At 49.6% G+C, this 72,089-nt stretch overlaps 1 protein-coding gene across 1 annotated transcript; it reads left to right on the top strand.

Moving 5' to 3' along the window:
* Positions 1 to 23,986: 23,986 nt before the first annotated feature.
* On the top strand, positions 23,987 to 71,346 carry LOC138579723 (olfactory receptor 5AR1-like). The gene is made up of 2 exons (XM_069649962.1): positions 23,987 to 24,889; positions 71,245 to 71,346. Exons 1-2 carry the CDS (start codon positions 23,987 to 23,989, stop codon positions 71,344 to 71,346), a joined length of 1,005 nt encoding a protein of 334 aa, XP_069506063.1.
* The last annotated feature ends 743 nt before the right edge of the window (positions 71,347 to 72,089 follow it).

Here is a 72,089-nt window from a genome sequence, read left to right as displayed (position 1 = left end):
TGCCTCAGCAGGTCTGGCGGGGCACTCCTGTACCGCCATGAGAAGGTTGCAAAGATGGTGATGGCATGTGTCATGCTCCACAACATGTGCGTATGTAGAAATGTGCCCATGCCCCCTGACGCAGAACTGCAAGCACCTGATGATGGTCATGATGAGGGCGGGGATGTGGCAGCACCTCAAGGAGTCTGCGAGGCACCGGAGGGCCGTGACATTCGTCAGCATCTCATTGATGTATGCTTCTAGCACTCACGCCTGGTGGCTGATACATGGACACGGGACTCGTGGCACTGTGTGTGTCTGGGACATGCACAATATGGACTGTACGCCTATGATGGCCTAGTACACAAAGATCAATGTCCACACATCTCATTGGTTGATCGTGCACTGTTTATGGCATATGTGATATCATGTTGAACACCCTATCGACCCGCCACCCAAGTGAGCCCAACACACCCCCTCCACCCTCCTACCTCCCCCCCGAACACCAGTGTCCAAAGATGCTCATTGTCAGTGGGCAGTCGCTATTGCAAGCCCCCTCTGCGGGTATCAGGGGCACCCCTGCCTGTGGAGCGCAGGTTCCTCCCAGATCTACGTTGGGGGCTGCCCTGGACGGAACTTGCAACGGATGATGTCTCTGCCTGCTCACGTCCATGCATGTCCCTAAGGGTTTGCGAGAGCTCAGTGAGCACACGGCGCACTGCGGCAAGTTCGGCACATACGTCCTTGGACGTCGCATGCAGTTCCCCCCTCAGGCTCTCGGTGCTTCTCTCCATTTGGACTCCCAGGCTCTCGGTGCTACTCTCCATTTGTGCCCTTAGTGTCTCTGTACCTCTCTCCATTTCTGCCCTAAGTGTCTCAGTTGATGTTTCTATGTCTGCCTTAGTGCCCCCACATTCATCGGCATGGTCCTTGAGGAGCGTGGCCAGTTGCTGCTGTTGCACGATTAACTGGTCGAGGGACTGTTGCCTCTGCTGGGCCATGGCCATTTGCGGGGGTGTCACAGAGGGGCTGTTGACCTCATGTTGCCTTGCCACAGGGCTTGTGGGGGATGGCCAGTCGTCGTCTTGTGGGTGCCCCTGCGTGGTATCCTCATGTTGTACGGGATGGGACAGACAGGGGGATTGGGACAGGTCATGGATGGATCTGTCTTCGACATCCCCGTCTTCTGTGTCGGAGCATGCTGCCATCAATGGGGTGTCACCTATGGTGCTGCTGCCACCAGAGGCAGTGCCTTCTGTGGCCTCCGTTGGGGGGACCTGTGGTGGTGGTGGTGTGGGCATGCTGGCTGCTGGGGTGCCTGTTGATGTTCCCTCCTCTGTGCTGCCACCTGATTTGTGCTGCTGCCGTGTCTTGATGCGTGCAGCTGAGGTGGAGGGTCTTTGGCCGTTGGTCTTGGCCCTCTTTGCAGGTGTGCTGGTAGGGGTGTCCTGTAGCTCGTCGTTTGGATCGGACCCTGTGGTGGAGTAAAGGAGGGCGAGGGTTATTGATGGGTCTGTGGGAATTGGAATGGCATTGTATCACATGCATTGGGGTGGTACCTGAGGGTGATTTGGGTCGGGGCCTTGGAGGTGCTTTCATTTGTGTGTGGAGTGAGGGTGCAGTTGTTTGGCAGCCTGCAGTTAGGGTGTGCCTGCTGCATGTGTAGTGCGTGTTTTAGGGGTTTTTAATTATTTATGTATTTATTGTGGGTTTTAACGTGCGCTATCAGGCCGATGTGTGTGGACGTTCTCCTGGACATGTGTTTCTGTTGCACTATGTGGACACATGGTACTTCACATGGTTGGACTTTGTGGATTTGGCATTGTTTTATCTGGCCCACCTACCTGAATCTTCGGATGTCTGCACTCCTTTCTCCATCCCTCCGACTCCCTCTATGCTCTCCATTCCGATGGTGGAGGCACAGATTTCTTCCCAGGGGGTCAACTTGATGGGTGATTCAGGACCTCCCCCGGTGGCTGTGGCAATGTTGCGGTTGGCAGAGAGTATGCTGCGGACGCGTATCCGCAGGTCGTCCCATCGCTTTCGGCATTGCTGTGGGGTGCGGTCCCCACCGCACTTACCCGCTGTGCCACCAGAGCCCATATGGCCTTCTTGTTTGCAAGTGCCGTCCTGGTCATTTGCGTGCAGAAGACGACGGCAGCATTCTCCTGGAGGGTCTCTGTTAGCACGGTGAGTTCCTCACGGGAGAAGTGGACCTGCCGCTTGCGGTCGCACGCTTTCTTCGCTACTTTTCCCATTTTTCTTGGTTTCGCTAGGGTGGATGACGGGTTGGGGTGTGTCTCAGGGTAGTGTTTTTAGTGGTTGTGTGGTTTTAGTGGTTTTATAGGTGTACGCGGGATGTTTCCCGTTCCGGGCCCATGTTTTAACTTCCGTTTCCGTATATTTCCGGTCACCGTACTTTCCGGTAGGCGCACACTGCGGTGTCCGCTGTGATGGGTGGCGGTATTGCACCTAGGGCGCCGTACGGCGGCGGTGTGGGCCGTTTTGGGGTCTTTTCCGCCATCGCGGACTTTGCACTTCCGCCATGCCGTGGTGCTCGTGCCCGATGGGTCGGAATGGGCCGCACTTTGCTCCTTCGTACAATGGCGGAAACGCTATTTGCGCTGTGGCGGTCCGGTCAGTCACTTTCCGCCAGGGTCGTAATGAGGGCCATAGTGCGGACTGGTCAAAATTATATAAGTAATATCATTATTTTTGTGATTTTTCTTTGCACGTTTTAAGAAGCGTTAGGACCCTGTGGTGTATTCTGGGGGGTTGCTAGCGGAAAATAGGGTCTCACTCCAAATGTCTGCATGTTAAAATCTGACACTTCATCAATTAATGTCCATACTCCTTGCGCACATGTGTGTAATTTTTGGTAAATGTCCGATATTGGTAAACCAGTCAAAAAGCGCACAATGTTGTCATTTTTGAATGCAAGCCACCAGGAAGATCAGAGGCGGACAAGCATGGACCATAAGGAATATATAATGTGTACATGTAATTTCAACAAATTGTGTATCTGGGAAATATGTATTTTAATCAAATATAGATTTGTGGGCAAATTGACCAGGGGAGGATCCTCTGACCCATAAACAGACCTCATCATGATGACAATCCATTTCCTTCCCCCAATCATGGGAGAGGGTAGAATTGGGCCAATGACAAGTAGAGAGGGGCAGGCTCAGTTATGCCACGCACACACCCACTTCCAAAACACATAAAAAGAGACTGCTGGGACAGGTAGAGAGATTCAATTCCATTTTCTGCGGGACGCTCTGCCGGGAGACTCCAGACTTCACATCCATCAATCTCCAAAGACCAGAACTTTACTTCAGAACTTAAAGCAAGGGCCTAAACCCACAAACTGAGAACTCTTCTCAGCAGACCTCAGCATCCTTAAAATCATCTGCATAGTATTCCACAGCCGGGCGAGCTGTTTGAATTCTGTGCCAAGAACTTTTGCCGGAACCGGAGACCAGACCCAGACCGCTGTGAGCAGAACCAGAGATCCGGATCACTGTGAGCAGAACCGGTGCCTGATTGACCCGCCGAGCAGAGAGAACCGCCGCTGGACGTGTTGACCAGATCCGTGACGAGGCCCATTCATTTCAAAATTAGGAGTGAGTATCCGCCAGAACTGTGCAGAACCCAATCTCTTAGTTAAAATAATCTAATCAAAACTATTTTAACCTAATTAGAACAGCCTCCTAGAAATCGTGTCATCTGTCATTTGTAAAGCTGCACCTGTCATTTTGAGTTTACTTTAAATCCGAAAAACTACCTTTATTAAATCGTCCGTATCTCTTGAACCGTGTAGGCTAGGAACAAAATTTAACTTTCATTTTAAAGCTGTGATTCTAGGCTTTGCAACAAACATAGAACCTACTCCCTATACGATTTACGCACTCGAGAAATTTACTGCGATTTGCGATTTGGCTCAATTTCTCCACTTGTCAAAATAGCAGCTCCATTCTTCCTTTGTTAAAATCCGTTTGCAACCTGGTAATAACTCACAGAGCATTGCTAAAGTGAGCCTGAACTAATACCAACAAGCATCTCTCACTCACCCTGAATCTCTAGAGGGTTTTAAAATCAGTTAGCACATTTTCCCATCCATTGCCATCACATTTAAAAGCATTTTGGGCCTGTGTTTCAGAATTCTACCTGTTTTCCTCTAAGCTTGCTGGGGGGAAACTGCATTTTGTATTGCATTTTGTTGGGATTCTTGAAGACTGTGTGCTCTTGCATAGGGGGGGAGTGAATTGTCAAGGAAAAGTGATTACATTGTCTTTTGTTGAAGCCATATCAAGTTATTTTCTGTACTGCATTTCATTCATCATTGCGTTTCCTTGAACCATATAAAGCATTCTTTCCCACCTTATTCTTCTGTTCCTATTCATAAGTTACCTCTTGCTGATTACTGCTCATATTCACAAGTGTAATATCCATTATCAATTTATTTATAGAAGTGTGATATATATATATATTGTTTACATTTTCAAATAAACCTTTTAATTTGCAAAACAAACCTACTTCTTGGCTCAGTGGGGTCAGGGGGATTCTAAGAGGGGGGTGTTATACAAGGGTTGTCATCCAGAGTACTGAACTGGATATTAAAATACATCAATAAGGGTTTTCCTCAGCATCCCAGACTAGGCATTGACTTAGCTGTAGTGTTGATTGAATATCGCTTACAGTGGCCATATAAAACATGACGGCAGACATTCTGCTGTGACTTTGAGGTCATCCCAGATTGAGATCAGTGTGGTTTCATTTCCGTGGCATGGACGCAAGCCCGATTGTGCAGGGTCTAGGAGATTGTTAGATTCCACTAAATCATTGAACTGTGAGTATGCAGTGCGGTCAATGAGTTTTGCCAGGAATCGGGTGTTGGAGATTGGCCTGTAGTTGATTTGAACAAGAGGGTTGAGGGATGCTTTTTAAGGCAGAGTTTTGACATGCACAGTTTTGAAGGATACTGGGAGGTTTCCGGAGGTGAGGGAGTCATTAAGAATGTATCTTGCCAATTCTCCTGCACAGGTGGAGGTGAAGATTTCTTTGCAGAGAGAGGTGGAACAGAGGTCGAGGGGCAAGCCGGAGGGTTGGCTGATGGATAGTAGTTTCACAAACTACTCGTGATATGGTTGAAAGAGCAGAAAGAAGGGTTCTCAGAGGGAGGATGGTTGGATCTGGTGGAACAGGTGTAGAGTAGGTAGACAGGATGCAGAGTTTGGCGCTGAGGGTGGCTTTCCTATCTAGGGCTGTTTTTTGGAAGTGTTCAGACAGGGAGTTGCAGAGAATTTGTGAGGAGGCAGTCGGGGCTGCGGTGCACGGCTGGAGCAAGGATTCTGTGATGATCCTGTGGAACTCCTTGCCGCCGCTATGGCTGTTCAGGATCCTTTTATTATAATAGGCTTTTTTGGCCTTTCAGATCTCTGATTTGCAATTTCTGTGGTGGTGGGTGAGCACTGATCTGCTTTGCAGGGTTCTGGAAGCTCAACATTTATGCTCAAGGGAGTGGTTATGGGTTTCTATAGTCTTCAGGTGGGGGTGAACCATTTGGGGTAGATCTTTTTTGGATGGAGTGGACTTGGAGGGGGTCAGGGGAATTATAATTGTTCATTTATAATGCGCCTAATAGCAGAGATTGGTGGAAGAGCTGAAAATGGTGTTGAGGGTGTGATCAGCAGATGGCATGGGTCCTCTGATATGCTGGGTGAGGATGAGTACCTCTAGGTTGTCGACCAGGGGTAGAGTCATGGAGTTGTTGCGGAGGTCAAAACTGATGTTAAAGTCTTCCAGTAGGGTGGGTGCTGGGTGGTTAACTAAAATGGCTGCTAGTCAGTTGCATAGGCTGTTGGGGAAGTGCTGTCATAGCCGGGGGGTCTATAGATGAGTAGGAATATGTGTGAGACAGTAGGCAAGAGAGAGAGGTTGGCTAGCAGGGATTCGCAGTTAGCTGTGCTGGGTTGTATTTCAGTGGAGAAAATAGATATGTGAAGTGTGTGTAGGATATCTAATCTGCCTACTCTAGAAGGTCTGTTGTGGGTGATGAGTGAATAGTCAAGTGGGAATTCTTTGTGAGCGATAGGTTTGAGGTTGTCCAAGCACCAGGTTTTTCTGTGATGAAGACACGATCAGGGTTCTCAAAGTTTAGGAAATCAAAGATGCTGTGTTTGTTCTTGGCTATGGAGTGAGCATTGAAGTGCGGGCAGGTGACTTTGTGAGAGGTAGTGGGGGCAGTGTTTTCCCTGGTGTCCTGGATTGGCAGGGCTGGGATGGTTGGGGTCGCCAGTCGGTTGGTGTTGGTGGCGGGGACAGGGTCGATTGGGTAGGGTAGTGTAACAGGACGGATGGTGGGTGGTAAGGGGAGAGGATATTGTAATGCGTGTGTAGAGGGTCGCATGTGTTTAGGAAGTGGGAAGGGAGGGTGAGTGATTGCAGATCTTCTACTGAGTACTGGTGTGGGATGGGCTGTTCAGTTGGTAGCGAAAGGCTCGGAGGGTTGAGGTGTGGTTGTGAATGGTGGTGCTTCATTCAGAAGTGTCTGTCTAGGTGGTATTATGGATCAGTGCCTGGGTGGATGGGGGACGGGGAGAGGATGAGGGTTGGAGGAGAGGGAAGGGGGGATGCTGTCTTCAAGGCGGGAGTTGGGAGGCAAAGGTGACAGAGGGGCTGTGTTGGGGCTGGGAGATGAAGGATGGATTGAGGGGTGTAGGGCAGGTGAGGCATGCAGATTTGACAGTGAGGGGTGTTGTCTACCTTCGGGTCTTGTGCGTTAAGGTGCAGAAAGAGTGTGCCGAGGGTGGGGGTCTGCAGAGAAGGCTTTTGAGGTGATGGTTCGGGAAAGGGGAAGATATGCCAAGCTCAGGGAAGGGCATGTGGTGGCTGGGGTAGGTCTTCTGGAGGTGGTCGGTGTGGTGGTCGGTGTGGTGGAAAGGGTGGTAGGTAGGTGGGCAATGCTTGCAGAGGGAATTATGTAGTCTGGTTGAGGGAGGTGGAGGAACCCCAGAGTTGGTGGAGGGGGTAGACCTGAACCCGGGAGGGGTTGGTCGTAAGCTGCCATGGCACTCCTGGGATTCCTCTGGATTGGCTGTGCAACAAGTGAGGGACAGGTTGAAAGTGTGTGTGTCTGATGTGTGGTAGTCCCTGGATTTGTAGCTGTTGGGGCGAGGGACAGGGCATGGCAAATGCGGTGCAGGGTGTGTTTAGGTCAGGCACGCAGTCTGAGCGGGTGGTGGGGAATGTTTTTTGGAGTGCCAGAGGGCACTTCTGGTTTGAGAGTTGGATGCTTGGTGGTGGGACGCTTTGGGGGGAAGGCCTTCCACCCGGGGTAGAAGATAGAGAGGTGTGGGAACGGGAGGGGTTGGACAGGGGTTGATGGGAATGGTGCACGGATCAATTTTATCTTGGTGCACCAGAGTGCCCCTCTGGTCTCACAGTTGGTGGGTTGGCGTTGAAAGGATGTGGGAGGCTGTGGGTTCTCTGTGAAGGAGGGTCAGCAAGGAGGGTTTGGAGGAGGCAGAAGGGTCACCAGTGGTAGGTGGAAGGGGTTGGCAGTGGGCAATTCATGATGGGCCGGAGGGCTCCTCCTGGTCAGAGAGTTGGAAGGTGTGTGCAGACGGGGTGGCAGTGGGTCGGTATGTGTGCAGGGTTTGAGAAGGGGGGTCGGAGGTGAAGAGGATTTGTGGGGTGTGATGTAGATTCAGGAATGGAGGTACGAGGGAGAAGGAAGTAGGTTGGGTGGGGTGTAATTGGGAATATCTGAGAGCTCTGTGTTTAGATGGGATGGGTAGTGTGTGGTGAGAGGTGGTGTGTATGTGAGGGATTCTGTGTGTGTGTGTATGTGGTACTGGGTTTGGGAAAGAAGGTGCAAGTGTGAAGGATGAAGAGCAGATTGGGTGTGTTCTGGAAGGTATGAGAACTGTTATTAAATATGGGAGGAGAGGTGTGTGGTGAGTGGCAGTGCATGTGTGAGTGAGTCTGGGTGAGTGCGGTAGTGATATACGGGAATAGAATGAGGGGATAGAGATCTTGGTTGTTTGTGTGTCTGGCTTGAGTGTGCGCTGATTGCCATGGTCGTGAAAGAGTGTGGCTGATCGTGGGCCTATTAGAGTCACTGGGGTTGGGTGTGGTTGGGATACTACTGTGGATGGCAAGGCTAGATTAGAGAGAGTATGATCAGTGCACGAAGACACCCATAAATGAGACAACCGCGGCTATTATAAGCAGCTAAATTGGGCGCAACATCAATAATTGTAACTGTTTTGAGTAGAGGTACCTGATGTAGAGAAAGTGTGAATAAAAAATAGACAGGACACATTTATTTTTGGAGCCAACATAAAAGTAGACAGGCTATTCTCAGATAATGGAAAGTTATTGTAAAATTACTAAGCAAGTAGGATATTTTTGGAAACTTAAAACACAAGTGCACAGGTATAGGCTAGCCAGTCCAAGATGGCAGATATTTATTTATTTATTATTTGCATTTTTAAAGTGCTCACACAGCCCGCAGGCATCGAGGCACTGTTACAGGAATTGTTTATTTTTTGATGCGTAATGTTTTTTTTTGTCTTAGTTGTGTATTTATAATGTGCTTAAATACCCGAGCGCGGACCCGGGATCGAACCTGTGTTGCTTCATGTCGTCTTGCTTCCAAGGCAAACACATTGCTGCTGAGCTATCCTCCCGGGACATGTTAGGCAAAGAACAGTAAGGTGGTCAGTTTTCAGTGTTAGTTGTAGTTCAGTACTTTAGTAGAGGCCAAAATGTTGCCCCATATGTTCTACAGGCTCAAGGTCCCAGGATGACCTGCATGCCACACAACACATCTACCAATACATAGGTAAGTGGGACTGCATAGAACAATCGGCAAAAGGTGTGAAAACGTATAAGTTCAGTCGGACTGTTTAAGTCCCTAATATTAGCACTATGTTTTCTGAACAGGTGTCTCATCGTATTTGGGTTTCTTTCAACATATTACACGCAAGTAGCAAGGATCATGAATTTTAATCATTAAGTACTCATGCAGGTAAATGGACTGCACAAGGGTACTATTATTTAGACTGTCAAGTTGAAATCTAAAATTAGGTATGATTATTTACTTTTCAGCATTCACAGTGTTTATAATCACTGGACTATTAAAAGTTTAATGAAGACGTTAACTGAATGGAACTGATTTACTAACCGAATATTACGGTATAACTACAGGTATTTAAAAAATCTTTTTGAGAGAATTTGTAAATCAGAGGAGAGGAGGTATAGTTGGTTAATAAGTTGGTGTAAAGTGTGGGTAACATGTACTTGTAGTAATTATCTTAACTTTGAGGGAAACCCTTTTTAGCAAATGAGAATATTCACAGTAATACCTGTGGATGAACTAACTAGGGTAATCAATTAAGCAATATGACCCGAGCGGCGGGGCATTACTGACTCAGGTAATGCCCCGGGGCCCATAGGAATAGGCCCCGGGGCATTACCTGAGTCGGTAATGCCCCTGCCGCGAGGGTCATATTGCTATTAGTAACCCAGCCCGCAAAAACTGCGTGACCAGGGCACTAAAAGCATTTTTTTCTGTCCTGAAAAGCTGCGCCGTTTCGGGACAGGAAAACAAAAAAAAACACCAAGAAAATGGCCGCCGCGAAAGGGAAAACGGGAGTCTGTTTTCCCTTTCCATGGTGGCCATCGGGAGCATCCGCTCCTGAAAAAAAAGAAGCAGCAGGTAAGTGGGGTTGGGAGGGCAAGTGGGAGGGAGGGAGCGGAGGGTGGAAAAAAAAAATGTACCTGCGTCCCCGGCAGGGGACGATGGAAGCCTCCAGCTTTGTGGAGGCGCGGAGTCTCCACACTGCTGGAGGCTGCCATCGTCCCTCACCAGGGACGCAGGAGCAAGAAGGTAAGTGGGGTGGGGTAGGGAGGAGGGAGAGAAGGAAAATAAATAAGCTTACCGCAGTCCCCAGCGGGGGCAAAGGCAGTCTCTCAGCTGTGGGGAGGCTTGGAGCGGGGATGGCCCTGCTTCGAGCCTCCTCATTGGCTGAGGGGTTGCCACGCCCCCCGCCGAGGAGAAGGCGGCTGGAATCCCAGCCGAGAATCAAAGGATTCTAGGCCGGGTAAGGAACCAGCGAGAGCCAATCAGAATGCGTGTTGCATTCTGCTTGACTCTCACCGGGTGCTAATATAGTTCAGCAGCTACACAGCACTACTGTAATCTGCATAGGAATGATTGAGTATGTGCAATGATATGCTAACATTATCCACATCATTTAACGATTGAGGTTACTTAGTATAATTATTAATATTTAAAATAATATATATATATATTTTTTTCTCTGTTTACATATGTTCGATTCTGCTCTTGGGGCTATTGATATATGTATGGGTGTTTGACATGTTTGTTTTCTGACATGTATTAACAGGATGTGACCTTATTGTGTAAATTATGAAACTAACGATGTAGCCATTGCCCTGAAGAGCTCACTAGAGGTAATGAATAAATGTATTACCTTGCGAGTAAAACACTTGTTGGCACTTATATTGCACATCAAGTAATGTACACACAGGGATGAGTTTGTGGATTTTGAATATGACTAGAGTAATTAGTGTCCCATAAGGATTTTTAATAGAATTGGGACATTTTCTTTAGATTAAGGTATCTAAGGAAGATCTCTTCCTCAGATCATAATACCATTTTGAAAAGACTTAAGGATGTGTGTTTCTTTGTATTTCTGTTCCAATTTGAAATATGAACTGATTTCCAAAAGTGTATGCTAAATTAAGGGATTGTGCAATAAAAGATTTAATTGTGTTTACCAAGACACTTGAATAAATTTGAACTAGGAAAATTAATTGTCTATGAAATATTATGTAATGTAATTTGTCATTTGTATAGCGTCTTTTCGCATTGCTATGGCCTCAAAGTGCTGTAGGTGTAGGTGAACGGCCTTGGGGGACCGAATTCCAAGGTATGGTAAATTCGCCAGAGGAGTTTAGAATGCGTGCATTTTAGCCAATACGAAGGTAAGTAGGATTGGCCAGGTTCTTCTTAGCTACCCATGTCGAACTGGCATGTGGATGGGTGCTGTGAGGTAGTCTGGATAGTATGCCAGTGCAGGAGACCCATTTTGTGTCCAGCTAGACCAAATTTTTGTCGAAGGGTCATAGCTGCATTCTTTTGGCAGAGGTGTTGTGCAATGTGTCATATGTAGAGTATAATAGCAGAGGCATGCGGGTGGCTGGCCCTGCCTTTGTCTATCTTCCATAAGCATTGAGTGCAATACGTACCTGTGTGTCCTGGCTGGTTTTTCATGGTTTCATAGAAGTGCTGTGGATTCTGTCCTCTGGTCTGCTCGATTTTTTTCTCTCCGTCACTCAGTACAATTCAGAAGAAAGGCATGGCTCCATCAGGATGCAGAGGGGACAAGCCAGGTATTGAGGGCCTTTGCGGTGGATGCTAAAATTAATTGTGTTCCAGATTGAGGGGGATTGGACGGAGAAGGAGGCTCCAACTATTCTTGTTGATGACAATAAGATGCTGCTAATCTGCAAATTTTCCATCGGGCTAGTGGGGATACAAAAGAACCAGCATGGCTTTTGGAAAGGCTTCCTGTGACAAGTTGATGATTCTAATGTACCGCCCACAAGATCGTTTTCCCATAGTAAGAGGAGGTGTACTGCTGTATGTCAATGTTACAAGTGAAATGATCAACAAGCCCCAGGCAAAACCTCAAAATGGAAGCCACAGCATGTTTCTAATACAACGAAAGTCCTCAAGGCTTCACAATAACTCAAATGCTGAAATAAGAAAACTACAGATCCGTGCACAGCTCAGGAAGGAGCTGGCAACCACATCCAAGGTTATTGCAAATTAAGCGAGGGTCAGAATGTTGCAGTGAAAGCACAAGATAGCAATTCCCAGCATGCAACAAGGATACTCTCAGATTAATTAAACTTTTATAAGAGTACAAACGGCCTCTTGCAGATGCCAGATGCAGGATAACTATAAGCCACAAGAAAACATAACTCTTGCATCACAATTAGCTAAACTCCCACTAAATGAAGGGTGACATATTTCCAAACATGGTCTCATCACACATGACCTATAAGTGAAGAACACTCTCTACTCATTAACAATGCAACAAATAGGACACCTGTCTTACTCGTCACATGTATCCCCAGACATGAGACACCATACAAGCACAAATATAAAGCGATCATCCTGGCTCATGGCCTAGAAATGTGGGATGGTATCTACTTTAATTGAAAGGAAAGCAGTCCATGGACATCTCTCCCCCTACTCCTGCCTGGCTCATGTCTTGATGACCTGCCAGTTGTCCAAGGTTTGTAGGCCAACCTATGAAAATCTCCAATCTTATGCTGCCCATTTAGCAAGGTGCCAGCCAATTACATATAGTAGAAATTATGTCTTTTTACCTTTATCAATTTAGAGGGGGTCGCAGCAGGAGCCATCAGACAAGCGATACCCAATTAGAAATGTAACCCGTACAGAATATACATGTAACTACCACTATGGACCAGTCCACATTCCTCATAGGTCACAGTATGATGTCACTTATGACAAATGTTGAATATATAAACCATAGTTTATTATGTAACCAGCGAGCGCTCCAAGAATTCAATGCTTGCATGCTGTCCCTTCTTTATTTTGATGATAATAAGCTGGGTTTTTCTTTGCACTTTGTCTATTTTCCTTTATTGAGTACGGCTAGAACTGGCTCCAGAACCTCTGTGTGGTTTGGGACTTTCCTGGCCATCTTAACGAAGGGATATGGAGTGTCAAATATATTGAAGTAAGAAAAGGTTAAGGAACCATTTTGTAAAATGTGCAATTGGTCCTGGTCTTCTGACAGGGGACATTTGGCATGCTCATGGGGCTGTTTGTAATTCAGTTGCACATACTGTCCTACAGCATTCCATTCCATATGGTAGATGGGCTGAGCATGTTATGACCACACTTACAAGGAACTTACACACAATAAGGGACTCCTTGTGTATCAGCTCCTAAGTGTACTATTGTGCCAGTGAATGTACACCATATTGATTCCCTTATATAACAGTACATTACTTCTTAGTGCTTCAACCTTAATCACTGTCCTCCCCATACACATATTTCAGAACCCCAAGTTACGGCAAAACTTGAAGTCTGCATTCTGATTTTAAAAAATATAAATATTTCGGTAGACAATCTAGTTAAAAATCTCTATATTGCAAAGGTTACTCATAAAAACACCAATGTGTTGCCACCTCGAAGGGGCTTAAATATGGTAGGTTAAAAACCTACACATCCTGCCTCTAAAGGCAGCCAAAGTACAACTTGACTTGTACCCAGTCGACATGCTGGCAGATATGTCATTCTATAATATGCCGGACCTGGTATCTTCACTGTATATGGTTACTTTGTAGAGGACTAGTGATACTATAAAATATGCCATAAGCCCACAAATAAAAAGTATCCTTCAGGAGTAAACCCACAAATGTCGTCTTGGGGCTATTAGTTTGCACATTCGATATCCACGTCTTATTCCAGGTGCACACCCTACCTGCTTGAAAGCAGAGCCTCCGCCATTTTGTTTAGTTAAATAAACTCACATGGGTATTACATTTGTGAATAATATATAATTCACACAGTAAAATTGACTACTTTTTCCATGTGTAGGTGACATTTGCAAGTGGAATGATCTTTGGGAATTAGCCACATCCTACTCAAGTAGGCCAACGTCAACTAACTTAAATCATGAAAGAGCAGATCCATAAGTAACATATTTGCCAACATGACCCATTCCAATCTGTAGGTGCTTATCCAGCCCTGTATTCTGGAGGGTCATCAACCTTATGTCCCTCAGCTCTTTGTTTATGGCGTTAAATCCTTTTATAATGGCATTGATGTTTACAGTAGCTCCAACCTGGTGATCTGTAGCCATTTGGCATTCACCGCTGTTTGGATTACAGGCATGCACATAGATGTGAACATCACTGCAGTCTTCCTGAACAGTTTGTGCTCATCAGGAATGTCTTCATAAGCTGTTAATGATTGCTGTGAGAAATAATTCCCTCTCTTCATCCGCCAGAGCTCTAGTGACCTCCTTTCTATCAGGTGATCTTCAACTTTTGGAAATTCAGCAATCCTCAGGTCACTCTGTGGAATCACCAATGCTGGAACATGGATATGTACCAAAGAATACAAAAACACCTAGGAAAGCAGCAGGAAAGGCTCCAGTCCAGTGTGGTTTGTCGGAAGTACTGGTATACGTCTTCTGAAAGCACTTAAGTTCTTGGGCTATTCTTTCTCAAGCACTATGATGCATAGCTTTGTGAAAAAATGCTTAGAATTGAAGGCTATTGATGCAGGAAAGCAAATGAGAGTGATAGATAGAAAATTCGGGCAATGTACTAAGTCAGCTTGGAGAGACTTTTATATGTTGAAAGTTATTCCGAGACTGGCGTACGGTCTTATCCAGATAAACTCACTCCTTACCTAAAAACTATTGAAGCTGCAATATGGAAAAAGGTATTTTTTTTTTTTTGCCCTAAATGCATACCAATGTAAATTATAAGGTATGAGTTTGGCCTCTGTTCTTTAAAAGGTATCATGGAATGTAAAAAAATTATGTTATACAGAAAGTGTGTCTTATCAGAAAAAAATTGCTGTATAAATTGTTTAAAGATGATGTAACAGGGGAGTATATGACGAATTTGAAAACAGAAGTGGAATATATTTGTTAAATATCGGAGTTACAACAAAATGTCTTATTGAGAGACCAACATGTTGATAAAAGCGTTTGACTGGGTTGACAACAATGCAGCAATTATGAACTCTAAATTGTATTCCCATGTTTTATCTGTGTGGAAATGGTTTCATGTTTTAGAGTCATATCTTGTAAAATATCCCTCTCGTAATTTCCGCAATAATGTTATGCGGTTCGGGTTCAATGTAATGAATATGAATGAAATTCGCTTCATTAGGAAATTAATTCCTTAGAATCAGAAAAGATGTAGATTTTGTTTAAATGAAGAGACTAATGAAACATTGTTGCACTTGCTGCTGGTTTGCCCCATGTTGATTGCCGAGAGGATTGCATATTCTTCTGAATTTGTCTATGAAACAGCGTATGTCATAAGAGAACAAATATGGTTCGATATGCTACATGGATCAAATATCTCGCTGAAGATCAGAGTGACAGCTTTCCTGACGATTGTATGTAATGTTACCTAATCTGATAAGAGAAAGAACTTGCAAGTTTAAACTCAAGCATCACATGGTTTGCTGAGTAGTAGTGACCCAAGCTACTCCTCACTGATGAGCCCCAACAAGGGCGAAACATGTTTGGGGATGCTTGTGGTCTCGTGCAGAAGGGATGTGGCCTAGCAGTTCGGGCTGGACTGCCCCTTTTGGGGTGGGGCCAAGCCTGATTTGCATATGGACTTTCCCTTCTGTAATGGCTTGGCAGGCGAAGAATGGTGGCCTGGGGGGTTGCCCAGAGCAATGCCAGTGGTTAAGATTCATTCTAAACCTTCCAGTCATCACCTCTTTGTTTTTGCTTTGTCACCCCGAGTGGGACGGGTATGCCCAGACGTGGGTCCCGTGCCTGCTGGGCCTAGAGACCCAAGCTACTCCTCACTGATGAGCCCCAACAAGGGCGAAACTTGTTTGGGGATGCTTGTGGTCTCGTGCAGAAGGGATGTGGCCTAGCAGTTCGGGCTGGACTGCCCCTTTTGGGGTGGGGCCAAGCCTGATTTGCATATGGACTTTCCCTTCTGTAATGGCTTGGCAGGCGAAGAACGGTGGCCTGGGGGGTTGCCCAGAGCAATGCCAGTGGTTAAGATTCATTCTAAACCTTCCAGCCATCACCTCTTTGTTTTTGCTTTGTCACCCCGAGTGGGACGGGTATGCCCAGACGTGGGTCCCGTGCCTGCTGGGCCTAGAGACCCAAGCTACTCCTCACTGATGAGCCCCAACAAGGGCGAAACATGTTTGGGGATGCTTGTGGTCTCGTGCAGAAGGGATGTGGCCTAGCAGTTCGGGCTGGACTGCCCCTTTTGGGGTGGGGCCAAGCCTGATTTGCATATGGACTTTCCCTTCTGTAATGGCTTGGCAGGCGAAGAACGGTGGCCTGGGGGGTTGCCCAGAGCAATGCCAGTGGTTAAGATTCATTCTAAACCTTCCAGCCATCACCTCTTTGTTTTTGCTTTGCTGAGTAGTAGTGACACATTAGTCCTGTGACTGATGGCTCCTTTAGTATTTTTAGTACCGTCATTAATATAAGGCTTGGATATGTTTTTAGACTTTTATGCAAAAATACTATAAATGGATTTTAGCCTTGTGGTAATTGTAAGCATGATTTAGTGTACTAAGTGATTTAATGAAAAGCCTAAAGAGATTCTCTCATGTATTTGGAGGTCAATATTCATGTTAATATTTGTGAAAAGTTCAACGAGAATATTTTATGTATTTGAATGTCAATAATCGTGTTAATATTTGCGTTATAATGCTTTTTATAACTTTCTATGTGCATTTGTAAAGGTTATTTTAACCAATATACAATAAAAAACTAAAAAAAACACCTAGGGCAAAACTGCCAGCGTAATACAATTCTATTATGTTCCTCCTGTCATGTTCGGCATATTTTATCACAAAAGAACAGGCAAGGGAGTATATATCTATGAAGGTATAACTCACACAGTGACTGTCAAAAACACACACAAAAAGACTGTCCCTGTTCAGAAGCACACCCGCACCCTGCCAGGGCAAGCTCTCCCTAGAAAGACCAGTGGTGTACTGCTTATCTAATATGGATAGCAAGAAATCTTTCCCTCATCTAGAGGCCACATTAACATTAATAATAAACAATTAAAAACATCAGTACAGGTATTCATAGAGAATGTTAGCATTAGATCATATCCATTAGATCAGATCTCTTTTGTGTTATTGTGTATGGGAGGTTGCTTCTCGTAACTTAGAATCCCGCTGTAGTACGCCAAAGGTTTACACCCCAATGTTGTTCTTTGTGTGGCTACTGCTGTCATTACTGACCCGTTGGTGTGTGAAAACGAATAATATTCCTCGCTATAGTTGAGAATCCCTAAAACTGGAGCTGTGTAGATTGCTTTTTTAATTCATCAAATCATTCCTCCATTTCTTCAGTCCATTTTGGCTTTTCCTTATCAACCTGTGCTTTCTTAAATGCTTTCAAAAGCGGTTTGGTATATGTGCTATAGACGAATACCCAGGCCCTACAATAATTGCATAAACCCAGAAACTGCTGCATTTGCAGCGTCGTATTTGGCTTTGGTGTCTTCGTGATAGTCTCAGCTCTTTCAGGTGTCACTTTATTTCCTTCATGTGAAATTAACTGGCCTATGTACAACACCTCTTCCCGGCAATATTGTAATTTCTCCTTGTCTACCTTGTATCCTTTGTCTGCCAATATAGTCATTACCTGGACAGAGTCTTGTCTACATTCATCCTCTGTTTCACTGCAGATTAGTATGTCATCTACATACTGAATTACTGGACTCTTGAGTTCAATGTTACCTATATCCATCTGTAGGAGACTGTTAAAGATTGATGGGACTCACAATACCCTTGAGGTAAACAAGTATGTTTTAGTCTCTTTTGTCTAAATGTAAAGGAAGTAAGGTATTGTGAGTCCTTGTGCAATGGAATCAAGGAAAAAACATTTTTGAAATCGATCATCGTGAAATACTTAGCTTCAACTGGGATACTATACAATATTGTCACAATATTACGAACTATTGGAAATGCTGCTTCTATGATCTGATTAAGAGGGCGCAAGTCCTGGATAAATCTTCACAACCCTCCTTTAGATTTTTCTATTGGATACACTGCAGTATTGCACAAGGAGTCAGATGATACTAGAATTCCCTGATTCATCAGTGCTGACATAGGACCTCATCACGAGTTAGGCTGTAGCCCTTAAATGCGGTGGTAACGGTATTACTGCCACATTTAAGGGCTGGCCCTATCACAGGTTGGGCGCAAAATCATCTGTTTTACCTCCAGCTTTTTTCTGGAGGTGAAAATCCCTGTTTTCAGCTGTATTACAGCCGGTTGTATTACCCCGCAGTATTAGCACTGAAAATTCCCCATTGGATCCAATGGACCCAATCAGGAATGGGGATTTACGTTAAGGCCCTACCCATGATCCGGTGGTAATACCACCCGGCCAGTCAGTGCTAGGGCTATTACAGTCAGCGGTATTACAGCCAGAAATACAGCCCAACTCATGAATAGGCCCATAGTCTTAAATATGCCTTCATCAGCTTCTCGAGACATAGGGTACAGTGGTCGTTGTCGCACTAGCACCATTTGCTGTGGGACTTCCCTTTTCTCAATCGTCATCCAGTATGTAATGCTTATGAAAGACACTACCTCATCATCTATATGTTCATCTCTGAACATATCTTCATCTTTTATGTCAGTCAATCTGCATCCCTCCTCAAGAGTTATCACTGTCCTCTCTGATCTGCCTTCGTCATACACTCCTTCAAGCATTGCTATTTCTCCTTGTACTATAGCTGCTTCCATTTCTCTAGGAATGGTCCGCCCTTCTTCCTCATCCATAGGTACTTTTAGTCTGAATAAGAACTCATCAGCTATCCTCACAATCTTCCATACTAATCCAGGTTGCCATGTTAACAAAATGCTCATCCCATACATGAAGACTTCCGGATCTACCCGGACTCCTCGTAGAGCCACTTGCCATGTAAACACCACTGTAAACTCTCCTATGTTTAAATAGTGTGTATTCCTGGAGTGGAGCACACTATCTCTTGGTCAGTGAATGAAATTATCATGTTAAGTTTCGGCATTAAATCTCTTCCCAAGATGTTAACTGGCTTCTGTCGTGAATATAGCAAGTGGACAGACATGTCACTTTCCCTATAGAAACAGGTAATTTATCAGCAAAAGGAACTACATTTGTAGCTTCAGAGAACACTTGAGCATTCATGAAAATATCTGACATTGGATATTTTCCCTCCCATATACAAGAGCGCGTTACCCCATTGTCTACAAGAAAAGAAAAGCATTTGCCACGTATCGTCAAATCCACCCTTGGTTCCTCTTGGGGGTCTGGTGTTACTGATTGTACTGAACACATCAAGTCACCCTGTGAGCTGTCCTATTGAGGGTACGATTGCATCCCTATCCCCATGAAAGGGTCTCCTCCTATCACAGTGATACCCCCTATCCAATGTGTTAATATTTTCCCTATATTCACATTCTGTTGTGTTTGGATAGGTGCCCATTATGACTGCCCTGGTGGTGGGTGCATTTGCATTGAACCCTGCTGTTGTGCCTGTTATGTTTGCAGGGCCTCTGTCTGATGAAATGTGTGATTCTGGGCAAAGCCCTCTCGTGTTTGCGTGCTGTATGGTGGTGGATAAGCTGTCTACCCTGTTAACCGCTTAAGTGCCAAGGACGGGTACGCTCGTCCTTTTTGCATAGATTTGCATAATAGCCTGGCACTTAAGGGTTAAGGTTGTCCATTTTGTTGCACATTTCCTCGGCTTCTGTATGCACGGGCAATATGCCCTGTCATTCCACAATTCCAACATCCTGGAGGTGGCCTTCTGGCAAACTCTCCATTATATCCTAATCGAGTATTGTGACTTCCATTCTGGGCATTTTGCAATCTGCCTTGGATGTTCTGAAATCTGCCTCCTCTTCCTCTAAGGCCTACACCTCTACCTCATGGCCAAAACTCAGAACCACTTTAAAACACTGGGTGTGCATTATTCACCTGTGACACACCCATTATTTGTTGTGTTCTTACTCCTTCTACTCTTTTCAATACTACCCGCCCCTTCTATAGCAAACTTTGACAATATCTTCTGAACTCACTTAGCTTTCTCAATCTTTCTGTTCTTATCTTTCATTTTGTTCTTCTCTTGTAATAACTGACAATAGTTAAAGGTATCTCAGTCCATGGCTTCTCTTCTAACCCTAGTTGTTTTTTCATCTGTCTCTGTACCTGTTCTGGCAATCCCTGACACAAAATAGGATAAAATAGTGCCACTTTTTTTTCCCACAGTTCATGCATTTCAAGCTGCCATCTCTGTTGAATATCCTGAATATAAGCAAAAGGGCCCTCATTTTCTTTCATTTTATGTGTCATAATTGCACCCATATCTGAAGTATCCGGATACTGCACCCTGAGAGCCCTCCAAACATCTGCCCTGCAATTTTAAATTGGTGCTCCATCATGCGCTGTGTTTTGTGTTGTCACATCTGCATATCCCGCTTGTCTCCAAATGTCATCAGCTCTCTCTCCAAGAATAGCTGCCAGTAGACCTTTTATGTCCCCTATGGCTAGCGTGTCACCTCCTGTCATTTTGTCTAATTCGTATATCCATTTCCTAGCCCCCAAAGTCAAACTAGGGAGCTTGCATTTTAAGTTATCCATATCTATCTGAGGCCAGGGAATATATTGCGGTCTTTCTCCCCCTTCTTTAGCAAGGGGAACTGTGATAACACCATCCCATAGTCGGATCCCACTATTTGTTTACCTAATGCAGGGGTAATCGTCCCTATTCATCTTCGTGCTGGTAACAACCTTAACCTACTAATTTAAGGTGGAGATTCTCCTCTCTCACTACACAATCATCTTTGGGGAAGCTCAGAATATGGTATAGGATCTGGTGATCTTTACTTGGGGTGTTCCAGATCTGACCATCTTACCTCTTTATCCATCTGTTGACTTCTGGGGGCCGCATATACCCTCTCTCTATCTCACGACCTGACTCTCTTTCCTCATCAGACATTGCTAGACCTCAACCTCCACTCATCACTAAACATGTTTTCCTCCTCATCCCATGGTTTAGGTATCGGGGACTGGTTACTGCTCCCTTGAGTCCCATACTCGCTGTCCTGCCTTATTTTCTGATGAATTTTATCAATCCTTTCTCCAATACTTTCTGCATCATATCTTTTGTCTTCCTGGTCTACTTTTGGTGTTTCTTGACTCTTTTTTCTCATCGGGAGAACGTCACTTATTGTGTCCCATTGCCTCCATATTTCATCACTTGGTCTTATTAGTTTTTTAAGAATAAGACTGGCATCAAGATCTTGCTGCCTTCTATTCTGTTTTATCTCTTCGTCCATTTCCCTTGGCTTTCTTGCATCCCTTCTTGACCCATCTTCTTCTTGCCTTCATTCTTCCCTTCTCACTTCCTGTCTTTGTTCTTCTTCTTCTCTCCTTCTCTGTAATCTTTTTTCCTTCACTTTTTGTGCCTCTTCTTCCTCTTTCTTTCTTTCTTTCTTTCTTTCTTTCTTTCTTTCTTTCTTTCTTTCTTTCTTTCTTTCTTTCTTTCTTTCTTTCTTTCTTTCTTTCTTTCTTTCTTTCTTTCTTTCTTCTTCCTTTGTTCCTCTGCCTGTTTTTCAGCTTTTTCTTGTTCTTCTATATATATGTTCCAGCTGTTCCCTGCTTTTTCTCCCTTGTTCATTCTCCCTAAATCTCTTTTCGTATTCCCTATCCTTCTTTTCATGTTCATCTTCATCATCCTTTTGCCTAACCTCCTCATTGCTTTTCCCATCTAACTTGAGTAATATCTGTCCTCCCATCATTTCATTCTGTACAAGCATTACATCATCAGCCCTATCCTTTTCTCCTTTTCATCTCTTCATTTCTCTGTCTATATCTGTCAATATATTCTGATCTCTTGCATCTTACTTCTTTATCTCATACGGCCTTTCTGGCATCTTCCATCCTTTTGCTCTCTTCTGGATTGTCATCACTACTACAAGCAGGGCGGTTCATATGTTGGGTTACTATACCCCACTGCTGCTTTTAATTCCTTTAAAGGATAAACTCCTATCGCTTCGTTATCTATGCTCTTAATCTCGGACAAAGTAAGAGGAGCCGAGGGCTAAATGCCCTCACCTTTATGCTGGTTAAGCAGCCACTCCTCCTGTGCTGGGTCTTCCTTCTTCTCTTGGTGCCTGTTCCAAAGTTCTAAAGCTGCCAGTCATTTCTCTGATATATATCCCGTGTACGCAGCGTGCACATATGTGCTCATGTGTTGCAATACTGCTTATGACAATTATCCCCTTGTGGCCATGGCCTGAACATTTTATCCGCTGTGCCTTTTACCCATTCTGCACTGTACTGTTTGAGCTTGGGCACATGTCTCGGTAAAGGTTTACAAAGGTGCATGAGAGGGGTATCATCCATAAGTCACAATTGACTGTTAATACTTACCAGATCATTAATAAATCACTATTTATCTCAAGGCTTATTGCTCACCTCTTTTAATCTCAAAACAGCAAATATGTGCACTATCAATCGCCACTCAATCCTCTTTTGTTTCAACAACCTATCTGTTTTCTGATTGGCGCCAATCGTTTACTACACTTTAATTCAAAACAACGTCACTCCCAACCTTCACAATTTACTACCTCTCAAGACTTCATACAACAAATAACACTTAAAACAATAACACAATACACATTTATAAATGTTGTGATCACCTTCACTTTACCTATAATTATTTGCAGTAAGAGGTATTCTCTGCTCGCCTCCAATTATATTACCCATACACGGTTTGAGAAAATAGGATTACTTAGGCGTTCTTTTATCTACACAAACTTTCCCATTACCCATAAATTTCACAATCCCATACCTTTATATTGTCATTTCCCTTAGTCTACTTACATCTGTAAGTATTGAGTTGAGGCCTTCGGTATCGACTCCTCCTCTAGTCCGACCACTTCACGTTCCATCCACAGTTTTCTGCAGCACTTTGTGAACGTGTAATCTTCTTCTTTTCCACGTTGATAGTTCACTCGATTCTTTAGTTCATAATTTGTCCTCTAGGATCCCTACATTGTCTTCAATCAGTATCTCAGGACGTCGTGCACGTCATGAGTTAATTTTCTCATGTCACCAATACAAAGGAGGTCGGGGGATGGGTGGAATCTCCTGCAGACTTATACATCTGCTCCTCTACAGTTCAAACAAATTTTAGTGAAAGACATGCCATTGTTGTATGGACTAGCTTGAATCATGAAAGTTTGCATGGGCTAGCTTGAATCATGAAAGGAAATCATAATGTCTGCACTACACATTGTTACAGCCGACATCTCTGTTTGCAAAGGCATGCAGGGGTGGGAAGGTCTTCAAATAAGGATGGATGGGGAGTTTACTATTTGCAAACAGTGCAATTATTAGCAATGCATTGATGGTTTATATTTGAACATGCAACAATAGTTGCTGCTATCAGCAAGATTTTTGCATTGCAAGGTGGTTGGTTTGTACATCTGACCCCAGTTGATCAAGTAGAGTGTAGACATGCACATTATTTGAACATGCCCATTCTCTGTGAGTTCTTTACTAATTACCTTACTTTTAATAAATAGCATTTCAGTTAGATTAAACAGAAGCATCCTTTATAGTTTACTATCATGTATCAGCTCCCTGGGAAGGTGCAGTGACCAATTGGAAGAATCTCACGATTGAAGAATCGGCTCGGAGAAATCCATGAGCTGCTCCCACTTTTCCCCTATTTCCTCAAAGCAGGGCGCGCTCCTGCTGCTTCCCAAACCCTGCCAATCCCTCTGGGCCCACTCACCAAAGGAGGCGCCCCCTCGTCATTCCCCTTTACCAGCAACAGGTGGATTCTGCTATGGAAAAGGAAGAGAGGCTCTGTACTGATGCCAACTTTGCATTTCCATGGCGGCCATCTTTAGTGTGTTTCTTATGTCTCAAATTATGAGGGCCATTAGCTCCCATGTTTAGTGGGATCGCTATTGACCTGTCAATTACTCAATTGGTAATGACCTGGGCCTATCATCAAGGCCCTTGCTACACTCAGGCCTATTGATTAATACCCGGCACATTCTGGGTATTCAGTGATTATTGCTTAAATTATAGCCCACATACAAATGTTTTCTTTTTCAATGTTCTTAATTTGTTTTGACCTTTGATTTCATATGATCTTTTCTCACACCTACAGGTCCCTGAATACTGTCAAAATGGAAAGACAGAACCAGTCCACATTTACAGAATTCCTCCTTTTGGGCTTTTCTGATCGTCCAACGCTGCAACTTCCTTTATTCATTCTATTCTTACTTATGTACCTGATAACATTATTGGGGAACACTTTGATCATCACACTGGTGTACATCGATTGTCGTCTGCATGTCCCCATGTACATTTTACTCTGCAACTTGTCCTTCTTTGATGTCTGTTACACTTCGGTTTCACTTCCCAAACTAATGGAAATACATTTAATGCAGCATAAGATCATTTCATTTGCTGGGTGCATGACACAATTTTATTTCTTCTCCTCCTTTGTAATCGCAGAGTATTATATTCTTGCCATGATGGCATTTGACCGCTACGTGGCGATCTGCAAGCCTTTGCATTACACCGTCATAATGACCAGGAGGCTCTGCTTTCTACTTTCATCGATCTCATGGGCTGCCGGCTTTTTGAGTTCAATAGCACTGACTGCCTTGTTATCTGGCCTCTCCTTCTGCTTTTCCAATGTGATCAATCACTTGGTGTGTGAGGTGAAGCCCCTCATGAAGCTTTCTTGCTCGGACACCAGCATGCTTGAAACAGTGATTTATGTAGAGGCGGTGGTCTGTGCATTTTCCCCCTTTACTTTAATATGTAGCTCATACTTTTATATCATATCAACCATAATCCAAATCCACTCTAACGAAGGTCGCCGTAAGGCGTTCTCTACATGTTCCTCCCACCTTACGATTGTGTGCTTATTCTGTGGAATATTGATTTGCACCTATATCGGACCAACCTCAAAGGGTTCTCGGGAAAATGACAAGGTACTAGCTTTGCTGTACTCCACTGTGATTCCAATGCTGAACCCCATCATTTACAGTCTTAGGAACAGACAGGTCAAACGCGCCCTGGTGAGGATGAGGCAAAAGGTTCTATTGAAAGTCTCACATAGGGGTTGCAGGAGCGCCGTTCACTGAATACATGTGTAACCTGATGGTCTGATTCTTACTGGGCTGACAGATTTCATGCATACTGACAGATCATAATGCTTATGGAATCCTCCATACAATGTATTCAATATGTTTAGGGATTCCTCTGCTTAGTACATATTAAAAGAAACTATTTCAGTTTTCTGAACTGTTCTGTTAGTACAAAATCAGACACAGACAGATGAACCAAAAAATGAAATATATTGCAGATATTATTGCGGCCAATTTAAACAGAAACATATTCCCTTGGTTTTAAAGAGAAATAGCACAGAGTTCCACATCAAACTAACATTTCTAGGGAAGTTATAAAACTTGGAAATGTTTTCAAACTTTGAAAAAGTTCCACCATTCTCAGTGACAACTGACCCTTTTAAGTGAGCTGTACAGTCTAATTTGATCGTAGTCGTGCATTTCATGTAGCAGATCACCTATGTTAGCAGTTACACTCTGTGGGGTCCCCTGCATGTACATTTACATTTTCACGAGCTGGAGGATAGAAGGAAACAGTATGAGCAAGACAGCTCACTTTTCACTCTTTGATTTTCCCTCTATCTTGTGAAAAAGTAAATTCCGCCTGCAAATACGATTTGCAGGAGGTGTTTACAAATGGATTCCTATGGAATCCACATGATCTAAACCAGGTGCATAACCAAGCGGGAATCAAACGGAATCCATCTGTTTTACACCTGGATGAAAATCCCACACATTCTCCTTTGATTGTAAGTGTAAATTGCATGCAGTGATAAAATGACTTTTGCCCGGCAGGAGTACAAATATGAGTAGTGGCTAAACCGCCTAATCAGCCCTCACACCTCCACTAAACGAAAGTGACCCCATTTGTAAACGTGAAGCAGAAACAGTCAAGAGATGTACCACCCTTTGTGGTAAGTGGGCCAAGGGCAGGCTATACTCTGAAGAGGGGTGTGAATGTGAAACAGTAGCAACACAAACAGCAACACACAACAGTCCAAAATAAAGGGGTGTCCAATCAAGGTTCTATACAATTATGTATACTTTAATTAAACATACCATATGCAAAAATACCTAAAATAGAAAAACATTACACAATCCGACCCCTATGGAAAGAACACAGCATATCCAAAGATAGAAAGATGCAGCACTCCTGGTAGTAACAACGGGCCGAAAGGCAATCATAAACCACAGTGGTTCTAAGAGGCTATGTTCTTGTCTGTGCAAGAACAGGTATTAAGGATATCAAAAATCTTTGAAACTCTAGTTTTCAAAGAATGACCCTGGGGCAGTAAGGAGTTTATGATACCTTCTCTCTGTTTGTGGTGGTTCGAGAGCTTAGAAACCAGGCTTCTTGGTGCTGTGCGAGCGGTTCTAATCAGGGTCAGATTTGACAAGTCATGGTGATGCAGACATGGAGCAGATGTCAAGTCAGGTTGAAGGGGCCACCAGGGACAGTTCAATGTTGGATCACAAGTCGAAGATGAAGATGCTGGGGGCTCGAGGTCCTTGGTCAAGACGCAGCAGTTTGAATTCATCTGTGATGGTGAGCTTCTGGATAGAGTTGGGGTAACGACCTGCTCAACTGGCACAGTGCAGCAGCAAACTGATTCAAGGACTCAGCGGTCTGAAAGAGTTTTAATAAGTGTCAAAAGCAGCAACATGGCTTACGTTGGTTTAAAAGCACGTGAATGCGGTCGAAATGCAGGAGATCATCTGCTTTGCTTCTACAGTTGCTGTGAGTCCCAATTCAGAGGCCCAGGGACAAACCAGGTCATTGCTCTTGTTTTCCCTAACATGGGGGAGGCTGGCAAACACCTGCAGCGGTCCTTCAAGTCCAGAGAGGTACTGGTGTAGCTGGCAGAGAGACAGCTCTTACTCCAGTGGCGGAACACCTCCAATATGCTCGGAGGATGTTTAGGGATCAGAGCTTGTCTCTGCCTTGGAGCAGGTGCCTTCACCTAAAGATGGGAGGACTCTGAAAGGGACTGCTCTCCCAGCAGGGTCCAAACAAATTCCTCTTGAAGTGTTGAAGTTCAGAGATGAATTAAAGATAGAGCCCCAATTTTATAGGCAAAAGTCCAAAGGTGATTGGACTTAAGCAAGCTTGCTGTAAACGGGACAATCCCTGTCTTTAAGACAAGTGGACTTTGCCTTCTGACATGATACCCAACGTGCTTTATGCTACTGTAAGAGGAGGGGACAGGAAATAAAGAGACGCACAGGGACGCACAAGGAGAAACAAAATGGTGGAATACTTTTCTAACTGTGCTGGAATATGTACCAATATATATAGCGTTTTACCAAAATGTAATGGCATACTTTTTATTACAAAGTACAGTGGCATTTGATTGCCAGCAGTAAGATGGCACATACATATATTTTTGTGTTGCCAGTATAAATGTGAATATGTTGTTGGTGGCATGCACGGTACATAATTCATAACACAGCAAAGCCCAATGTGAAACTGCAGAGAATGAAGTGCACCCATTTTTTTTTTCCCTGTGATGCTTTATACATGAGACCACATTAATCATATAACTGACTAACTTAATTAACATTACTAAACAATAATTTTAACTTTCTTAAGATTATAATGTAGTCTAATGTGCAAAATGAGGTGAAATACATATTTTGGTGGCACTGCTGAAATGCATTTTAAATTCACAATGGCATTTTTTTTTTCTTCCTTTTTGTGTTAGCTTGTGGAGAGCTGAAAGCATGCGCAGCAGGAAATAAATTAAACAGTTGCTCAGAGAGCAAGGACTTTTTTGTTCTAAAAATTAAGGCTGGCGCAGAATACATTCTTTCGACCTGATTGGAAGAAAGTGTCTGCAGACATGCCACGTAAATAAAGTAGGAAGGCTCTGAGTTTTGCTAATGGTAAAACTTGTGGAGAGGAGTTAGTGGAGACTGGGCTGTGAAGACAGACGGAAGTCCAAGTGGTCACTGAGCGCTTGCTTGAGAAGATATCTCGCCGGCGCTCCCCACACACACACAAGATTACAGGAGCCGTCCAAGCTGATACTGGGCCTGCATTTGCCAAAGTAGTGAGGTCACGCTCGGAACTTAAAAGAAACACGTTTGGTAAGATATGTACACGTAAGGACACTGTCAAATGGCGCATGAATGACTGAGCTTTAGTATAGGGCAGAACGGCAGGGAATTCAATGCATGTTTATTTTAAAATATCTGCTTGTTCTATTTTGTTTTCTCTTTGTATTGCAGATGACGAATTAACTGTATTCATGAAGAAGAATTAATGATTGTGAATTGTATGTATTTAAAAACAAATGGGATTTTGGTGTCATTTTTGCATCTGTGAACTCATGTATATACATATAAAGTATACAGTACAGGGGAGGTTCATTTCTCTTCAGTAGTGCATTTGTCAATTTACTACTGCAGGTAAAATAATAATCCAGAAGGAGCTAATAATATTTAGTGACAGAAAAAAAAGGTTTGTGTGTGTGTGTGTGTCTAGCTTTCTTGCATGCTGATTGGAAGGAATCTGATATAATATATAGATTGCTGGACGTCCATGAGCCAGAGATACCTAAGGGTGCATAGATTGCTGGATGTAGATAAGCCAGTGATACCAACCACAAACTGTAGGTGGCGCTCTGAATAAAATTATTGGGTCCCAACAGTGCATAGGTCTGGGGCTCTCTACAGACAACTAAGAAGTATCATAATAGAAAGTAAGGTTTGGTTTTATGATGGGGTTATAGTGTAAGGGAGAAAACCATGCTCACCACTAAATACCGTAAAATAACACACCACTAAAATTACCACCAATGTAAGCTAACAAAGTATGGTCACTCAAATAATATGAGGCAGAACCCAATCTAAATGCAAGACACAATTTACCACCAAATTACTGCCAATATTTTTACAGTAAGAAAATGCGGCCAAACCCCAAATTTACCCCAATAAGACAAAATATCTCACAGCTCCCTCTGTCTACACTAAGTCTGACCCTGCTCCTGTTTACAGCATCAAAGGGCCTTTGGTATGCAACACCCTGGTTTGAGGCTAGTCCTTGTGTGTAGGGCGTGCCTCATGATTCCTGTTTCCCCACACTACTCTTGCTGTGATGCTGTCTCGGAGTGTGACCTGATCTCACAAAGGATCAAAGAGAAGCAGCCCCTAGAGTTACAGTCCTGCTGGGTGCAGTAGGGACAGCCTGTTTAGAGGAATACAAACAGCCTGTGCACAACTGGCCTGGGCTCACATTGTTGACCCATATATGAAACCAATCTGATGTGGCTTTAATAATTATGAGAAATACGAGCCACCATGTCATAAACTCAGCTATGGCTTATATTTAATGGTGCCACCAGTATAGCAACTCTCATGATTATGTGGTGTTGGCACATAGGTGCAGACTTAAATGCAGCCTCTGCCCTGCAGCACTTGACTGTCACAGCAGCTGTCAAACAGGGCACCTGTGACCTATGAACCTGCACTGCGGCACTGGCGTGTCGGAGACTGATGAGCCAAGGCACTGGTACGTTCTATGCTTTTGTATGGCGCATATGAAAGGGAGATCTGATTACAAGGTCACCCTTTCTTAGATGAAATTACTCGCATCATTTTATTAATTAATACAAATCATGAAAGCCAGGCCTTTCACACACTTGCCAGGTGGCAATTCTTCACAGTGGGGCCACCTACTTTTGCATTTAGTTCTTGTGGGCTTCCTTGCAATGAATTTATCACATACACAAGGCAGAGAGGGCGGAAGGAAAGAGAAAAAGCGAGGCAACTTTTTTCATTTTCCTCTCTATTTCGTAAATGGTGCTTTGCAGGTGGATTTAACTATTAATTTTATCGGAGTCTCCTAGGTCTTGACCAGGTGCAAAACCGAGTCAGAGGCCATAGGAATCCATTTGTTGGATGCCTGCATGAAAATCCAGTGGGGGTGCACAAAGAAATGCACTTAAATGCACTGAAGAAAGGAGGAGGAGCGCATGCTGGAGATCGTATCTAAATGCTCTTCTATTCTTATCCTTCTTGACTTATCTGTGACGTCTGATACCGTTGATCACTCTCTTCTCATTTCCTTCCTTTCCACTCCTGGTCTGTCTGGCTCTGTTCTTAAATGGTTTGACTCTTATTATTCTCACTGTTCTTACTCGATAACCTGGGCTGGCCAAACTTCTCCCTTCTCTCCTCTTCTTTACAGAGTACCTCAACGGTCTGTCCTTGGCCACCTGCTCATCTAACTTTACACAACCCCCTCTCTGTTATTTTTCTTCTTTTAGTGACACCGTACATTCTACTTTCTCTAACTCCCTCTCGGCACTTCAAAATTGCACGTCTTGACATTTTCTTCACCTCAATCCTTCAAAAACAGAGGCTCTGTTATTTCCTTCTACTACGATTCCTCCCACTATTCCTCCCCCCTCCCTTTCCTTCCTCCCTTCTTACATTCCCTTCTCCTTCTCAGCTTAGAATCTGGGTGTAATCGTTGACCCCATGTACTGCCCGATCTGTAGCTATGTTCTTTTTAACAACCGCTGAGCTCGACCCTATCTCTCTTTTCATGCCACCAAACTTCTTCTTTCCTGTCTAGTTTTTACTTGTATTGATTATTAATCAGCTCTTCTCCTTGGTCTTCCAGCCTCTTATCTTCTCCCTCTTCGCTCTGTCTATACCTCCTCTGTTCGTCTCCTCTTATATCTTTCTTCCCGATCCCCTATCACACCTTTGCTACTCTCCATTTCTCCTCTTCCATTCGAATCTCTTCCATTTGATCATTTTCTCTCCATTGTCTTTAAGTGTATCCATGTTGTTGCTACTCTTTACCTATCTTAACTTGTCTCATTCTCATTTTATTCTCCTCCCCGTTCCCAGAATTTGTTATTTCTCTTTGATCCTAAACGCCCTGATGCCTCCTTTTGGTTTCCGTTCCTTTGCACTTCTTGCTCCCAAACATTGTAACGCTCTCCCTCTATCCATTTGTTCTTCCTCTTTTCTCCATATCTTTCATACCAATCTTATAACCCATCTTCTATCCTCTCTTTCCAACTATTAGACTATGGGCCTCATTACGACTGAGGCGGAACGGGCTAACGGGCTCCGCTAAAGGATGCGGACCCGTTAAACCCGTTCCACCTCATTACAAGCTCCCGTCGCGGGACCCGGTAAGTAATACCAGACGTCCTTACCGGGTCCCGTGAGGGGAAGAGGGAGCAAACAATGGGCCGCTCATAAACGGCCCATTGTTTTCACCCTCTGCCATTGAGCCCTATGGAGACTCAGATGGGAATGGGGAAGGTCCGGGCATGGGTTCCTGGAGGGAGGAATTACCGGGCCCTCCGAACTCAGAATGGCCCGGTAATTCCCCATTCTGGGAACCCGGACCCGATTTCGGCAGCAGCCATGCTGCCAATAGCGGCATGGCTGCCGCCAAAGTCGTAATGAGGCCCTATGTCTTCTCTGCCCTCTTCTGTTCTGATTTACCTGGAATCTATTGTTCACTTTGATTGTATCATTCTTATTTTTGTACAATCGCTTTTGGTGAAAAGCGCTATATAAAAACAAATCTCTGCTCCATGCCCCTCCAGCACCCCATCACTGCTGGAGGTTGGGCTGGAGTATTAATGAAGGCATAAAAGCAATATGCCTTGCATTTATGCCTCGATTTTATGCTCCACCCATTTTTAAATGTGGGTGATAGTTTTTATAAAGTAAACTGAAAATGTATTCCTGTAAATGTGTACATTGTTACATTTAAACCTTGGAATTAAGATTAGGAGATCAGACTTTGGAGACAGGATTTTGCAGTGTTATATACCCAAAGCTATAGGTAAGCCGTGCAGCGGAAGACGGGCCAAATAATTCATTATAGATGGATGGAGGTAAAGACAGTCAATGGCCAATTTATTTAATTCATGATATAATAGATTTGTCTAGGGTGAACCTGAATATAAGTCAAAGGAGGAGTGAGGGGGCGGTTAGCTTCCATGGGTGTCTTTGTCCATAGAAGTGGTCCTCCGTAGAAAAGTAGACATTTGGGGGCCGATTCATGGAACAAACGTGCGCCGAAAATCGTTGTGCAAGCAGTCGCAAGCAGGCACAAGCAGGCGCAACGCAAAGAAACAGGCGCACGCGCACGCATGCGATTCATGGAAGTCCCTGCGCGTGTTCAACTCGGGATGTGCGCCAAACCCGTGCATGGCGCACAAGTCACTGCAACATCCCGAAAGGCGTGCGCGACGCGCACAGTGAAAGCACACAACCTCGGCGCATACACCAGAAAGTGGGCGGGACACGGGGCGTAACGGGCGGAATGGGGAACAACGCGCGAAAATAAGGGCATAACTGGGGATGTACTGCAGGGAAGCAGACGGAACGCCCACACGCACTCGAACCACACGTATTCATGGAATCGAATAGGGCAAAGCCACGCACAGCCAAAGACACGCACAAGCTGAAACACGTCCGCCACACGAAGGCAGGCGGTAGAGTCCCAGCGCATCACAAAAGTGGCAACATACAGCAATTGGGCCTGTGCGAGCGGGGCACGTGTATTGCGGGGGTGCGCGGGAAGCAACACAAGCGATCGAGCGGGGTACGTGTATTTCGGGGGCGCGCGGGAAGTGACACACGCGATTGAGCGGGGTACGTGTATTTCGGGGGTGCGCGGGAAGTTACACACGCGATTGAGCGGGGTACGTGTATATTGGGGGTGCGCGGGTAGTTATACATGCGATTGAGCGGGGTACGTGTATTTTGGGGGTGCGCGGGAAATTACACACGCGATTGAGCGGGGTACGTGTATTTCTGGGGTGCGCGGGAAGTCACACACACAATCTCATCAGGGTACATGTATTTCAGGGTGTGGGGGAAGTATCCCACGCAACATCAGCAGGGTATGTGTATTCCAGGGGTGCGCGGGAAGTTCCACACGCAATTCCATCAGGGTACGTGTATTACAGGGGTGCGCGGGAAGTTCCACACGTGATATCATCAGGGTACGTGTATTACAGGGGTGCGCGGGGAACAGCACACGTGAATTGCACGTGTGGGTCCTCCCAGGTGTTCCCTCTACACCCTCCACGGCCCCTGCAGGTGGCTCACACCACAGGGGCCTACCCAGCACATGTCATGCAGGCACCCCATCCACCATGGCCATGCCCACCAGCCAACCCACATGTCAACTTGCACTACTGCCCACCAACGCATGTCCCCCTGCACCCCCAGCCACCAGGGGCACCCTCCACCAGGCCCCCACCCATGTCTCCCACCACCCCCACCCCCCCAGTCACCAGGGGCAGCCTCCACCAGGCCCCCACCCATGTCTCCCACCACCCCCACCCCCCCACCCCCCAGCAGTGCAGGGGCAGCCTCCACCAGGCCCCCACCCATGTCTCACACCACCCCCACCCCCCAGCAGTGCAGGGGCAGCCTCCACCAGGCCCCCACCCATGTCTCACACCACTCCCACCCCCCAGCCACCAGGGGCAGCCTCCACCAGGCCCCCAACCATGTCTCCCACCACCCCCACCCCCCAGCACTGTGGGTCACCTGCCAGCAGGCCCCCACCCATGTCCAACCATGTTCCCCACCACCCCCACCCCCCAGCACTGTGGGGCACCTGCCAGCAGGCCCCCACCCATGTCCAACTCATGTTCCCCACCCCCCCCACCCCCCAGCACTGTGGGGCACCAGCCAGCAGGCCCCACCCATGTCTCCCACCACCCCCACCCCCCAGCAGTGCAGGGGCACCCACCACCAGGCCCCCACCCATGTCTCACACCACCCCCACCCCCCAGCAGTGCAGGGGCAGCCTCCACCAGGCCCCCACCCATGTCTCACACCACCCCCACCCCCCAGCAGTGTGGGGCACCTGCCAGCAGGCCCCCACCCATGTCCTACTCATGTTCCCCACCACCCCCACCCCCCAGCACTGTGGGGCACCTGCCAGCAGGCCCCACCCATGTCTCCCACCACCCCCACCCCCCAGCCACCAGGGACAGCCTCCACCAGGCCCCCACCCATGTCTCCCACCACCCCCACCCCCCAGTCACCAGGGGCAGCCTCCACCAGGCCCCCACCCATGTCTCCCACCACCCCCACCCCCTAGCAGTGCAGGGGCACCCACCACCAGGCCCCCACCCATGTCTCCCACCACCCCCACCCCCCAGCAGTGCAGGGGCAGCCTCCACCAGGCCCCCACCCATGTCTCCCACCACCCCCACCCCCCAGCAGTGCAGGGGCACCCACCACCAGGCCCCCACCCATGTGTCCCACCACCCCCACCCCCCAGCAGTGCAGGGGCAGCCTCCACCAGGCCCCCACCCATGTCTCCCACCACCCCCACCCCCCAGCCACCAGGGCCAGCCTCCACCAGGCCCCCACCCATGTCTACCACCACCCCCACCCCCCAGCCACCAGGGGCAGCCTCCACCAGGCCCCCACCCATGTCTCACACCACCCCCACCCCCCGGCAGTGCAGGGGCAGCCTCCGCCAGGCCCCCACCCATGTCTCACACCACCCCCACCCCCCACCACTGTGGGGCACCTGCCAGCAGGCCCCCACCCATGTCCAACTCATGTTCCCCACCACCCCCACCCCCCAGCAGTGCAGGGGCAGCCTCCACCAGGCCCCCACCCATGTCTCACACCACCCCCACCCCCCAGTCACCAGGGGCACCTGCCAGCAGGCCCCCACCCATGTCCAACTCATGTTCCCCACCACCCCCACCCCCCAGCACTGTGGGGCACCTGCCAGCAGGCCCCCACCCATGTCCAACTCATGTTCCCCACCACCCCCACCCCGCAGCCACCAGGGGCAGCCTCCACCAGGCCCCCACCCATGTCTCTCACCACCCCACCCCCCAGCAGTGCAGGGGCAGCCACCACCAGGCCCCCACCCATGTCTCCCACCACCCCCACCCCCCAGCAGTGCAGGGGCAGCCTCCACCAGGCCCCCACCCATGTCTCCCACCACCCCCACCCCCCCAGTCACCAGGGGCAGCCTCCACCAGGCCCCCACCCATGTCTCCCACCACCCCCACCCCCCCAGTCACCAGGGGCAGCCTCCACCAGGCCCCCACCCATGTCTACCACCACCCCCATCCCCCAGCCACCAGGGGCAGCATCCACCAGGCCCCCACTCATGTCTCCCACCACCCCCACCCCCCAGTCACCAGAGGCACCTGCCAGCAGGCCCCCACCCATGTCCAACTCATGTTCCCCACCACCCCCACGCCCCAGCACTGTGGGGCACCTGCCAGAAGGCCCCCACCCATGTCCAACTCATGTTCCCCACCACCCCCACCCCCCAGCAGTGCAGGGGCAGCCTCCACCAGGCCCCCACCCATGTCTCACACCACCCTCACCCCCCAGTCACCAGGGGCACCTGCCAGCAGGCCGCTACCCATGTCCAACTCATGTTCCCCACCACCCCCACCCCCCAGTCACCAGGGGCAGCCTCCACCAGGCCCCCACCCATGTCTCCCACCATCCCCACCCCCCCAGTCACCAGGGGCAGCCTCCACCAGGCCCCCACCCATGTCTACCACCACCCCCATCCCCCAGCCACCAGGGGAAGCCTCCACCAGGCCCCCACCCATGTCTCCCACCACCCCCACCCCCCCCAGTCACCAGGGGCAGCCTCCACCAGGCCCCCACCCATGTCTCCCATCATCCCCACCCCCCAGCCACCAGGGGCAGCCTCCACCAGGCCCCCACCCATGTCTCCCAACACCCCCACCCCCCCAGCAGTGCAGGGGCAGCCATCACCAGGCCCCCACCCATGTCTCCCACCACCCCCACCCCCCAGCAATGCAGGGGCAGCCTCCACCAGGCCCCCACCCATGTCTCACACCACCCCCACCACCCCGCAGTGCAGGGGCAGCCTCCACCAGGCCCCCACCCATGTCTCACACCACCCCCACCCCCCAGCCACCAGGGGCAGCCTCCACCAGGCCCCCACCCATGTCTCCCACCACCCCCACCCCCCAGCACTTAGGGTCACCTGCCAGCAGGCCCCCACCCATGTCCAACCATGTTCCCCACCACCCCCACCCCCCAGCACTGTGGGGCACCTGCCAACAGGCCCCCACCCATGTCTCCCACCACCCCCACCCCCAGCACTGTGGGTCACCTGCCAGCAGGCCCCCACCCATGTCCAACCATGTTCCCCACCACCCCCACACCCCAGCACTGTGGGGCACCTGCCAGCAGGCCCCCACCCATGTCCAACTCATGTTCCCCACCACCCCCACCCCCCAGCACTGTGGGGCACCTGCCAGCAGGCCCCACCCATGTCTCCCACCACCCCCACCCCCCAGCAGTGCAGGGGCACCCACCACCAGGCCCCCACCCATGTCTCACACCACCCCCACCCCCCAGCAGTGCAGGGTGTTAGGCGGAAACCTGTGCAGCTCCCTCTGGAACCACTGCAAAAGATTTAGGACTACAGGTGTTGCGATGAACCCACTTGGTAGCAGTCTGTACCACACAGATTCAATTGGTAGCTGTGGCTAAGCAGTCAGACTTCTCTCAAGAAAAGTTGGTCAGTATAGGGAGTATACAAGATAGGGTAATTCTTCGCAGCAAAACGAGTAAACACGCAACCAGGCTTTAGTATAAAGATAGTAAGTTATTTATTAATAACAGAACGTCTACGGAAAATACTAAAGCGAAACACGGCAAACAAATCAAAATACAATTACTCTGCAGAATGGAATAAAGCTCAATCCCCCGAAACACAATATCGACAACTCTAGGTTCTACGGCACCACTTATTTTCAGACAGAGGTGTATACCTCAACCCAGATGACACTCGAATATTTAGTGAGGAAGGGAGAGAAGAGATAGGCAGGTAATGAAGTCAACACGGTTCGTACTGAAGCGGGTAAAAATGCAAGGCAGGAAGGCATTAATCACACTAGATCATACAGTTCGGCGGCCAGGCCCACTCGGTGAGAGGCAAGGCACGATGTCCTGGAAAGTCTCTACGGATGATGCGTTCAAGTCTTAGTTAGCAAATTTGGTTAGCGACAGGTTGAACCAGTTCAGAACAAAGAGTGAATAAAGCTTGGAGGCAACCCAACGGAACGGAGAGGAATCAGATACCTCACACGAACCGATCGAAAAGGGAAGCCAGGCGGTTACGGTACCTTGTTGTGGAAGACAGCTCCGGCGGGGGCAGTTGTTCCTGGTGGTGGATGCACGACGGGTCTTGGCCAAGAGAAGAGATGCTCTCGTCGTCGAAGAGAAGATGTCCGGTGCACCACCAGGGAAGAAACCAGCCACGGAGTGCTTCGTCACAAGGCACCACCTTTCGATCATGATGCAGGAGTAGTGGCTATCCGGTTGCCGGGTGCTCTGCACGGGCAATTCGACCACTGCGTCCTGGGCGATCAAAAAGCACAAAGAAGAAGACTGGTTGTTCCCACCAGCCAGGGAAAGAGCCTCTCCGGCAGGGAGATCTCTTCTGTCGTCGGGAGATTGTGAGACGGTTCCGCAGGGCTCCACCGGCGGCGTCGTCGTGCAGGTCGGCTCAGTGTTACCCTCGTCGGATTCTTTAGGTCCAGTGGCGACTTTCTGAAGATCCAGTCCCAAAAGCCCTGCTTTTATGCAGACGTCCCCCATTCATTCAGCCTAGCTTGTCAATCAACACATGCTAAGTGGTGAGCGGGAAGGCTCACCACCTGGGCCAATCACTCCAGAGTGCGACCTGAGTTGGCAAGGCAACTCGGTCCAGGGTGTCTAAACCCCCTCCCACACCCCTGAGGTAACCCAGACAGAATGGCGCCACTTTGGAGGGTCTCTGTCCAGAGGCCCGCCAAAAGTGGAACAAAGGGCTCAACCTTTGGTTTAGGAGTCACAGAGCGAAACACAGACGCCATTTTACAACCCGAGTTCTGGCAGAAAATACCACTCGATAGACTTATTTAAGATAAGTAGATCGGTGGTACGTTGGAGATTAACGAAAAACAGTATCAATCTTCAACAATGGGATGGATCCCATAGGGTTATGCTCGGGGTCGAACATAACAAGTAGTTTCCACTGCCACCAGCCAGAACTCGACGAGGAGGGACGGGACAGTGCCCCCCTCGAGTAACAGATCCAGGAGTAATCGAATTATCCCTACTAGCACGTCCACAATAAGATGGTTGGTACTAGTTCTGTTAGCAAATTTCGGTCTAGTAAAGCCAATGGTGACTTTACATGCCCGGGGAGACGGTAGTCAGTCCCCGGGTATGGAGTCTATGGTGGGGGGACCTGCTAGGGCGCCCCCGTGTCACGACACGTAGGGTGCGGAGTGACACACATAGAAAAACTTATGAGACCCTATGGAGTAAAAGACCCCATAGCCCATCGAACACATTGACATTTCAAAGGAATTACCCACATACATGTCCAAGAGTGAGAGGAAAAGGGTCACACTCTTGGCAGGATGGAAAAAACAAACTCCAGAAATCCAGCAAAGCTGCTGGGGGACTCACTAGGTTAGGAAATTCAGCCTAAACAGAGAATTCTCCCTAACACTCGCCCCTCCCAGGCTAAGGGACAGGAGGATTTAATCCACTCCTGGATGAATCTCATACCTCTAGTCGATGATATACATCCTAGAGAGACCATCAGCATTTTGGTGGTGACACCCTGACCTGTGCTCAATAGTGAAATCGAACCCTTGCAGGCAGATCGACCATCTCAGTAGTTTTGGGTTTTCCCCTTTCATTTGCATTAACCATCTCAAGGGTTGGTGGTCAGTCTGAATAACAAAAGTAGAACCATACAAGTACGGCCTAAACTTCTTCAGAGCCCACACGATAGCAAAGCATTCTCTTTCGATTGTTGCCCACCTTGTTTCAGGATCCTTCAGCTTGCGGCTGATGTAGCAAACGGGGTGCTCCCTACCTTTCCCATCCAGTTGACTGAGTACGGCACCTATCCCTACATTGGAAGTGTCTGTCTGCACAATGAAGTGTTGGCGGTAATCAGGAGCTCTGAGTACTGGGGCTTGGCAAAGAGCCTGTTTCAGGTTTTCAAAAGCCTGATTGCACTCCTCGTTCCATTTAACCTTTTTAGGGAATTTGGGCGAGGAGATGACATTCAGTGGAGAAGCTATGGTCCCATAGTTCTCTATGAAATTCCTGTAATACCCGGTGAGGCCTAGGAAGGCTCTCACCTGAGTCTGAGTAGTCGGTGTTGTCCAATTTTGCACAGCTTCAATCTTACTGAGCAAAGGCCTTATTTCTCCACCGCCTACCTCATGCCCAAGGTAGACTACCTTACTCTGTCCAATTTGGCATTTACTCGCCTTTATGGTCAGATTGGCTCATCCAAGAGCCTGCAAAACATCTCTCAGGTGGGTTACATGTTCGTCCCAGGAATTGCTGAACACTGCTATGTCATCCAAGTATGCCATGCAGAAGTCCTCCATCCCGGTTAGAACCTGGTTTACCATCCGTTGAAACGTAGCAGGTGCATTTTTTAGTCCGAAAGGCATTACCGTAAACTGGTATAAACCAACGGGGGTAGAAAATGCAGTTTTCTCCTTGGCATGGTCGGTCAGGGCTATTTGCCAATAGCCTGACATCAAGTCAAATGTGCTGAGGAACTTGGCGGCGCCAAGTTTATCCACCAACTCATCTGTTCTTGGCAAAGGGTGGGCATCAGTCGTGGTGACTGCGTTAAGAGCTCTATAATCCACGAAGAATCTAAGTTCTTTAGATCCGGCCTTTGGTGCTAACACAACTGGGCTAGACCATGGACTAGTAGAGGGCTCTATTACCCCGAGATCAAGCATCTTGCTGACCTCACCTTTGATGTGGGTTCTTACATTTTCTGACATGCGATATCCTCTGCTTTTGACAGGCAGACAGTCACCAGTGAGTATCTCGTGCTGGCCCCAAGGGGTCAAGCCTGGTGAGAGCGAGAACAGAGAGGCAAACTGATTCAACATAGACTTGCACTCTTCTTGTTGCTCGGGTGTCAGATTGGAGGAGAGATTTACTCCTTCAATATTTTCATCTAAAGGTAAGCCTCTGAGGAGATCCGGAAGAGCTTCACTCTCTTCTTCTTCCTCGGCCGACGCTAGAAGCAACGCTCCTACATCAGGTCGTGAGACATACGCTTTAAGTCGGTTGGTGTGAAAGACTGTCGGAGCCTCCTTGGGGTTGCCCAAGTCCACCAGATAGTTAACCTCGCCGAGCTTACCCACTACTCGGTAGGGTCCCATCCATTTATCTTGCAAGGCCCTCTGCCTTGTGGGGATCATAACAAGAACCAGCTGGTTTTGAGCGAACTCAACCATGTTAGCCTTTTGATCGTGCCAGTGCTTGACCAATGCTTGTCCAGCTTTCAAGTTATCGCTTGCTTCTGTCATCAGGTGCGACATTCTCCTCCGGAGACCTATCACGTAGTCAGTCACTCTGACTGGCTTGGGGGAAGGAGCACTCTCCAACCCCTCCTTAATCAGGGCCAATGGACCTCTGACGGGATGACCATAGAGCAGTTCGAAGGGAGAGTAGCCTACTCCCTCCTGAGGGACTTCTCTATAAGCAAAAAGAAGACATGGCAATAGAAGGTCCCACTTACGCTTAAGGGGTTCTTCTAGAGCACCTATCATGCTCTTCATGGTTCAGTTGAACCGTTCTACCAACCCATTGGTTTGTGGGTGGTAAGCCGTTGAGAACTTGTAAGTTACCCCGCAGGTTTTCCACATGGCTTTCATGTAGTGGGACATAAAATTTGACCCCCTGTCGGAGATAACTTCCTTAGGAAATCCGACCCTAGTAAAAATACCAAGGAGGGCCTTAGCCACAGCCGGAGCTGTAACAGTCCTCATAGGAATTGCCTCAGGATACCTAGTAGCATGGTCTACTACAACAAGTATAAACCTGTTGCCTGAGGAGGTTGGAGGATCAAGGGGACCAACGATATCAATCCCTACTCTCTCAAATGGGACTCCCACAACGGGAAGAGGCACTAACGGTGCCACATTCTTGGACCCAACCTTACCAGAGATTTGGCAGGTATGGCAGCTTCTGCAGTGTTTTTCTACTTCGGCCCCCATCTTTGGCCAATAGAAGTAGAGCGAGAGCCTTTCCTTAGTCTTCTTGAAACTCAAGTGACCAGCCAAAGGGATCTCGTGGGCTAACTGCAAGAACTGTGGTCTGTTCTCTTGGGGTACTACAAGGCGTTTGTAGTCTCCAGGTGCAGACTCGGTCGGTTCACTATAGAAGAGGCCATCTTCCCAGTGCAACCTATGTTTCCCAGGCTCTTGCCCTTCAGCCTGAGTTTCTGCCTGACGGCGAAGACCTTCCAGAGTTGGACATTCTCTCTGTCCCTTACTGAAGTCTGCCCTGCTGGGTCCACCTTCTGCCAGTAACGACTGCAGCTCAGGATGGTCAACAGGATCCAGATCTCCAATGAGTTCCTGGCCTTCCATTAGCTCTTCTTCAGAGTCTAATTCTACCATACAGGGTTGTACTTCCCCCTCAGCCTCAGCTGGAGGTGGAGTTACGGGTGTGACGTTGGACAACCGCGGGGAAGTCCGTGTCGGCTGCATCGGAATGCGGGCTGTTGGTTTCGGTTTAGAAGTTTTAGGTTTCCCTTTTACTTCTGTGTTCCTAGAGATAGCGGCCGCCATTTCCAATGGAGCAGGAGTGATTTCTTTCTTCATCATCTCCCCGAGAGTACCGCGCAGGGTCCTCTCTCTTGCAGGTCTGGTTAGCTCCTGTAACCGTTTACTAGGAGGTCTGGGAGTATGCGATACAACTCCGAGAGTTTTCAAATCGTTACCCAACAGTACGCGTCCTGGTACCTCACTCTGTATGCTGACAGGTATCTTTACAGTCATGTCGTTACACTGGATGAGAACTGGTAATTGGGGAAGCATCTGCACAGGCCCTCCAGCTAACTTGGTGAGGCGTTTGGGTGCCTTAGCAACATCCTCAGCCTGAAAAAACGATTTATCCACCACAGTTATGCTGGCCCCAGTGTCCCTAATGGCAGGCGTCTCCTGACCATTCACCTGGACACTGTCCTTATAATACTCTTTAGTATTATCGGGGATAGAATTATAGACATCTAAAGTCTGTTGTTCCCACAACCCCAGAGATACTAAAGAAACGCTGGCTGAGACTCCAATGGGTTCGTCAGCTAGCAGTAGAAAGTTTCCACTTGCCATTTGGACTTCCTCCTCTGGAGCGAAGGCTAAGGAGACAAGCTGGACCCCTGAAGGTTTACCCTTACATCTGGGATCTCCTTTCACGTGATCAGTCGAGCCACAAACAAAGCATTTCCCGAATGCTTTCTGGAATGGTGGCTTGTTCTGACCTCCTTCCGGTTTGGCACCAGAAGACACACTATTCTGCTGTGGTTTTCCCGGTGGCTTACCCTTCTGGTTTTGTTTGGGGCCCTCTTTGGAATGTGAGTTATTCGAATTCTCCTTTGAGTCTTTTTTAGGCTGTTTTCCCTCGTCCTTTTTCTGAGTTGCCCCATAATCCTTGTGAGTAGCCCTGTTGGCAACCCACAAGTCAGCAGCCTTAGCTAGAGCCCTGGAATCTAATTCCTTCGAATCAGACAAGTGCTGTCTGAGCTCAGGAGAACAGGCATCATAAATCGACTCCAACATAAAAAGATTTCGCATACCCTCGTAAGTGTTAACTTTGTAACCCTTAATCCATCCCTCTAAGTTTTTCAACCCTTCACTCACCCAGGTAGCCCAAGGGGTACCATCATGCTTTTTGAGGGTTCTAAACCTCTTAAGATACTGGGAAGGGGTCTTCCCAAATCTAGCTATCAAAGCTAGTTTCACACTTTCGTAATCCGTCTTATCCACCTCCCCCAATTCCATTACCACATCAGTCGCAACAGGAGGAAGCCTAGAGAACAACCAGGGAAGCAACGCCTTCCCAGTGATGTCCTGGAGCCCATGATTGTATTCAAACAGTTTCAACCAATCCAACACATCCAATCTCGGTTCGTACATACCCACTAATTCCTTCGGCATCCGGGGTCTTTTGGGACTGGAGCTCCTAGAGGAACCAGAGGAGAGAGAAGCATTTTCCATAGACAACTTTTTCATTTGTAACTCATGATTAAGCTCTATTTCTCTGAGTCTTAACTCAGCTTGTTTCTGCTCAGCCTGGGCATTCATTTGTCTGAACTCGAGCTCTTGGTTTCGTTCAGATTGAGCCAAGAACCGTTTATATTCTAATTCGAGCTTCATTTTTTCAAGTTCAAAATAAGCAGGATTACTTGTGGGACCTGGTATGGGCCCCGTAGGCACAGTTGGTAAGGCAGGTAGAGGAACGGGGGAGACAGTTTCGTTAGCCTCGCCATCCTCGTCAGCCTCTTCATCGCTATCATCAGAATTACGATTCAGATCAACACCATTACTGTTATCTACAGTTGCTGGAGAGTTTGGTTCCTCTGAACCAGTACCCAGACTTTGGTTCGCCAGCAATCTCTCTATCAGTTCTAACTTCTTGCCTTTTACAGGAAGATTCTCTTGTCTACAGAGAGCTCGCAGACTCTCAGTATTTGTATCCGACAAAGACTCTTGGCTGTAAATTTCCATCGTAGACATGTTTTTTGAAAGTTGCTTTTGTGGTTAGTCGTCCTACAGCGTTGAAAAACTCTCTAAACTGTATACTCGATACTAATCCCACCGCTGTACACCAGTGTTAGGCGGAAACCTGTGAAGCTCCCTCTGGGACCACTGCAAAAGATTTAGGACTACAGGTGTTGCGATGAACCCACTTGGTAGCAGTCTGTACCACACAGATTCAATTGGTAGCTGTGGCTGAGCAGTCAGACTTCTCTCAAGAAAAGTTGGTCAGTATAGGGAGTATACAAGATAGGGTAATTCTTCGCAGCAAAACGAGTAAACACGCAACCAGGCTTTAGTATAAAGATAGTAATTTATTAATAACAGAACGTCTACGGAAAATACTAAAGCGAAACACGGCAAACAAATCAAAATACAATTACTCTGCAGAATGGAATAAAGCTCAATCCCCCGAAACACAATATCGACAACTCTAGGTTCTACGGCACCACTTATTTTCAGACAGAGGTGTATACCTTAACCCAGATGACACTCGAATATTTAGTGAGGAAGGGAGAGAAGAGATAGGCAGGTAATGAAGTCAACACGGTTCGTACTGAAGCGGGTAAAAATGCAAGGCAGGAAAGCATTAATCACACTAGATCATACAGTTCGGCGGCCAGGCCCACTCGGTGAGAGGCAAGGCACGATGTCCTGGAAAGTCTCTACGGATGATGCGTTCAAGTCTTAGTTAGCAAATTTGGTTAGAGACAGGTTGAACCAGTTCAGAACAAAGAGTGAATAAAGCTTGGAGGCAACCCAAAGGAACGGAGAGGAATCAGATACCTCACACGAACCGATCGAAAAGGGAAGCCAGGCGGTTACGGTACCTTGTTGTGGAAGACAGCTCCGGCGGGGGCAGTTGTTCCTGGTGGTGGATGCACGACGGGTCTTGGCCAAGAGAAGAGATGCTCTCGTCGTCGAAGAGAAGATGTCCGGTGCACCACCAGGGAAGAAGCCAGCCGCGGAGTGCTTCGTCACAAGGCACCACCTTTCGATCACGATGCAGGAGTAGTGGCTATCCGGTTTCCGGGTGCTCTGCACGGGCAATTCGACCACTGCGTCCTGGGCGATCAAAAAGCACAAAGAAGAAGACTGGTTGTTCCCACCAGCCAGGGAAAGAGCCTCTCCGGCAGGGAGATCTCTTCTGTCGTCGGGAGATTGTGAGACGGTTCCGCAGGGCTCCACCGGAGGCGTCGTCGTGCAGGTCGGCTCAGCGTTACCCTCGTTGGATTCTTTAGGTCCAGTGGCAACTTTCTGAAGATCCAGTCCCAAAAGCCCTGCTTTTATGCAGACGTCCCCCATTCATTCAGCCTAGCTTGTCAATCAACACATGCTAAGTGGTGAGCGGGAAGGCTCACCACCTGGGCCAATCACTCCAGAGTGCGACCTGAGTTGGCAAGGCAACTCGGTCCAGGGTGTCTAAACCCCCTCCCACACCCCTGAGGTAAACCAGACAGAATGGCGCCACTTTGGAGGGTCTCTGTCCAGAGGCCCGCCAAAAGTGGAACAAAGGGCTCAACCTTTGGTTTAGGAGTCACAGAGAGAAACACAGACGCCATTTTACAACCCGAGTTCTGGCAGAAAATACCACTCGATAGACTTATTTAAGATAAGTAGATCGGTGGTACGTTGGAGATTAACGAAAAACTGTATCAATCTTCAACAATGGGACGGATCCCATAGGGTTATGCTCGGGGTCGAACATAACAAGTAGTTTCCACTGCCACCAGCCAGAACTCGACGAGGAGGGACGGGACAGTGCCCCCCTCGAGTAACAGATCCAAGAGTAATCGAATTACCCCTACTAGCACGTCCACAATAAGATTGTTGGTACTAGTTCTGTTAGCAAATTTCGGTCTAGTAAAGCCAATGGTGACTTGGACAATGGAGACGGTAGTCAGTCCCGGGGTATGGAGTCTATGGTGGGGGGACCTGCTAGGGCGCTCCCGTGTCACGACACGTAGGGTGCGGAGTGACACACATAGAAAAACTTATGAGACCCTATGGAGTAAAAGACCCCATAGCCCATCGAACACATTGACATTTCAAAGGAATTACCCACATACATGTCCAAGAGTGAGAGGAAAAGGGTCACACTCTTGGCAGGATGGAAAAAACAAACTCCAGAAATCCAGCAAAGCTGCTGGGGGACTCACTAGGTTAGGAAATTCAGCCTAAACAGAGAATTCTCCCTAACACAGGGGCAGCCTCCACCAGGCCCCCACCCATGTCTCCCACCACCCCCAGCACTGTGGGGCACCTGCCAGCAGGCCCCCACCCATGTCCAACTCATGTTCCCCACCACCCCCACCCCCCAGCACTGTGGGGCACCTGCCAGCAGGCCCCACCCATGTCTCCCACCACCCCCACCCCCCAGCCACCAGGGGCAGCCTCCACCAGGCCCCCACCCATGTCTCCCACCACCCCCACCCCCCCAGTCACCAGGGGCAGCCTCCACCAGGCCCCCACCCATGTCTCCCACCAACCCCCACCCCCCCAGTCACCAGGGGCAGCCTCCACCAGGCCCCCACCCATGTCTCCCACCACCCCCACCCCTCAGCAGTGCAGGGGCACCCACCACCAGACCCTCACCCATGTCTCCCACCACCCCCACCCCCCAGCAGTGCAGGGGAAGCCTCCACCAGGCCCCCACCCATGTCTCCCACTACCCCCACCCCCCAGCCACCAGGGGCAGCCTCCACCAGGCCCCCACCCATGTCTCCCACCACCCCCACCCCCCAGCAGTGCAGGGGCAGCCTCCACCAGGCCCCCACCCATGTCTCCCCGCGCCCCCACCCCCCAGCACTGTGGGGCACCTGCCAGCAGGCCCCCACCCATGTGCAACTCATGTTCCCCAGCAACATGTCATCACAATCTAGATCCCTGGTCCCTATGGTCAGCCTCCAAATGCAAAACACCCACCCGAGTATTGCATCCACCCACTCATAATTTGCAATTACATCACAGAACACCAATTGCAAGTCCCGAAACAAACACATTTCCCTCACATACACCCAATGGGTGTCAGGGAATCTCAAAACACATATCATGAAATGCATGAAACCAATGAGATACCACACATTGAAGTTCACCAAAAATAATATGTATTAAAGGAAACATCAATAGAATAAAAAATGAAGAAACAGAAACGTGAATGTACAAAAATGAAAAGAAGCATGTCCGTCAAAAAAAGCAAAACCAAAAATAAAAATCCAAAGTAATGTCCAAAGTCAATGTCCACAAAACAAAATCCAATGGGAAATAAAAAAGAAAGCCATTGCTCATGGTTAAAAATAGAAAAAAAAATACAATCCAACTGCTAACTATTTACATGGGAACAAGCCATGATCCATTATCCCAACAAAATAAAGGAAACCTATCTAACTACACTAACTAATAAAATAAACTATATACAAAAATGTGGCCAATGTCCGAAAGGTCCAAATAAAATAAAAACAAAAATGAAACCTAACACTACCTAGAAACTATGTACAAAGGCAGCGGGCTAGTTTCACGGCTCACTTGTGGATGTTCCGGGCCAGGGCATCATTGAACTCCTCCTCAATGTCCCGGAGGTGGTCCTCCTCCATGGCCCCGAGGGTCCGCAGGGCCGTCGACGTCTCCACCTCCAAACCCCTGTGGATTGCCTCGAGGCACTCGGCCCGCCTCAGGGCCCTCTCTCCGCCCTGACCATTGTGAGCCGTACCTCTTCCGCCCGCTGCCGCTCTGCATCTATGGCGTGCCCCAACCGCTGCCACACGGAAGACACTCTCTGTCCTGGGTCCTCCTGCCCTCCGGCCGATGCCTGCCCCTCCGATGTCGAAAGCCCCGAGCCTTCATGGCTCCCACCACGTTGCTGCTTCTGCTGTGCCTCTGCCCGTGCACTGCATCCTGCTGCCAGCACATCCTCCGCCGGCTGGGGTGCAGTCGTAGATGTGGCCACCCCTGCTGGACGTCCGACTCCCGACTGTGGCAGGGATGCCTCCTCCACCAGCCTGGCCGCACCGTCAGAGGCAGCTCCACAGGCCACCCAGGTGACTGATGGGTGGGAAGATGGCACAGAGGATGACTGGCGCGTAGGGGGTCCAGTTGAGGAGGGGGCCGGAGCAAGCCCCATCAGACGGAGGAATCCGGCCTGGGTGACCTGTCCCAGCAGGCTGACGTGGCCAACGAGCCATTCGAGATGACGTGCAGTCTCTCCATGAAAAGACTGCAGGTCACCTCGCATGGCCCGTTGATGCAACGCCACACCAGCCAGGACAGGCTCAACCCGGACCTGGATAGCCACGTCCGCAGGCAGAGGAAGGCCAGTTGATGTGAGCTCATCCCCTGCCTGAAAACGGGTCTGGACGTAGGCATCCCTGCTGGTGCAAGATGATGCAGGGACAGGATCGGGGACAGGATTGCACACAGGCACCTCCGCGGCGGCCTGTGCTGCCTCCTGTCCATGGTCCTGCACTGCACCACTAGCACCAGTGGGATCCCCACCTCCAGACCCCGTCTCTGGTGCTTGCACGGCCTCGTCCTCCACCAAACCCCCCACCAACCTGGATGACTCCGTGCCATCTTCCCCTGTTGGGCCATGTGGGGTCCCAGCTGCCCCTTCTGCTGCCGAGGAGTCCAACTCCAACCTACGCCTCTTGGACCTCCCCCCGGCAGCTGCGGCCTGGGACACGGCACCGGACTCCTCACTCCCCGACGAGATCACAACATGGGAGGGGAGCCGGGCCTTGCGTCTCCGGCTGGCGGTCGGATCCCCGCCGCTGTGCTCCACAGCACCTTCTCCGCCCTCTTCATCAGTTGACGCTGCAGACAGGGAGAAACAAAACACAGGCATCAGGGCACTGTACAATGGACACATACACACATGACAGTTGTACATGAGTGGCATTGGCAAACCTCAGACATGTCATCACAATCCCCAACACACATGTCATTACAACTCGCACACATGAGCCATACCACAGCCATATCGCAACTGCCACCACCATCCATACACATACAAAAGCATGAGCAGCCAAAGGTGAGACAGACATCACATGCAACACAGGAAGTGCACCACACATGTACACACACCACCACACTTGCATGCATGTGTACACCTCTGCCAAGTGTCGCACTGTTCAGACGGGCATCCATGTCACATCTGCCAATCAGGCTTCCACATACCGCTGTCACATGCATCCATGTTGCATCACTGTTGCACCCTTGGCAAATACACACACATGCACATGTACACAGTGCTGATACATGCAGCCGAAAACAACATACATGCGTGACATCACGGACATGTCTACTTACATACACATTCATCCAAACATGTGTGCCCACACAACTGCATTTGGCATGCAAGCCTACACACACAAGCATCATCCATGTCTCACACATTACAGCCCTTGCATGTGTCAGCCCCACGGCCCTGTACACCCCCACCCATACTCGACCCCATACAAACAGATGTGCAACCTGCACACTACTGAACAATCACCACACGCACTGCTCACAATCAGGATGCATGTACACTCACCGCTCGACTCCAGACGGGTCTGCTTCTGAAGGACCTGGACGTGGAGCGCTAGGGATATGCGTTCCAGGACCCTCATCTGTTCTTCCGACAAGTGGCCCCGGCGCCCCTTGGCATCCGCTGCCTTCAAGAGGCGCCGGGCCTTGTTCAGGGTCCTGGACCTGAAGTCCTCCCAGCGCTTCCTGACATGTTGTAAGTCGCGGACTGCCACCCCCTCTGCGTTGATGGCAGTCACGATGTCAGTCCAGATCCGAGTCCGTCCTTCCTTGTCGGCGCGGGAACTTCCGAAGAGGGCATCATACTGCCCCAGGACTTGCTCCACCAGGACACCAACTTCGGTGGCACTGAAGCTGGTGCCCCTCTGCCTCTCTGGCCGGGGGTTGTCAGTGGTCACAGATGGTGTTTGCCCCGACATGACAACCCCAGAGGCAGGAGTGGGTGGGCAACTGGGTCCTGGGGCTGGGCTGTGGAGCGATGGAATCCCAGTCGGGAGTCTTCGGTTCCAGCAGGGGTGGTTACAGCAACAGCACCCCTGACTGATGTGCAGGCATCAAATGGCAGGGCACGTGGGCAGCAGGCAGTCAGGCAGCAGCAGATGGCAGGTGGGAGCGTGCTCGGGGCTCTGGGGGGCAGTAGTTCGGCCTTCTGGGCAGGAGCGTGGTCTTCTGTGTGCTTTCGCGTGGCCAGCTTGATACGGAGTGATTTGGCACGTGAAAAATCTGCACGTCAGCGTGTAATTCGAGGAAAGGCCCTTAGCGCGTAAGCGCGTCTGCACGCATACGCATTTTCAATGGACAGAAGGCCCCTCAAGCGCAAGCGCCCCTGTGACGTGACGCGTACAGACGTGCATGGGCATTTCACCGCGCGTGAAAAACTGCACGTCCGCGTGTAATACGAGGAAAGGCCCTTAGCGCGTATGCACGGCAGCACGCATATGCGATTTCATTGGACCAAAGGCCCTTAGCGCGTGAGCGCGTCTGTGACGTGACGCGCACAGGTGTTTCCCACATTGCACGTGATGACAGAACACACGTGGATTTCCACCAATCGCGTTTGAAAGTTCCCGGCACCCCGGAACACACGTACCCAGGCTAATCGCGTTCGGAACTTCCCGCGCACCCCGAAACACACCTACCCCGGCCAGTTCGTGTACGCTCACTCCCCTCCGATCACACGCGATGACACTCGGACCGTATCCGAATACGGGAAACCCGCGCACGGCAAAAGACGTGCACAGGCGTCAACGCGTCTGCCACACGAAGGCAGGCGGAAGCGTCCCCGCACACAGCATAAAAGTGCGCGCAAACAACAAACGCGTATATACAGCTACGATGAATGCCCCATTTGTCGCTGCACTGATCGTGGGACCCCGCAGGAGGAGGAGAATAGCCAGGGCATGCATTTTCGCACCACGTACAAGCCTTTTTGGGATGCCTGACGACCAGGTCTATGGCAGGTATAGGTTTACACCCCATATCATCCTAGACCTGGTCAGGGAGTGGGAAGATGACCTCACATCCCCCACCCTTTGCTCCCAAGCGTTGAGCCCCTTGGAGAAGCTGCTCAATGTCCTGCATTTTTTGGCCACTGGGTCATTTCAGCGGACCACTGCCATAGTGTGGGGGGGTGTCACAGGCCACGCAGTCACGCTGCCTACACCGGGTACTGGCAATCATGACAGCGCGCCCCTCAGTCCGCAGGCACATATACATGCCCAGAACACCCGCAGAAAGGCAGGCCGTTGTCCTGGATTTTTTCAGGGTGGCACACTTCCCCAAAGTGGTCAGTGCCATAGATTGCACCCATGTGGCCCTACGTCCACCTAGGGCCATTGAGCACATCTACCGAAACCGCAAGCACTGAAATTCGATCAATGTACAGGTGGTATGTGATGCAAAGGGAATCATTACCTCTGTCTATGCAAACTACCCTGGCTCCACCCATGACAGTTTCATATACAGAATGTCCGCCCTGAGCCGGGCCCTGGAAGCTGGGCAGCATGGCGACACATGGCTCCTAGGTCAGTACAAATGCCCTTGCACATGCATGCAAGTCACACACAGACAAATATCCAAACCCTAATAATCTCAACTATTATCACCTCCCCAGGGGACAGTGCCTACCCTCTGAGCAACCACATGATGACGCCAATCCGGAACCCCACCACACCACCCCAGGTAAGATACAACGCCGCCCATATTGCAACCAGGGGCATAGTGGAGCGCACATTCGGAGTGCTCAAGTCACGTTTCCGCTCCCTTGACCGCTCTGGTGGGCAACTACTCTATGCACCACCAGTAGTGTGCAGGATCATTGTGGCAGCATGTGTCCTGCACAATGTTGCAACACGGCAGGGCGTCCCGGTGGACATGGTGGTGCCCCCACATCCCCAACCACAGGCACAGGCGCTGCCCATGGGAGGGGACAGGGCACGTGGCGAGGAAGCCCGGACCCAGCTTGTGGCCACATTTTTCACCTAAACTCCCACCCCTGCGGAGTGCACACAGGCCTGGCACATACCAGGTGACAATCGATGATGACAAAAGGACAGTTAACTGTCACAACCCTACCACCCTGAGAAAGTTGCCATGGAAGTGCCACATCGTCTGCATCCCTAGCTACTTAAACACAAGCTATCCTGTGTGACCAAAAGGCACACATATGACATATGACATGATATGGGCCATACATGAGTATTCCAAGGCGCAATGAGGCAGGGAGGGGGGAACAAGGGAACACAGAGAACGGTACGACTAGGCCAGGTGTCAATTGGATCGTGCAAGTGCAGGGGTAGGGGGAATGGGAAAAGTGCAAGGGGAAGGGTGGGGGGGAGTCCAGTACAGGGGAAGTAGCCCAAAAAAATAATAAGGTCGCCTGGTGGCAACTACAAAGGTAAGTGCAGGCAAGTGCTGGGAAGGGAGGGCTGTAGGGATAGAGAGACAATACTGCAGTGCAGGGGTTGCCAGGGAGGCAGTGCAAGTGGAGGGTGGCTGGGCCAGGGACCGAGGTCGGTGAGAGTGGCCCAGTTGCAGCTCCTGTGCAGTTCCTGTGGAGAATTCTGCAAGGGAGAGGCAGACAGTAAGTAGAAGCAAAGAGGAAGGTCTTGAGGTGCTTCCAGAACTGGAGATGATTCCCCTCAAGTTCAAGTCAGGCCGGAAGTCTGTTTCAGGGGGAGGGCCCTGCTGCGGAGAGAAATCTACCCCCAGCTAGTTGCTCTGAGAAGCGGATGACACGGACATGCAAGGTGTGCATCACACACACCTGCAAACCAGGCCATGGCCATCACTGTCATGTCACTCAAACCCTCCCAAACATCAACATGACATGGCAAGCAATACCCATACACCAACGCAGTAACAATAAGGTACACATTGCCATGTCCTAAATGCACAGTGGAATCGGACACTGCTGCCTGACCCGGAATCAGATGAAATGACAGACCAACAACCTCCCACCCAAAATAAGTCATTTCCAAATGCATTACAACAGTCGTAGACGTAACATCACAATGAATGCCTGTCTACATGCACATTATGCATTGCAAAATCAACACTGCAGCTCATGTGTGCAGTGTCCTACTCCTGCATCACACTGCTCAGCGCACAGCACAGTGAACAGCCATTGTGTGTGATGCACACCCTGAGCATCACATCTAAGTGACAGACCACGTCAAACATCAAATTAGGCATGTACTGGATCCATGATCGGTCACAGAACATGTGCTGCCGGGACACAGTGGGCACCAGAAGGCAAACAGTGTACACGTGGATATGCAAGGGTGGGAGTACATGTAGTGCATCAGAGTGCAAGTGTGTGGTTCTGCAAGGACATGCACTTCACATATACATGTGCACTCAAGTGACCATCAGTGTTCCCTACACATCACATGTGAACATCCACCATGTGTACACCTCAGCATGTCAAACCACAACTATCCCCTCGCACCTGAAAGGAAAACACAACACATGAACAGGCATTGATCAGCAGAACACAACATGTACATAGGATACCACCATTACTATGTCAGAGTTCCCATCACACTGCAGGGCAAGGCAACTATCAACATCAACCCCCCCCCCTCCCTCACAAATGACCATGACCCACTGAACAACTGCACCTGGGTCATGGAGCCTCCAAACCTCAATTCCACCTGGCCACAGGATCACCTTTACCCTTCGTCACCATCTCCCACCTTGTGTGTAAAAAGATGCCTGAACCCTCAGAATCCACACTCATTTCCAAAATCACAAAATCGAAGGCATAAAAACGAACCCGAACACCCTCCAGTAGATGACTTGACGTAGCAGTACCTCACAAAGGCCAAGTACTACCACAATGATGCAACAACCAAGGTAGCACAGCAAAACAATGTCACGACAGGATGTGAGACATGTGTGGTACATGACATAGGATGATGCACCATGAATGGATGTGTACTGTCACAGGTCCCCTGTACAGGCGCGGGAGTGTCACGAAACAACCACCCCCACCATGTCCCGGGTGCCTGCAAGGTCAAACTCACACAGGCCCCTGAGACCCTGGTGGGGAAGGAGGTTCAGGGATATGCAGTCGGGACAGGTGTTGACACACTGGATGACTGGAATGAGCGGCAGGAGAGGGGAGGAGGAATGACACATGAAACTAGGGAATGCACGAAAATGTACAACCTGCATGAACACATACACAATCCAAACAAACTTGGACATCATTGTCATGGCATTCTGTCGTCCAGGCTCAGGAGTGGTACGAACCAACCACCCCCTCTAGGATTTTGGCACCTGCAAGTTCGGGGCTTACACAGGCATCCGCAACCCCAGTGGGGAAAGAGGGTCAGGGAACGTTGCTTGGATAGGCACGGGAAGCAGGAACACCGGGTAGAGGATACAGGTTTCAAAATTGCATAGGATCACGGGTGATTAGGGAGAAAAAAACATACCAAATTGAACCACACATACATCCATGCATCAGTACACTCCAGCAAGCCTATGCAGAGCAGTTCGTAAGAAAAACAACAAGACACTTAGCTCTGGTTTTGAGTGCTGGCCTCCTGCCTGCACACTCTCAGGTCCGGTTACAAGAGCACTGCAATGCTGCAAAGAGAGACACAGTCAACAACCTGTACGTGCCAATTGCACAAAAACACAACACCAAACATGCCCCATAGCAACAGACTACTCTACAAACAGACAATCTGTGGTTGATGCTTCGTACCCATATACAACATCACCCCTGTGACGGGTCATACACAGTCAATGCAGTAAGGCAGCCGCTGCTGGGTGCGTGGCAAATGGAACACCAATGTGTAACAATTCACACAACATGCAATGTTCCCTGGGTAAGCAGACAGACCCATATAGCAAGCCATGACTACAGAGCAAGTTGCGTACCACCATGAGCGAAACAAAGTTGGCAGTGCATTTATCATGAAGTACGTGGAAAAGACATGCACTGCACCCGAGTATGTCCCTTGCTGTATGTCCCTGTGAGCTGCCCCTTTCCATGTCTCGGAAGGCTACATGGTTGATACAAGTGGCTCAATGGACCTTGGTGTACCGGAGGGTATGTGCCACTGCCCCTGCATGTGTGCCAGACAACCCTACTATCAGCAGCCATCAGTCCACAAACACATCTGAGCTGCATTGTGTGCTTCAACACCAATATTCGTCTAAGCTCACCCTCAGTGCTGTGACTAAGCCTGCATGTGCAACTCGCCTGGTGCAAGCTTTGCTGTGTCGTGGCCCCCCTGTGATGCTCACCTTGCCTGGAGTTCCTTGGAACATGTCAGCAGTTCTAATATGTGGGTCTGCAATCACTGTGCCTCTGCTTCTGCACACATGTGCATGTGGGCACCAACAAACGGGTCCAGAATTCCGTCGTCCAATGGGCCATGTCTGCTGGCAAAGGTGCTCTGGAGGCTCATCCCCCTGCAGAAAGGGCATGAAACACATGATTAATGCTTCAAAGTCATCTGTGTGTGTCTCATCAGGCATCTCATTACTTGACCATGTCAGAGAGTCACATCACAAATCACACCATCAGTCCGTCTTTCACCTCCAAAGTGTGGAACACTATCTACAGCATGAATTGCAACAAGCACATGTACAGGAAAGATATGAAACATACTACACAATGCATAGCAATCAATGTCCACATTAATCATGACACACCCCATCTAGCAAAAGCTGAACAGTGGACAATGACACCTAAATCATCCCCACTAGGGGTGTCAACACAAGTCACACAGCACCAGACATGCCACAGATATGACAGTCCAAAGCCCTTGTGTAAAATGCTGTAACACCGAACCATCCTTTTGAGCCCATGGATAAGGGAGGCAGGAGTGGCATATGTGAGTCAAGGAACCCAAGCAGCAAACACATACACAAGACAACCATGAAGGGCCCAGCTGGAACGGACAGTGGATGCCTTCAAAAGCCACAAAGCACTGCACCGTCACATGAAAGCATAATAGACTAGCAATTTTAAACTAAATCAACTATTAACTAATTACACTAACTATGGAAAACCTACATTACCTATTTAAACTAACTATCAAACAGAAACTTAACTAACTAAACTAAAAGAAAAATCAAAAATGGCCACATACGACCCGGGCGGAGGGGAGGCACACGGAGGGGGGGGGTACAGGGTGCTGCTCAACATCCACATGCGATGATGCTGAGCCAAAAAAAAATCCTCCATGGGCTCAACGCCTGCACAGCACGACCTATGTGGGAGATGGTCGTCCGAGTCTGGCTCATCCTGGAAAGGAGGACGTGGCACAGTAGCCTGGCCACGCCTAGCCGCAGCTTGCCCCTCGTCGGCAGCAAGTCTGCCGGACGGGTGAGACTGGTTCTGTGTGGCGATGTGACGTAGGTCTGCAAGCAGAACCTCCCGTGATACACGTGCTTCCTCTTGCAAGGTAGCACGTGTAACACAGAGTTCCTCCTGCAAGGCCTGGCTGGACAACCGCTGCACCTCCCGGCAAGCCTGTAGCTCAGCCGAGATGGTACGCTCAAGCTGTGCAAACCTCTTCTCTGCCTGCTGCCTCTGGGACATCATAAGGACACCCAGAGTGGATCTGAGGGAAGCATACTCCTCCCTCAGGGCATCCATGTGCGCCTCTGCGTTAGCAGCAATTGCTTGACGCAGAGACGACATTTCAGCCTGGCGTGCCCTGTCTGAGGCCGCCATCCCCAGCCTGAGCGAGCGGGCCGTGGACCGTGCCACCTGCTGCTGGAGAAGCACCTGCCTAGCAGTGGGGAGCACAGATCGGGCCACACGCTCCATGCTCTCAGCGATGTTCTCCATTGCTGCCCCTGCCGTTCGGAATTGGCAGTCATGTCTTGCTCCCACTCAGTATACAGCGGTTGCGCGCGGAGACCGCGTTGCCGGGCTTGACCCCTGTGGGACCCAAGGACCGGGGGTCCTCGCTGTGTTGGCACTGCCGGCGGCTGCAGGACTACATGCCCCCGTCGACGTGATGTCCCAGGCACATCAGTGACTGGTGTGGAGGGTGACCCTGCGTCCCAATCCACCACGGGCGGAGGAACCAAGACTGTCTGATCCCTCAGTGCAGGTGTCGCAGACAGAGGAGTGTCCACATCAGAATCACTCACCCCTGACACATGGACTTGATGCTCATCCAACTCAACATGGACGTCAGAGTCGTCATCAAGGCTGGACTCATAGGCAGCCAGAGACAAGATGGACTGCAGCACTTGGGGGTTTTCGTGGCCTACCACCCCACGACCCCCACTAGTGCCGGGTTGATGTGGCGTTACCAACCCTGTGTCTGGCATGACAACACCATCCTCTGCCTCCATTGCGTCATCACCTGAAAAATAGAGAGAAAAAGGTCAATACACATGTCAGAAGCACACGACACACACACACACACACCGACAGCAAAGGCATCCGGCAGACATGTGACACACAACATATGACCTGGCATGCATGCTGGGTCTACTTTGAATAGCTTCTGTGATCAGACCTGTTGAAAGGTGGCAGTTTCCATGGAAGTGGGTCTATGCAGTGCAGAAAATGTGTACGCCACTCACTACCTACATGTACAAGCACTACATGGTGTGTGCCAGGAAATGTGAAGGCAGTGCAATGTCAAATTCAGACATCACGTGCATTGTGCATTCAATGTGTACCATGTCTAGAAGCCAAGCACCCCTCCACCCCAGTACCAAAGCAGGGATGCCTAGCATGGTATCAAAAGGCTGACCATACACCTGTGTATTGACAGGCAGCGTTGACTGGCATCAACAGCTTAATGTGATTCAAATTACAACACTGCAAATGATGCTGGGACAGTGGGCAGGACACATGATGGAAACTCCGGAGGCCGCCCACGTGTGAAGAGGACACAACAAGAGTTGGACAGAGTCATTGGCCATTGAACAGGCTGAGGCCTGTGAGCCACACAGATGGTCAGAGCCTAAACATGTGTGCAACGCAGGACTGAGCCACAGTTGACATGGGAAGGCTGATGAGATGGCAGGCAATGTATGTAACCAAGGACTTATATTACAGTGATCATCCAGTCAAGGACACATAGGGGCATGCGTGCAATGCACATGGAGCATGAATGGGCACTCATGTCCCTGCCGGACATCTGACCCATGCACAGTACAAGTGAGATACCCTGCATCGAGTACTAAGGCTGTACCACACGGCATATGTCTGGCAGATTCTACGCTGGAAGTTAGCATCTACACAGGACACATGAACAAGAAAGTACACATTGGCAAGATTGAAGCAGACCAGTGCAAAGGTGGAACTGGGGTGCAGAGTGGCGGAGGAGGGGCAAGGGAGCATGCCTACATGGAGTCCCGCATGCAGGCAGAGGAGACATGCATGACGGTAGCATTGCATTACTTACACATCAGAACCATGTACACGTCACATGTAGCAGCAATCATGCACAACACATCCCACAAGTGAAACACACACGTCCTCAACAAACACGCATCAACACTCACTGGACTGGGCATCAAAGTCCAGCTTCTCTCCCACTCCTTCAACCAATTCAGGTGGTATGAACTCCGCAACGAGAGCCTCATGCGGAGTAGGTTCTTCCTCCTCTGGTGCAGGCCCACCGCCAGTCACCAGAGTCAAGTTGTAATTTGAGGCGCGCTTGGCCTTAGTGCTGCGCTTGATGTCATTCCAACGCTTTTTGCACTCCTGCGCCGTGCGCACCTCATGGCCGAATGAACTGACATGTTCCGCAACATGCTTCCAGTGGGTGTCACGTTGGGCAGCCGTGGTCTGACTATTGGCACCCACTAGCATGTCACGGCTGTGGCCCCGCACGTAGTCCACGAGGAAGGCCAGTTCCTGCTTACAGAAAGGCTTCTTCCTCGACGTGCAGGAGGTCGTGGCTGTGTGTGGGGTCCCAGCCTGTGCTGCAGGTGCAACCTTCCTCCTCTTGGACTGTGGCGCAGACCCTGGCTGGCTAATGCCGCCCTGACCAGTATGGCCAGTGGGTTCGGTGGATTGAGCCAAGGGAGTGGCAGGTGGAGGGATGACCAAAGGCCTGACTTGTGTCAGTGGCAGCTGGGTGCCCACTAATGGACCCTGCGCAGCAACATCAGCTGTGGCAGGGTCGTTGGCTGCAACGGTCCTGGTTGGCAGACTCACAACCGGGGTGCTGTTGGGTGCATCTGCCCCTGCACTTGCCAACACCCGGCTGTTCGGGGCAGCAGATGACATGACTGCCCCAGGGACACGTGTCTTGGTCTGAGCAGCCCGGCCTGCCCCTATGGTTTCCCCCCTGGCCTGTTGGAGATCTACCAAGGGCTCTTCAATTGCCAACGCAGCCTGCGCTGACACCCTGAGCCTGGGTGGCGGTGTCCACAGCTGCACCTGCAGCTACCACTACCCTTGGGCCCGTGGCAGTCGATGGAACGGACTGCCGTTGTCATATGGGTGCCAGTGCCAGATGCAGGAGCTGCATCCCCCGGAACCACAGGGGGTGGTGGCATGGCTGCACCGACACATGGCACAACATTGTGCTCAAGTGCCGCACCCCTGCCTCTTCCCCCTCTGTGGCTGCCCTGGACACCCTGGAGTCCCCCTACTCCCTGGTCACCACGGCCACGTCCCCGACCACGCCCGCCACGAGGAGTATGCCCAGCTGAGGCGCCCCTCACCTTTGGTGGCCTCCCAACCATGGCACAGATGTAGTAGTGCTGGCACAGATGGAGTGGTGCCAATGGGAGGTGTACACCACAATTGACCTGGGCAATTGGGGTGAAGGGGGTGGGAAGCAAGATGTTAACAACCCCCCTGCACCTGCAAGGCTGTATGTGACCCCGGTGATGTGGTGACGGGTCACGCAACCCTCAGGCACCCCAAAACTGCAGTAAAACCGTGCAGGCAACCCTGCAGCCTACGTGCGTGGATTCAACCTCCCGCAGTACGCGGTGGCACCCAGTAACACGAATAACGCGTATGCGTGGGACACGCAGGCTACTATGACATTGAAAATGGGTGCGATACACAGGGGCACCCACAGTGGGAAAAAGAGCGTGTGTGACTCACCGTCTGACTAGCGCGATGCAGAATAACACGCATAGCCAATACCCTCGCCAAAAGAAGAGATACCTCCTTGATAGCTGTGAAGTTGTGATGGCGCGCGAAGCAACAGGAAGCAGAAACACACGTCGGTCTCCACGAAAGGCATGTACAGCGAACTGCTGGGCCCACTCACCTTTAACCCGTGCTGGGGAAACGCACGCGCGCGTCACGTCACTTACGCGCATGGGCCCTTTCCTCGTATTACATGCGGACGTGCAGTTTTTCATGCGCGCTTACGCGCATGGGCCCTTTCCTCGTATTACACTCGGACGTGCAGTTTCCACGCGCGCTTACGCGCATGGCCCTTTCCTCGTATTACACGCGGACGTGCAGTTTTTCACGCGCGCTGAAATGCCCATGCACGTCTGTACGCGTCACGTCACAGGGGCGCTTGCGCTTGAGGGGCCTTCTGTCCAATGAAAATGCGTATGCGTGCAGACGCGCTTACGCGCTAAGGGCCTTTCCTCGAATTACACGCTGACGTGCAGATTTTTCACGTGCCAAATCACTCCGTATCAAGCTGGCCACGCGTAAGCACACGGAAGACCACGCTCCTGCCCAGAAGGCCGAACTACTGCCCCCCAGAGCCCCGAGCACGCTCCCACCTGCCATCTGCTGCTGCCTGACTGCCTGCTGCCCACGTGCCCTGCCATTTGCTGCCTGCACATCAGCCAAGGGTGCTGTTGCTGTGACCACCCCTGCTGGAACCGAAGACTCCCGACTGGGATTCCATCGCTCCACAGCCCAGCCCCAGGACCCAGTTGCCCACCCACTCCTGCCTCTGGGGTTGTCATGTCAGGGCAAACACCATCTGGGAACACTGACAACCCCCGGCCAGAAAGGCAGAGGGGCACCAGCTTCAGTGCCACCGAAGTTGGTGTCCTGGTGGAGCAAGTCCTGGGGCAGTATGATGCCTCTTCGGAAGTTCCCGCGCCGACAAGGAAGGACGGACTCGGATCTGGACTGACATCGTGACTGCCATCAACGCGGAGGGGGGGCAGTCCGCGACTTACAACATGTCAAGAAGCGCTGGGAGGACTTCAGGTCAAGGACCCTGAACAAGGCCCGGCGCCTCTTGAAGGCAGCGGATGCCAAGGGGCGCCGGGGCCACTTGTCGGAAGAACAGATGAGGGTCCTGGAACGCATATCCCCAGCGCTCCACGTCCAGGTCCTAGAGAAGCAGACCCGTCTGGAGTAGAGCGGTGAGTGTACATGCATCCTGATTGTGAGCAGTGCGTGTGGTGATTATTCAGTAGTGTGCAGGTTGCACATCTGTTTGTATGGGGTCGAGTATGGGTGGGGGTGTACAGGGCCATGGGGCTGACACATGCGAGGGCTGTAATGTGTGAGACATGGATGGTGCTTGTTTGTGTAGGCTTGCATGCCAAATGCAGTTGTGTGGGCACACATGTTTGGATGAATGTGTATGTAAGTAGACATGTCCGTGATGTCACACATGTATGTTGTTTTCGGCTGCATGTATCAGCTCTGTGTACATGTGCATGTGTGTGTATTTGACAAGGGTGCAACAGTGATGCAACATGGATGCATGTGACAGCGGTATGTGGAAGCCTGATTGGCAGATGTGACATGGATGCCCGTCTGAACAGTGCGAACCTTGGCAGAGGTGTACACATGCATGCAAGTGTGGTGGTGTGTGTACATGTGTGGTGCACTTCCTGTGTTGCATGTGATGTCTGGCTCACCTTTGGCTGCTCATGCTGTTGTGTGTGTATGGATGGTGGTGGCAGTTGCGATATGGCTGTGGTATGGCTCATGTGTGCGAGTTGTAATGACATGTGTGTTGGGGATTGTGATGACATGTCTGAGGTTTGCCAATGCCACTCATGTACAACTGTCATGTGTGTATGTGTCCATTGTACAGTGCCCTGATGCCTGTGTTTTGTTTCTCCCTGTCTGCAGCGTCAACTGATGAAGAGGGCGCAGAAGGTGCTGTGGAGCACAGCGGCGGGGATCCGACCGCCAGCCGGAGACGCAAGGCCCGGCTCCCCTCCCAGGTTGTCATCTCGTCGGGGAGTGAGGAGTCCGGTGCCGCGTCCCAGGCCGCAGCTGCCGGGGGGAGGTCCAAGAGGCGGAGGTTGGAGTTGGACTCCTCGGCATCAGAAGGGGCAGCTGGGACCCCACAGGGCCCAACAGGGGAAGATGGCACGGAGTCATCCAGGTTGGTGGGGGGTTTGGTGGAGGAGGAGGCCGTGCAAGCACCAGAGACGGGGTCTGGAGGTGGGGATCCCACTGGTGCTAGTGGTGCAGCACAGGACCAGGGACAGGAGGCAGCACAGGCCGCCGCGGAGGTGCCTGTGTGCAATCCTGTCCCCGATCCTGTCCCTGCATCATCTTGCACCAGCAGGGATGCCTACGTCCAGACCCGTTTTCAGGCAGGGGATGAGCTCACGTCAACTGGCCTTCCTCTGCCTGCGGACGTGGCTATCCAGGTCCGGGTTGAGCCTGTCCTGGCTGGTGTGGCGTTGCGTCAACGGGCCATGCGAGGTGACCTGGAGTCTTTTCATGAAGAGACTGCAAGTCATCTCGAATGGCTCGTTGACCACGTCAGCCTGCTGGGACAGGTCACACAGGCTGGATTCCTCCGTCTGATGGGGCTTGCTCCGACCCCCTCCTCAACTGGACCCCCTACGCGCCAGTCGTCCTCTGTGCCATCTTCCCACCCATCAGTCACCTGGGTGCCCTGTGGAGCTGCCTCTGACGGTGCGGCCAGGCTGGTGGAGTGGCATCCCTGCCACAGTCGGGAGTCGGACGTCCAGCAACGACTGCACCCCAGCCGGCAGAGGATGTGCAGGCAGCAGGAGGCAGTGCACGGGCAGAAGCACAGCAGCAGAAGCAACGTGGTAGGAGCCATGAAGGCTCGGGGCCTTCGACATCGGAGGGGCAGGCATCGGCCGGAGGGCAGGAGGACCCAGGACAGAGAGTGTCTTCCGTGTGGCAGCGGTTGGGCCACGCCATAGATGCGGAGCGGCAGCGGGCGGAAGAGGCACGGCTCACAATGGTCAGGGCGGAGAACTCCATGCGGAGGGCCCTGAGGCGGGCCGAGTGCCTCGAGGCAATCCGCAGGGGTTTGGAGGTGGAGACGTCGGCGGCCCTGCGGACCCTCGGGGCCATGGAGGAGGACCGCCTCCGGGACATTGACGAGGAGTTCGATGATGCCCTGGCCCGGGACATCCACAAGTGAGCCGTGAAACTAGCCCGCTGCCCTTGTACATAGTTATGTAGGTAGTGTTAGGTTTCATTTTTGTTTTTATTTTATTTGGACCTTTCGGACATTGGCCACATTTTTGTATATAGTTTATCTTATTAGTTAGTGTAGTTAGATAGGTTTCCTTTATTTTGTTGGGATAATGGACCCTGGCTTGTTCCCATGTAAATAGTTAGCAGTTGGATTGTATTTTTTTTCACTTTTTAACCATGGAGCTATGGCTTTCTTTTTTATTTCCCATTGGATTTTGTTTTGTGGACATTGACTTTGGACAACATTACTTTGGAGTTTTATTTTTGGTTTTGCTTTTTTTAACGGACATGCTTCTTTTCATTTTTGTACATTCACGTTTCTGTTTCTTCATTTTTTATTCTATTTATGTTTCCTTTAATACATATTTTATTTGGTGAACTTCAATGTGTGGTATCTCATTGGTTTCATGCATTTCATGATATGTGTTTTGAGATTCACTGACACCCATTGGGTATATGTGAGGGAAATATGTTTGTTTCGGAACTTGCAATTGGTGTTCTGTGATGTAATTGCAAATTATGAGTGGGTGGATGCAATACTCGGGTGGATGTTTTGCATTTGGAGGCTGACCATGGGGACCAGGGATCTAGATTGTGATGACATATTGGCTGGTGAACATGAGTTGCACATGGGTGGGGGCCTGCTGGCAGGTGCCCCACAGTGCTGGGGGGTGGGGGTGGTGGGGAACATGAGTTGGACATGGGTGGGGGCCTGCTGGCAGGTGCCCCACGGTGCTGGGGGGTGGGGGTGGTGGGAGACATGGGTGGGGGCCTGGTGGAGGCTGCCCCTGGTGACTGGGGGGGTGGGGGTGGTGTGAGACATGGGTGGGGGCCTGGTGGAGGCTGCCCCTGCACTGATGAGGGGTGGGGGTGGTGGGAGACATGGGTGGGGGCCTGGTGGAGGCTGCCCCTGGTGACTGGGGGGGTGGGGGTGGTGTGAGACATGGGTGGGGGCCTGGTGGAGGCTGCCCCTGGTGACTGGGGGGGTGGGGGTGGTGTGAGACATGGGTGGGGGCCTGGTGGAGGCTGCCCCTGGTGACTGGGGGGGTGGGGGTGGTGTGAGACATGGGTGGGGGCCTGGTGGAGGCTGCCCCTGCACTGCTGGGGGGTGGGGGTGGTGGGAGACATGGGTGGGGGCCTGGTGGAGGCTGCCCCTGGTGGCTGGGGGGTGGGGGTGGTGAGAGACATGGGTGGGGCCTGCTGGCAGATGCCCCTTAGTGCTGGGGGGTGGGGGTGGTGGGGAACATGAGTTGGACATGGGTGGGGGCCTGCTGGCAGGTGCCCCACGGTGCTGGGGGTGGTGGGAGACATTGGTGGGGGCCTGGTGGAGGCTGCCCCTGGTGACTGGGGCGGTGGGGGTGGTGTGAGACATGGGTGGGGGCCTGGTGGAGGCTGCCCCTGCACTGCTGGGTGGTGGGGGTGGTGGGAGACATGGGTGGGGGCCTGGTGGAGGCTGCCCCTGGTGACTGGGGGGGTGGGGGTGGTGTGAGACATGGGTGGGGGCCTGGTGGAGGCTGCCCCTGGTGACTGGGGGGTGGGGGTGGTGTGAGACATGGGTGGGGGCCTGGTGGAGGCTGCCCCTGGTGACTGGGGGGGTGGGGTGGTGTGAGACATGGGTGGGGGCCTGGTGGAGGCTGCCCCTGGACTGCTGGGGGGTGGGGGTGGAGGGAGACATGGGTGGGGGCCTGGTGGAGGCTGCCCCTGGTGGCTGGGGGGTGTGGGTGGTGGGAGACATGGATGGGGCCTGCTGGCAGGTGCCCCACAGTGCTGGGGGGTGGGGGTGGTGGGGAACATGAGTTGGACATGGGTGGGGGCCTGCTGGCAGGTGCCCCACAGTGCTGGGGGGTGGGGGTGGTGTGAGACATGGGTGGGGGCCTGGTGGAGGCTGCCCCTGCACTGCTGGAGGGTGGGGGTGGTGGGAGACATGGGTGGGGGCCTGGTGGAGGCTGCCCCTGGTGGCTGGTTGTTGGGGGTGGTGGGAGACATGGGTGGGGCCTGCTGGCAGGTGCCCCACAGTGCTGGGGGGTGGGGGTGGTGGGAAACATGAGTTGGACATGGGTGGGGGCCTGCTGGCAGGTGTCCCACAGTGCTGGGGGTGGGGGTGGTGTGAGACATGGGTGGGGGCCTGGTGGAGGCTGCCCCTGGTGACTGGGGGGGTGGGTGTGGTGGGAGACATGGGTGGGGGCCTGGTGAAGGCTGCCCCTGGTGGCTGGGGGGTGGGGGTGGTGGGGAACATGAGTTGGACATGGGCGGGGGCCTGCTGGCAGGTGCCCCACAGTGCTGGGGGGTGGGGGTGGTGCGGAACATGAGTTGGACATGGGTGGGGGCCTGCTGGCAGGTGCCCCACGGTGCTGGGGTTTGGGGGTGGTGGGGAACATGAGTTGGACATGGGTGGGGGCCTGCTGGCAGATGCCCCACAGTGCTGGGGGGTGGGGGTGGTGTGAGACATGGGTGGGGGCCTGGTGGAGGCTGCCCCTGGTGGCTGGGGGGTGGGGGTGGTGGGAGACATGGGTGGGGGCCTGGTGGCGGTTGCCCCTGCACTGCTGAGGGGTGGGGGTGGTGGGAGACATGGGTGGGGCCTGGTGGAGGGTGCCCCTGGTGACTGGGGGTGCAGGGGGACATGCGTTGGTGGGCAGTAGTGCAAGTTGACATGTGGGTTGGCTGGGGGTCATGGCCATGGTGGATGGTGTGCCTGCAGGACATGTGCAGGGTAGGCCCCTGTGGTGTGAGCCACCTGCAGGGGCCGTGGAGGGTGTAGAGGGAACACCTGGGAGGACCCACACGTGCAATTCACGTGTGGTGCTCCCCGCGCACCCCTGTAATACACGTACCCTGATGGAATCGCGTGTGGAACTTCCCGCGCACCCCTGGAATACACGTACCCTGCTGAAATCGCGTGTGGCACTTTCCGCGCACCCCTGGAATACACGTACCCTGATGGAATTGCGTGTGGGACTTCCCGCGCACCCCTGGAATACACGTACCCTGCTGATTTCGCGTGTGAAACTTCCCCCGCACCCTGAAATACACGTACCCTGATGGAATCGCGTGTGGAACTTCCCGCGCACCCCTGAGATACGCGTACCCTGCTCGCACGGGCCCAATCGCGTGTGGAAATTCCCGCGCACCCCTGAAATACACGTACCTGCAGAAATCGCGTGTGTAACTTCCCCTGCACCCTGAAATACACGTGCCCTGTTGATATCACGTGTGGAACTTCACGCGCACCCCTGATATACACGTATCCTGCGGAAATCACGTGTGTAACTTCCCCTGCACCCTGAAATACACGTACCCTGCTGATATCGCGTGTGGAACTTCACGCGCACCCCGACATACACGTACCCTGATGGAATCGCGTGTGGAACTTCCCGCGCACCCCTGAGATACGCGTACCCTGCTCGCACCGGCCCATTCGCATGTGGTAATTCCCGCGCACCCCTGAAATACACGTACCATGATAAAATCGCGTGTGGAACTTCCCGCGCACCCCTGAAATACGCGTACCCTCCCCGTACGGGGCCAATCGCGTGAGGTACTTCCCGCGCACCCCAGTGATACACATAGCCCGCTTGCTGTGCTGGTACAGGGTTAGCGCAGCCCTTTGCGCTTGGGTATATTGATGGCTTTTCCCTGCGCGAGAGGCGTTCTTGGGGGCGTAACTGGCGCTGCTGCAGGGTCGCTGCGCCACTGTGCGCCACGGCTGGTTTTGGTGGCTGGAATCCATGAATACGCTGTGCGCGGAAATGGATTTTAGCGCACGCGGCTGGCGCAGGGATTCGCACGCGCACACTGTGCGCCAGCCGCGTGCGCCACTTGTGCGCTGAATTCTATGAATTACCCTCTTGATTGGTTCAATTTTTGCTGAATCGCAACTTAGAGTAGGGTCACTGGATGAACTCTCCAAGGTAGTCTCACAAGGGGGAGGAGGGCCAGGAGTGAAATGTTCATAATAATAATAATAATAATAATAATAATAATAATAATAACAACAACAATAATAATAACAATACAATAATACAAGTAATAATAATAATAATATAAATAATATAGGCTTGCATGTAACCCTTAATGCAGCTTCATTCCCATTTCCTAGTGCTGAAATAATTAGAGTTATTTTTGCCCAGTTTATTTTGGCAATGCATCAAGCTGGGAAGAATAAGGGGCTGAGAGGGCCATAAAATGATGCAAAGTTTCATGGTCAAGGGTGGAGGTTGCCATTATGGTGCTGTGAAGTGTGTTTCAAGGTGCTAGGAACAGTAGGAGAAAGGACAGATTTTCCTTTCTTGGTATACAATGCTGTGAGGTTCGCGCTGCTTCTTTTCTGTGAGATCATGTAGAATCAGGCAGCCCTTCCTCCTTACTGTAGGGGTGTTCCTCGGAGGTCTTTGTGGTATCGTCAGGGGATCAGACTATCATGAGGCACTGGGGAGACCCAGAACTGGCCCCAAGACAGAAAAATGCAGGGTCGCAGCCAGAACATTTCATTTGCAGCTGACAGTACTATTTGATGCATTAGAAGGGCAACCAGAGTTCCTTTTCCCTTCAATAACTGCAGACAAGGGAAGCACACGTCAAGCATCTTCTCTGGACTCCAGGTGTGCATTTACATTACACAAGGAACTACATCATTCCAGACAGGCTACATATTACCAGACATTAGAGAGTGGACCATGTCTCTAAAATGAAACAGCTCATGGTTTGCACCCCATATTTTTTTAAACCGTCCTTTGCGCTGGGATCAAGGGTTCAGCAGAACTTCGAATAGATCAAATAATCTAACTTCGAATAGATCAACATTTGAACACAGCTGTAAATCTCATCTCTCTCAGCAGAGGAAATTGTTCAACTTCACTGAAATACCTTGTGCTTGAAGTCCTTTATTCATGAAGTATGAACTCACCCCAATGGGCACCCAGGTGCTGACCGATTCAAGATGAAAATACATTCTGTAAGGAATTTCTGCTAGATTGTTTATAGAAATTGGAAGGTCTTCAAGACATTTCTGAAATGTATAGTTATCTACTTTTCTTTTAGATGCTGGAATATTTGGAGAGTGAAGAGGTTTGCAATATAAAGGATCATTTCTCTCCTTTTAGACATTTATATTTGGGGAGAACCAGATAATTAAGTTCATCTGAACACAGCGAATGAGAAGGTTTGATGAATTTGTTTCCTGGCAACATAGGACCTCATTGGTAGTATGAAATATCAAAAATAGAGAGAGCTTTACTTTTCACTCACTCTGCAACCAATTGCAAGTGTTGAGCAGCAGGGGTGGTTGGAGCCTTTTCAGGAATATTAGAAAATGTTCGTGCAAGAGCATTCTGAACCCTCAGAAGTGCTGTCATAGATGTTTCGAGGCACCTGGATATACAGCACTTCTAATGTCCCATCTAGGGGAGACAAATGTGCTTACTAGGTGGATTGATGGCTGAAGGAACGCAAATGAAGGTGTTTTCTAAATTGGTGTAATTGTTCAAAACAAAAGCGGACTACTTGAGCCTTTGCCAAGTTGAAATTGATGGTAACCCCAAGATTGTGCACTTGATCAGCGGGGAAGGGACACGGGCCAAGAGTAGAAGTCACAAGGAAGGATTCCAAATGTTACATGTTGGTCCATAGTGAAAACATATGAGTGTCATTAAAAGTTTGGCAGTGTCCTAAAATTCTGGTAGTAATTACGCTACCACTTCTTTTTGTTTGCAGAAACAGAATTACTGCCAGTTTTACCACACTGCTGACATTGAAGTGGAGGATATACCTCGACCCAAGTGCTGGGGGTTATTCTGCACTTAAACACCACTATTTGGAGGAATTACCACCCGAGATAATTCCTAGGATTCCCTTGCAGAGCCCTATGGACTCCATAAATGGGTATTAACACTGTCATCCTGCCACTTTGTAATCCAGTGATAATTCCGCAGACATTGTGGTGGTAATAAGAGAGTTTGGGAGTGGTGCCAATAGATAATCAGGCCTTCTGTTTTATTTGCATTGAATATCCACCTGTTTTTGTACTTCTAGCCACAGCCTGCTTGCATGCCCAGAGAAAGATGGGTATTGGTGATGGTAAGGCCACCCAGGCGAAACACATTCTGAGCATGGTTGGCATAAGTGTGAACTTTCATATTGAAGGGATAGGGTAACGTGGTTAGTACAGGGCAGCATAGGTTTAAAAGCAGCAGGGATAGTGTGGCTCCTTGAGGAACCCTACATGCATTGGGGTGGGGGAGGGGTCCAAAACTATCAATCAACAGAGATTGAGCTCTGTTAGAAAGTATTTTCATTCCTGAGATGCCGAAGTATTGAAGTCTGCTTAGGAGGATATAGTGGTCACCAATGGTAAATGTGGCTGATAGACCCAATATTACCAGCACTCCAACACCACTGCCTTCTGCCATCAGTCTGAAAGTGTAATCATTGACATCACCAGTTCAGGGCTGAGCCCTGGACACAATCTAACCTTTTTGCTATCAAGGATGTCAGCAGTTTAGATGCAGAGAGTGGAAGTGATACCACAGATAATTTCCCAATAAAAGGGAGCCTGAATATTGGGCAGAGGCTACTGGGAACTGCCTGCTTAGCTCCTTTTTCCTGCAGTACTGAAAGGACCATAGTGTGCATGAGGATATCCAGTACACTAAAACATGCAAGAGATTTATTTATAAGAATGTGAATGCATTCAATAAGTAATGGCAAAATATGTTTCCCAGTTTTTACTGGGAAGATGTCTCTTTGATCGCCCACATTTTTGTCTTTTCAAAGCAGCTCTTCACATTCCGTGCTGTTGATAGAGGGAAAAGTCATACATGTGACTGGGTGAGATAATGAGTCCCAGTAGCAAGTGAATGCGCCTTCATCTGAGCTCAGACACTTGGATACCATTTCTGAAAAAAGATTGGCTGTTTCATGGATTAAAATGGTTGATAATCTCATTACCTAGATCTTGATTGGGTTTCTTCAGCATATCTGAGGATTTAGTCAATTTCTGTGCATAAGCTTCTAAGGAGCACATTTTTGAAGAACCCTAAGAGCTCATTTTACTCCCATTCATAATTTGGCCGGGGGACCTGGTACGTTTGCACTCAGGTGTAGCCAGGACCCCAACGCCAATGTTCTGTTATTTGTCGGGGGGAGTGAAAGTGTGCAGGGCAAAAGGCACCGTACATGTGTGTATGCCGCCTTTTACCCTGCACTTTTGTTCTCTGCAAAGTGAGTAAACACTGACTGGCATGTGCGCATGGTAAGCAGCATTCACAATTACAATTTAACCCTGCCCGACATACAAGTTTTCGGGCAACGTTCAATTTCAGGCAGTGTTCACAATTACAATTAAACCCTGACCAACTTGTTCACATGTTAGGTAGGGTTAAATTATAATTGTTAATGCAGCCTGCCATGTGAGCACGGTAGCAGCATGTACAATTTATCCCTATGCTTGTTCATAAAGCCAGTGGAACCCAAAAGGATCTCCAGCATTTGTGCCGGCATGAAAATCCACTTTAACCCCAAAGCAGGGCCCTGATGGCAATGGGCGATAGAAAATCTGGCCATGGCCACAGCTATGCCTCAGGCACCAACGTTATATCACTATTTTCTGTACCCACATTGTGACAGTTTTCAAAAAATAAAACACAGGACAGATTTGCAAAAGCATGCTTTTGGGTCCTTGCCAATACTCCTGAAACAGCTTTGCTGCAAATCTGTCCAGCGCTGCAGGCTGTAGCGCCAGCAGAATCTCTTTTCCCATTCAAGCCTATCCCAATCTAAGGTTTTTGGACCCCCCCTTACAGTTTTTCCTCCTCTTGAAAATATCCCTTTAAACTTTGCACAAACATTCAAAGTCTATAATAGTTTTGCAAACCTCTGTGTCACACAGCACCAAATTTATAAGCCATAAAATACTTTCTGAAACCCACTTCTAACATTCATATAATTGGATCGATATTTGTATTGCAAAATGTCATGCAGTTCTGTTGAACACCGCCAAAGGTATAAGCCATCTAATAACTTCTTTTCACCGACCCTGTAATGCACACATATGCATGGATTTCCTTGAACATTTGCCAAGTTTATGAACATCACAGAAATGTCCCCGAACATCACAGCAAGATGTTCTAGATGAGGCAAAAGCCATGGGGCAATGTTTTAAAACTAGAGGATACACTCCAACAACCATAGATGCAGCATTTCAGAAAACTGATTTGAGAAATGGGAAAGATTTACTAAATCTAACGTAACAAAGAGAAAACAAGATGAGTTAATCGGATTCATTGCTCAATACAGCTTACCATCAATTGAAATTAGACACATCTTCACTAAAAACATTGTCTATTTTACAGACAGATACAGATTTGAAAGAAATAATTGGAGATTGGCCAAAGATCACATTTTCAGGAGACAAATCGCTCAAAATTATGCTTGCTCCAAGTTTACCCAAATGATTTGCTGATACAAGAAACTGGTTAACAGATTGGAGCAAAAATAAAGTATTTGTCAGATGTAATGAATGAAGAATGCATGAGTTAGCAGATCTTAAAGTTGAATTTCCATATGGCACACATGGACAGAAGTTGTTCATTAACCATTTTATAAATTGCCAAACAAGATTTGTTGTTTATGGAATAATGTGTCCTTGTAACAAGATGTATGTAGGATTGACTATTTGTCCTTTGAAAGTTAGAACTTTGCAACATTACAGAGCCATTATGAATTAAGACTTTAGCTACCCATTAGCAGAAGAACAACATGGTGGCAATCCTGCTTAGTTAAGTTCTGTATTGCTATTGCTCACATGCCGGAACATACAAGAAAAGCCAACAGAGAATGTACATTGATCATTGAAATGAATACCATGAAAGCAATAGGATATAATTCAGACAAATAACTATTTATACACCTGTAAGAGAGATGTGCAATATAATATTTGTTCTGGTTCAACACTTGCCCTTTGTAACTTTTGCCACTTTACTCGATGTAAACACTTCAGATTTAATTAGTAAGGAGTAGTTTTCTTTCTCAATATTCCTGTAAAGACTAGCGTGCAGCTTTCCCTATTCTAATTTAGATATTGTTGAAATTTTATATTTAGATCAATTTTTGCACAATCTTTCCCACTTGGGCTGGATACCCCCCAACTTTTAAAAAGAAAATAAGTTGCCATCGATCATTGAGAAATTGCTTTTCC

Source organism: Ambystoma mexicanum, chromosome 3p, assembly GCF_040938575.1.
Source record: "Ambystoma mexicanum isolate Mex_15411 chromosome 3p, UKY_AmexF1_1, whole genome shotgun sequence".
NCBI lineage: Eukaryota > Metazoa > Chordata > Amphibia > Caudata > Ambystomatidae > Ambystoma > Ambystoma mexicanum.
The sequence above is the reverse complement of the archived record's forward strand: the minus strand, read 5'-3'. Positions and strand labels throughout refer to the sequence as shown.

What these genes read in the sequence shown, in the direction of transcription:
- LOC138579723 (XM_069649962.1), top strand. Translation starts at nt 23,987, where the DNA reads ATGGAAAGACAGAACCAGTCCACATTTACAGAATTCCTCCTTTTGGGC. An exon ending in GACAGGTCAAACGCGCCCTG is followed by an intron (nt 24,890 to 71,244) that starts GTGAGGATGAGG and finishes TCTATTTTACAG; the next exon opens with ACAGATACAGATTTGAAAGA.